Consider the following 71,914-nt stretch of genomic DNA (forward strand, 5'->3'; position numbering starts at 1 on the left):
ATGGGAGAGAGTTATCGAGCATCGCTTGAGAGCAATAACGCGGGTCTCTATGAACCAATTTGGTTTCATGCCCGAAAGGTCAACCATGGAAGCCATTTTCTTAATAAGACAAGTTATGGAGCGGTATAGGGAGAAGAAGAAGGACCTACACATGGTTTTTATTGACTTGGAGAAGGCTTATGATAAAATACCAATGAATGTTATGTGGCGGGCTTTGGATAAACATAAAGTCCCAATAAAGTACGTCGGGCTCATTAAGGACATGTACAGCAATGTTGTGACTAGAGTTCGAACAAGTGATGGAGACACGGATGACTTCCCGATTAGGATAGGACTACATCAAGGGTCAGCTTTGAGCCCTTATTTGTTTGCTTTAGTGATGGATGAGGTCACAAGGGACATATAAGGGGACATCCCTTGGTGTATGCTTTTCGCGGATGATATAGTGCTAGTTGATGAAAGCCGGACAGGAGTGAATCAGAAACTGGAGTTATGGCGGGAGACTTTGGAGTCCAAAGGTTTTAGACTTAGTAGAACTAAAACTGAGTATATGAGATGTGACTTCGGCACTACTACTCGGGAGGAGGAAGATGTTAGTTTGGAAGGTCAAGTAGTGCATAGGAAGGATACCTTTCGATATTTAGGATCAATGCTACAGAGGGACGGTGGTATTGATGAAGTTGTTAGCCATAGAATCAAAGCAGGGTGGATGAAGTGGCGGCAAGCGTCTGGTGTCCTATGTGACAAAAGGGTACCACAGAAGCTAAAAGACAAGTTTTATAGGACGGCGATTAGACCTGCTATGTTGTATGGTGCAGAATGTTGGCCTACGAAAAGACGACATATTCAACAGCTAAGTGTCGCGGAAATGCGTATGTTGCGTTGGATTTGCGGTCATACAAGAAGGGATCGAGTTCGGAACGATGATATACGTGAGAGATTAGGGGTAGCGCCAATTGAAGAAAAGCTTGTCCAACACCGGTTGGGATGGTTTGGACATGTGCAACGGAGACCTCCAGATGCACCGGTGCATAGTGGAATCCTAAGTCAGGATAGTAACGTGAAGAGAGGCAGAGGAAGACCGAAGTTGACTTGGGTAGAGGCAATAAAAGGAGACTTGAAAGGATGGAATATACCCAAAGACTTAGCCTTAGATAGGAGTGCTTGGAAGACAGCTATTCATGTGCCTGAACCTTGATTGCTTCTGTTGGATTTCAACTCTAGCTTACCCCAACTTGTTTGGGATTTAAAGGCTTTGTTGTTAATAGAACTGCCAACACCTTCCTTTCTCCAATGTCTGCATAGAACTGCTACATGAAGGTGCTGGTGTTTAACCAGCTGCCATAACCATTGTTTCTATCAATTCTATCAATTAAAAGCATTCTCGCAATAAGCAAGCAAGGACCAATTTGCTTTAAATATCAATGGACAGTTAACTATATGATTATATGTAATCTGTATGATCACAATGGTATTGAGCTGAATGACAAAAAGGAAGTACAATTAATTTTAGGAGTAATTGGTCGAAGAGACACCTTCGAAGATAGCTCAGTTTTATATAGGATTAATAGTAGGATGCATAAGTTCAGGTCCATGCATGTTATCAACCAAGATAGTTATAGTACGACAGCACACAAGGTAACTTAATTATATTCCATCACTGATCAATGATGACTGACTATGCAGGCAACCTCCTTATATTAAAATTCCTTCCAACAACCAACCAATGCAAGATGAGTCCAAATTGTTTCTACATGCAATATTTCCAACGGGCTGTCCGAACACTATTAGTGTATTTTTCTCACAAACACTTGACATAAACCATGAAAAGTAATTTGAGACAAGCAAAGGTACAATGCACAAATAAAAGGTATAGTTTGGAAAGTTAAAGAGAAAACTAAGCCTGATATTGACGTTCACTAAGTAATAAATTACCTTTCTAGCAAGGCCAATCGCAAATACATCATTGGCAATGGGCTGTGCTCAGTAATAGAAGAACTGATAAATTTTATGAAGCAAAGACATCATTGACAATGGATGTATGCTGACTAACAAATGGAGAAAATGTGCAACTAATAGAACGACATTGTCACAAGATTCATTGAAGAATGAAATAATAAATTACCTTTCTAGCAAGGCCAATCACAAATACATCATTGGCAATGGGCTGTGCTCAGTAATAGAAGAACCGATAAATTTTATGAAGCAAAGATATCATTGACAGTGGATGTATGCTGACTAACAAATGGATAAAATGTGCAACTAATAGATCGACATTGTCACAAGATTCATTGAAGAATGAAATAACTATATACTCATCACTGTAGAACTCCATTGTCTCGGCCTTAAAAAGATCATCATTGCACCATCCCCAAGCCTCAGTAGATAACATGAATGTAACAATTTATAATCACTGTACATGGCAGGATATCAGTTCTGCACACAAGAGAACAACAAGAGATGATGGACACTGGGTGAGCTTACTCGCCGCAGCGAAGAGGGGAGCGCGGCCAAGATCCCCGCAGTGAGGATAGGGAGTTTAGGGAAGGGGAGGGAGAAGGCGAGAGAGCGCACGCCGGAGTTTAGGGTTTGGCACATCCGGCATGGTACCTAGGGTTTCACCGACAGGAGGAGCGCAGGCGCATCGGCGGGAGGAGGCATCGTGCAGGCCGAACGGAGGATGGGGGAGAGGGAGGAGGCCGCCGGGCCCCACCCACGCCGTCGCGTCGTCGCCTCGCGCCCGCCGCCGCCGCGGGAGGCAACGGGAGAGAGGAGGAGGCGGCGGCGGAGGAGGGCGTCCGCGACGCGCCGCTCGCGCCCGGCGCAGTCGCCGTCGCCGTCGCCCCTGTTGGCTTCGGGAGGAAGCGGAGAGAGAGGGGACGGGAGAGCTGAGTTTTTTTTTTCTTTTTTACTAAGGAGAAGCGGAAGCTCAGTCGCCGTCGCCGTCGCCCCTGTTGGCTTTTCGGGAGGACGAGGGAGGAAGCGGAGAGAGAGGGGACGGGAGAGCTGAGTTTTTTTTTCTTTTTTACTAAGGAGAAGCGGAAGCTCAGGTATATATTTGCTGGTCTGGATTCTGACGCAAAGCCAAAGAAGCGGATAAGAAGCCGGAGAAGCGTACGAGAAACAAAAGAAGCCACTCCGGGTGGAATCCGCTTCGACCAATCTAGGCCGTTGGATGGCGAGATCGAACGGATGAGAACAATTCAGGCGACGTAGAGGGTGCTTCTGGTTAAGAACCCCTCAAGGTCTGTAGAGTCAAAAACTATATACTCATCACTGTAGAACTCCATTGTCTCCGCCTTAAAAAGATCATCGTTGCACCGTCCCCAAGCCTCAGTAGATAACATGAATGTAACAATTTATAATCACTGTACATGGAAGGATATCAGTTCTGCACACAAGAGAACAACAAGAGATGATGGACACTGGGTGAGCTTACTCGCCACGACGAAGAGGGGAGCGCGGCCAAGATCCCCGCAGTGAGGATAGGGAGTTTAGGGAAGGGGAGGGAGAAGGCGAGAGAGCGCACGCCGGAGTTTAGGGTTTGGCACATCCGGCATGGTACCTAGGGTTTCACCGACAGGAGGAGCGCAGGCGCATCGGCGGGAGGAGGCATCGTGCAGGCCGAACGGAGGATGGGGGAGAGGGAGGAGGCCGTCGGGCCCCACCCACGCCGTCGCGTCGTCGCCTCGCGCCCGCCGCCGCCGCGGGAGGCAACGGGAGAGAGGAGGAGGCGGCGGCGGAGGAGGGCGTCCGCGACGCGCCGCTCGCGCCCGGCGCAGTCGCCGTCGCCGTCGCCCCTGTTGGCTTCGGGAGGAAGCGGAGAGAGAGGGGACGGGAGAGCTGAGTTTTTTTTTCTTTTTTACTAAGGAGAAGCGGAAGCTCAGTCGCCGTCGCCGTCGCCCCTGTTGGCTTTTCGGGAGGACGAGGGAGGAAGCGGAGAGAGAGGGGACGGGAGAGCTGAGTTTTTTTTTCTTTTTTACTAAGGAGAAGCGGAAGCTCAGGTATATATTTGCTGGTCTGGATTCTGACGCAAAGCCGAAGAAGCGGATAAGAAGCCGGAGAAGCGTACGAGAAACAAAAGAAGCCACTCCGGGTGGAATCCGCTTCGACCAATCTAGGCCGTTGGATGGCGAGATCGAACGGATGAGAACAATTCAGGCGACGTAGAGGGTGTTTCTGGTTAAGAACCCCTCAAGGTCCGTAGAGTTAAGGCCCTGTTTAGTTGCACCCCAAAATGCTAATTTTTTCAAGGTTCCCCGTCACATCGAATCTTTGGACGCATGCATGAAGCATTAAATATAAATAAAAAATAAAACTAATTACACAGTTTAGACGAAATCCACAAGATGAATCTTTTAAGCCTAATTAGACTATGATTGGACACTAATTGCCAAATAAAAACGAAAACGCTACCGTAGCGTTTTGCCAAAAATTTTGGCATCCAAAGTGGCCCTAAATACATGTGGAATTAAATGTTATAATGACGTTAGCATATCCATTTGGTCACGCCAATACATTATGACTATAATGTCGAGTCACACTATGATATTTTGCGCGTAAATAGGCTAGTTCTAAAAATGTTTGTGAGATGCTCTGTTTAAATAATAGTTTTTAATGAGCCAAAATAGAAAAATTCTAGTCTAGACATAGAGATGTCGAGAGCCCACGCAGGCCGCCAGGCCGGCCCGCAGTCGCTGTGCAAGGATAACTCCGAAGAAAATTCATTTTCGAGATGAACGGACAGTCCAGAACCCACTACTCGAAACCGCAGCCTTTGGCCAGTCACTGCCCATGGCTGCGGCGCCGAGGACCGGCCCCGGGTGCCTGGGGTCGCCTTCGGCTCAGGCTCCCTCGAGCTCCCTCGCCGGGGTTCAAGGCGCCCCGAAGCGACTGGGCGTATCGAAGTCGTCGTGGATCGTCCGCACTGAGGTATTGGTCTCTCCCACTTGTCCTGCTTGGTGCTCGGTTCTGTTCACGTTCGCAATTCGTCGTACGCCTGCTAGGTGGGGGAGAGACGTAGCTGAGCCTTGGTTGCCGTAGCTTCCTGTTATCCTTTTACTGTACAGCGTGTGGGAGCAAGGCGTTTCTTTTAATTGGTCTGTGTGCTGCACAAACAGCCAGAATCCAAAATTACATCCAGAAAAGAGATTGATGGATTGGTTCTTGCAGTTTTTTTTTAACTTCTCTGAAACTCGGGGTAATGGATGTTGCGCAAATTAACCGCTGCTGATTATTTATGCACTTATTTTTGAACGAATCATCAGGCACTTCTTGCGCTACTATGCATTGTACACACTCTCAAAAACAAATGCTCTGATGATTCAACTGCTATTGTAGCTATACAAATCAGACGCTTTGCTCTTGTTGCAATGTTTCTTTTGATTGGACATAATCGTGTTGTGGTTACAGCTATACACCGAATAAAAACAAAGTAGATAGGAGAGGGAGAGGCTAATGAAACTAGATTGTACAAAGAGGAATATGTAGGTCCATATAGAGAAGATGAATATACAGCAGCCTGTTTTCAGACAATTAACAGAAGTCAAGTCCATAGTTTAGCTTGTTTAACAGATTTAAATGCTTAGTGATTCGTGGTTTTGCTGAACTCTTGCGGTACTCTTATGAATTGGGGCAGCATCTGCATTTTTCTTTAGGATGAAATCTTGTGTACCAAATTAACCTCTGCACTTGGGGGCACCAATTTGTTGCTATTTGCCAAATAATCAAGGTGGGGAAATGCCCCCATGCTTTTTTCCTGTCCGACTGTCAGTGCCATATGTCTCTTGGCATTCAGAGCTAAAAGGAGGTGAATATACAGCAGCCTATGCTTTAACAAAAGCCATGTCTTTAGTTTAGTTTAACAGGCTCCAGAGAACAGTTACTTCTCAGGCTTTACCGAACATATATTTTTCCGGTCAATTTGGGGGAGCAGGCTCCACCTACTTGTATTTCATTGAGCGAAAACAGGGCTGACAGCCTACAGCAAACATATATCCCCTGACAGGCCAAGGCGGAGATACATGAGAGGGAGAGAGAGAATCAACTCAGAGAGTTACAGCAAAGAAGGTAGTCTCTCCATGTCTTGATATCAGCCTTATCATGTATCTGCAAGCACAGAAGTCCGCTTCTCTAACAGCAGCACGAATCACATGTGTGTCATTCTGGTCATAAAAAAGCAAACCGTTCCGAGCGTTTCGGAGACACCACAGGATGATCAAAATCATATCCAAGCGGACAGAGGAGGGTAGATCGTGAAGGAAGATATGCTCGGGAATAGAATGGATTGATTAGTGAGATTGTATAGAGTGTACAATATGTAGGCAAGGATATCCTAGGGTTTATACAATCAAGTACCCAATCAACGGAGATCATTGCCTAATACTCAATCATCAACCATCAAACCCCTTGGGCACCTAGGCCCATGTGACCAGCCCATTAACCCTCTAAACCTCATTCTAACACGCCCCCGCAGTCTGATCGTCAGCCACTGCGCACGTTCAGACTGGACCTGAACTCCGTGAAGACTGAAGAAAGAAGACCTTTGGTGAAGATATCAGCATACTGCGACGATGTTGGTACATGAAGGACACGCACATCACCAACGGCAACCCGTTCCCGAACGAAGTGGAGGTCGATCTCAATGTGCTTGGTGCGCTGACGCTGAATCGGGTTGGAGGACATGTAGACCGCGTTGATGTTGTCACAATAGACCAGCGTGGCATGGCGAAGAGGGGTATGGAGTTCCTGAAGGAGCTGACGCAGCCAGGCAGCCTCGGCTACACCATTAGCCATTGCGCGATACTCAGCCTCAGCACTGGATCTTGAGACGGTGCTCTAACGCTTGGAGGACCAGGAGATGAGATTGTCACCAAGAAACACAGCATAGCTCGAGGTGGACTTGCGCGTATTCGGACAACCAGCCCAATCAGCATCAGTGTAGACAACAAGATCAGGCGACGAAGATGGTCGCAGCAGGAGCCCCAAGTGAAGAGTGCCTCGAACATAGTGAAGAATCCGTTTGAGCGTCGCGAGATGAGGCTCACAAGGATCGTGCATGTGAAGGAAGATCTGTTGAACAACATATGCAATATCTGGCCGAGTGAACGTTAAGTACTGTAAGGCACCAGCGATACTGCGAAAATCATAGGCATCTGCCACTGTCGCGCCTTGAGCAGTGGAGACCTTGGGATTGGTGTCGACTGGAGTAGAGCACGGCTTGCATTCTGCCATCCCAGCGCGAGCGAGGATATCCATCATGTACTGCCTCTGAGAAAGGAGAAGACCATCGCCACAACGCTAAACATGCATACCAAGGAAGTGATGCAGTTCACCGAGGTCTTTCATAGAGAATTCCCGCTGGAGAGCCAAGATAATCCACCGAAGAAGACCGGGTGAGGAAGCGGTGAGGATGATGTCATCAACATAGAGCAGGAGATATGCAGTATCGGATCCGCGCTGATAGACAAAAAGCGAGGTGTCTGACTTAGCTTCAACAAATCCAAGGGAGACCAAATACGTAGCAAACCAACTGTACCAAGCACGAGGAGCCTGTTTCAATCCATAGAGAGACTTGTTGAGACAACAGACAAAGTCAGAATGAGTAGGGTCTTCAAAACCAGACGGTTGTACGCAATAAACTGTCTCAGTCAAGGTGCCGTGCAAGAAGGCATTCTTCACATCTAGTTGGTGGACAGGCCATCGACGCGAGAGGGCCAGAGAGAGCACTGTGCGAACAGTAGCCGGCTTCACCACGGGACTGAAGGTCTCATCGAAGTCCACTCTAGGCCGCTGGGTGAATCCACGAAGAACCCAGCGTGCCTTGTATCGCTCGAGAGAGCCATCAGCATGAAACTTGTGCTTGAAGATCCACTTGCCTGTGACCACATTGGCCCGAGAGGGGCGCGGCACCAGATCCCATGTGTGATTCTGCAACAAAGCAGCATGTTCCTCGTCCATAGCAGTGCACCAATTTGGATCGGCAAGCGCACTGCGATAGGCAATGTTTTCCTAAACGGTAAACGGTCTTTACACGGTCGCCCTTCGTTTAGCGTCTAGGCTGTTTACACGGTGTTTAAACGAAGTTAAACGGTCTAAACGATTTTGTACTTTTTAAAAAATACATATAATTACATATGTGCATGTAAAAAATCAAGTATTCTAGCATTTATACATATTTATCCGAGTAAAAATTAATTATTTTGATATGTATATATATTTATGCATGTGAAAAGAACCAAATATAGATATTTATGCACGTAACATATCAAGTGTACACATTTATAAATATAATAAACTTAAGTATACAAATTTATCCATACAAAACTGAAGTAGATTTACCTCGTGTTCATCTAAACAACCGTTTAAACAGCTGTTTAGCCCGTTTAATACCGTTTATCTCCGTTCCGTTTAGGCCGTTTAGACTGTTTTTTTCTGTTTTTTTGACCGTTTAAATGGTCAACCGTTTAATTTCTGTTTACTCCATAAACACAACAGTTTACCACCGTTTACCGTTTAGTGGCCGTTTAATCGGCCGTTTAGGCCGTTTGGGCGAACATTGGCGATAGGTCTTCGGCACAGGCGACAGTGGCGCGGCGTGGTAGACGGAGGGAATCCGAAAACCGGTTTTCACGCGTGTGGTCATGGTGTGCTGGTTGGTGACAGGAGGAACTGGAACGACGCCCTTGGGCAGCGGTGCTGGACCCGTAGGCAACAACGGTGAAGAGCTGCTGGCAGGAGCCGACGGAGCCAATGGCGTGCTGTGGGTAGCCGGCGAGGGACTGCCGGCAGGGAGCACGGGAGCAGTGGGGCGGCTCCGGCACGAGTAGACGTGCTTGATGACACGTGCCGGGGCAACCCACTGCTGAGGACTGGGCGCCGATGCTGCTGGCGCCACCGCAAAACCTGGCGGAGGGCCGCGTGGTGAAGGAGATTCGGCCAGGGTTGGGAACCCAGGCGGGGGACCCCGGGCGCTGGGTGCCGCAGCACGTGGCTGTGCGGGCGAAGAACCGGCTGGGAGCGCTTCAAGTGCTGCTGAACCAGCCGTGTCCAAGCTCGTAGAGGGGCCGGCTGGGAGCTCATCAAGCGCTGTTGGACCAGCCGAACCGGGTGCCGCACGTGGCTGTGCGGGAGGAGCACCAGAACCTGCAAGGAGGAAGCTTTGTGCGGACCCAATGGGAGCTGGCACATAGTCAGTCACATCCAAAAAATCAAAGTCCGCCGGCGAAGAGAAAGAGCCGCGCTCAGCATAGGGAAAAACCGACTCGTCGAAGACAACATGACGAGAGATGATCAATCTGTTGGAAGAGAGGTCAAGGCAGCGGTATCCTTTATGATGAGCAGAGTATCCCAGAAAAACACACATGGTGGACCGGGGAGAAGCTGTAGCAGACAGGTTGGGGTAGCATTTGCAACCGAAGACACGAAGATGATCATAGGAGGGAGTAGTCCCAAGAAGGGCATGGTGCGGGGTGGAGGATCTAAGCGTCTTGGTGGGCAGAATGTTGATGAGGTAGGTGGCTGTCTGCAGGGCTTCGACCTAGAAGGAGGGTGGAAGGGACGCCTGAAACAGAAGGCAGCGAACAACATTGTTGATGGAACGGATGATGCGCTCAGCCTTACCGTTTTGGGGCGAGGTGTAGGGGCGTGACATGCGAAGGTGAACACCATGGGAGAGGAAGAAAGTGCGGGAACTAGAGTTGTCAAACTCCCATCCCTTGTCGCACTAGACTGCCTTGAGGGTGGTGCCGAATTGGGTGGACACGTAGGGGCAATGAAATTAGTAAGCGTGGAGAAAGCGTCAGATTTGAGTTTTAAAGGAAACACCCATAAATAATGAGAGCAATCATCGAGGATAACCAAATAATATTTATAGCCCGAAACACTAAGAACTGGTGGAGTCCACAGATCACAATGTATAAGATCAAAATTATTGGACGCTCGAGATGCTGACACATGAAATGGAAGACGTACATGGCGGCCTAACTGACATGCATGACAAAGCGAGGAACTAGTATCATGACGACAGGTAGGAAGACCAGACGACGCTAGCTTGGAGAGCGCCTCGTGTCCAGGATGACCGAGACGGCGATGCCAGAGTGCAGACCCAGAGGCGGCGACCAGGGAGTGTGCAGTTGGCAGATGAAGAGGGTACAATGGCTCGGAGCTATTGCACCTGACGATCACGTTCCGAGACTGTAGATCCTTCACAGAACAAACAGTCAGGTCAAACTCAACAGAGCAATTGTTGTCAATAGTAAACTGGCGAACAGAAATAAGATTCTTAATAAGTTATGGTGAGACCAAAACATTATTAAGATGTAAAGGAGGAGGAATAACTGTAATGCCAGTGGCTGTAACGGGAAGTAAGGAAGTAAGGAACCGTTACCAACAACAATGGACGAAGGAGTAGGATACCGCAAAGGAACAATGTGTGAAAGAGTACCGGAATGTGAGGTCATGTGAGAGGAAGCACCTGAGTCGAAGTACCATTCGTTATTCTAGGTCTGATTCAGGGTTATGGTGCTGAAAGTCGACGCGAGGGAGGGCTGGTCCCAGGAGGGAAGGCCAGCCATGGGGTTGTAGAACCCAGGAGGAGTCCACTGACCGACTGGAGCAGTCCACTGGCCGGCCACGTCCACGCAGGGCCAGCTGTAGCTGGCTGGAGAAGAGGCTGCTGCTACGCCAACAGTACCTGCTGCTGTGCCAGTAGCGCCTACTGCTGAGGTGGGCGCGGCGGAAGAGGGGCCAGCGAAGGCCGCGGGCCAGGCCACATCTGGATGGCCCCAGCCCACGGATTGTGGAAAGAAGGCCACGGTGCGCCGCCGGTGTGCTTGGACTGCCCGCCGATCGAAGAGCCGGCAGCCGCCGATTGGCTGCCGGGCTGCTATCCAGAGCCATCGTGCTTGCCACCGCGTTTGCTGCGGCGGCTCTTGGAGGGAGCAGACGTGCCCCTGGAGCCCGAGCCGCCCGTGCTGGGCTGCTGGACAGCAGGAGGGCGCGGGGCGGTGGTCGCGAGCCGGCGGAGGATGCGACAAGGGCGGTCTGCTGGGAGGGCGCTTGGTTCTCCATGGTGAGTTCCTCCAGCAGTAGGTCAGCCTTGGCGTCAAGGAACGAGGGGAAGGGGCAGCCGCGCCGGAGGTGCATGGCGATCGACTTGAACTTCTCGTTCAGACCCTAGATGAGGTTGAGCACAAGGGATCGATCAGTGACGACCTCACCCAAGTTCCCAAGCATGTCCGCCATGCGCTTGAGCTCCCTGCAGTAGTCCGTGATGGACAAATCACCTTGGACGAAGTTCCGGAACTTGGCGTCAAGGTAGAGGGCGCGCGTCTCGCGGTTGCTGAAGAACTGCGACTCAATAGCACGCCAGGCGGCGCGAGCAGTGGAGTTCTGGCCCGAGATCGTCTTGGCCAAGTCGTCGGTGACGGTCACTTGGATCCACGACTTGACGACGCAGTCCATGCGCGCCCAGTCGGGGTAGCCAGGTGCCAGAGCGTCCTCGAGGACGTGATGCTGAAGGGAGTACTTCCCAACAGCCAACAGCGAGAAGGAATTGATCGCACCACCGATTGTAGTTGTCGGAGTTGAGGTCGAGGACGACGGTGATGAGATTCCGGATGTTCTGGATAGCCACTGCTTGGGTATGGAGGTTGGCGATGGCAGCAGCCTCTTGGAGAAGCAGGGCTTTATGAAGGTCGGTGTGGTGGGAGGCGCGATCATCCTCACCGTCTGATGGGGGTTCGTTGTCGGAGGGCGCCTCGTCGTTGGCATGCTCCTGTTCAGCACGAGCCATGGCATCGCGCTCGGTAGCGGCGGTCTTGGCTTCCTGCTCGGCGGCGGCGGAGCGTGATAGGGCAGCATCGCGTGCAGCCTTCCGGGCGGCCGCGCGCTCAAGCGCAGCGGCTTCGACGTCGGCCTTGGCCTGGGCAGCGGCCTTGGCTTGGGCGTTGGGATCGACGGGGTGCTCAACTACCGCGGAAGCAGAGGCCGTGGCAGCGGCGGCGGCAGCAGTGGCCGCGCGCAGGGTGAGCGGAGGAGTCCCAGGCATCGCAGCGCAGCGAGGAGGCCGGCGCGAGGGCAAGGGAGAAAGGCGTGCAGGAAGGAGGGCGCGGCCCCGGAGGCGCGCTAGGGCAGCGGAAAGGGAATCGGGGCGGAGACCCGGACTTGTGATACCATGAAGGAAGATATGCTCGGGAATAGAATGGATTGGTTAGTGAGATTGTACAGGGTGTACAATATGTAGGATATCCTAGGGTTTATAGAATCAAGTACCCAATCAACGGAGATCCTTGCGTGATACTCAATCATCAACCATCAAACCCCCTGGGCGCCTAGGCCCATGTGGCCAGCCCATTAACCCTCTAAACCTCATTCTAATAGATCGAGGCCCTCCCCAGTGAGTCAGGGCTGGCGCTGGTCACCAGGCGACACTGGAATAGGGAGACAACTTCAGACCCTTCGAGCGCAGCTGCAGGAGATGAAGATGTAATCCCCGGCTTCAAGGATTCTAGGACCGTTTTTGCAGAAAGAACTTAACATTCCCAGGAAGTCTGCAGTCCCTGTTAGAATAGGCGCCCTAATGGGCTGGCCTTGGGCCTGGCGCCTAGCCTATTAGGCTGGCTGTCTTAGGGGATAAGATAGATAGATTACATTGATAAGGCAAGGTCACCGTTGATTGGGTGTTTCTATAAACCCTATTGATCCTTGCCTATATATTGCACCCTGTACTGCTGCTAATCTATCAATCAATTCCTGAGACCTATTCGCTCTTATGGTATCAGCCGCCTAGGTTTAGGTCTCCTCTTCCGCTGCCCACTCCACGCGCGCCGGCCCTCGCCGCGCTGTGCCCCTCCGCGCGCCGGTACCCACTGTGCTGCGCCACCATGCTCTCCACCCCTCCAGCAACCCCCAGGACTGGGGACGATCTGGACGCCTCCTCTGCCACCATCCAGGCAAACGCCGTCGCCTAACGCCTCGACGTGGAGAAGGCCAATGAGGCTGCCGCCGCTGCTCAACGTCTTGAACGCGAGCATCAGGCTGCGCGTGATGCTGCCCTAGCACGCGCCCTACAAGCTGAGGAGGAGGCCACAGCCGCGACTAAGGATCGTGACGCCGCCGCCCAGCACGCTAGTGAGGCACTGGCGCGCGCTGCCAAGGAGCGGGCGGCCGCTGCTGCCGCTGTTGCTCCGGAACCCTCTGGCGCCGCACCTGGAGGCACTTCAGCGTCGCCACCCGATCTTCGGGCTGCCATGCTGCATCACGAGGTCGTTGCCCTTCTGCAGCTCTATGCTCAGGCTGTTGCGATCAGCAACATCCGGAACCACGTCACCACCATCCTCGATGTCGATTCTGGTAACTTCAACCGCTGGCGTGATCAGTTTCTTCTCATCCTCGGCAAGTTCTCCCTCCAGGATCACGTTCGAGAGGAACCTCCAGCCCCAATTCCTCCTGATTGGGCCTGGATGGACTGCGTCGTCAAGTCTTGGATCGTCGCCACGCTCACCGACGACCTTGGCGAGATCATCTCCGCCCAGGGCTCCATCGCTCAGCATGCCTAGCTCGCCGTCGAGTCGCAGTTCCTTGGCAACCGTGAGGCTCGCTCCATCCACCACGAGACGCGGTTTCGCAACTTCGTCCAGGGCGACCTCTCCGTCACCGACTACTGCCGCAAGCTGAAAAAGATGGCCGATGATCTCACGGCCCTTGGCGAGGTCGTCACCGACCGCACGCTCGTCCTCAACGTGATTCGCGGCCTCAACGAGCGCTTCAGCCACGTTGGGACGCTCCTTCGTCGCGCTCGACCGTTCCCCACCTTCCTGGAGGCTTGTGACGACCTCATCCTCGAGGAACTCACCATGGAGACCCGCAAGGACGCACCTGCCACTGCGCTCCCCGCCTCCACCACTCCTAGCCCTGCCCCTGCGTCCTCCGGCACGGGCGCTAGTGGGAACTCCAAGCCGCCTAACAACCGTCGCAGCAAGCGCGGCGGTGGCGGCAAAGGCAACAACGGCGGTGGCCCTCCTGGACAGGTGTCACGCCCCACTGGTGGCGCACAACAGCAGCAGCACCCTGCTAGAATGCAGCAGCAGCCGGGCGGCCATGGCCCAGCATCTACAACCCCTGGACCGGGACCATTCAGATGTGGCCAGGGGGACCTCGTCCACCGCTGGCACCCATCCCAGTGCCTCCTCACTTGCAGGCGCAACAGCAGGCACAACAACATGCGCAGCAGCACGCCCTTGCTGCTCACCAGCAGGCCGTTGCCCTCCCTACTCCTGATGGCACTGGACAGTGGGTCGCCCCCGGGTATTACAACCCGGTGGCCGGCCTCCCCTCTTGGGACCCGACGGCCCTCGCCTCCGCCTTCAGCACAACGTCGTTGACCCCTCCTACGTCCAACGAGTGGTACTTCGACTCAGGTGCTACTTCACATATGACATCTCAGTCCTCCTCTCTTTCACATGTTCTTCTCCCGCGGTACCCAACTCCTTTATCCATTGTTGTCGGTAATGGCTCTCTTCTCCCTGTCATGGCCACTGGCTCTACAGAGTTGTCTCGTAATTTACGTCTTAATAATGTCCTTGTGTCGCCACAAATTATTAAGAATCTTATCTCTGTTCGCCAATTTACTACCGACAATAATTGTTCTGTTGAGTTTGACCCCGCTGGTTGTTCTGTGAAGGTTCTTCCATCTCGGACCGAGATCGTCAGGTGCAATAGCTCTGGGCCACTATACCCTCTGCGCCTACCCCCAGCACACTCCCTTGTCGCCCAGGCTTCCTCCCCGCTGTGGCATCGGCGTCTTGGCCACCCCGGTCATGAGGCGTTGTCGAAGCTCGCGTCTAGTGTCTCCTGTCATATTCAGGATTGCTCAGAGTTATGTCATGCTTGTCAGTTAGGGCGTCATGTTCGTTTGCCCTTTCATGAGTCCACCTCTTGCGCGTCTAGCAAGTTTGATCTTATACATTGTGATTTATGGACCTCTCCAGTTGTCAGCATTTCTGGTTATAAATACTACTTGGTCATACTTGATGATTGCACTCATTATTTGTGGACGTTTCCTTTGCGGCTTAAATCTGACACTTTCAGCACGCTTGCTCACTTCATCGCTCACGCCTCCACCCAGTTTGGTGCCCGGGTCAAGGCTGTTCAGTGCGACAACGGGAGAGAGTTGGACAACTCTAGCTCCCGTCAGTTTTTCCTCGCTCAGGGCATCCACCTTCGCATGTCCTGTCCCTACACATCGTCTCAAAACGGTAAAGATGAATGCATTATTCGCTCCATCAATAATGTTGTTCGCTCACTGCTCTTTTAGGCGTCCATGCCTCCGTCCTACTGGGTAGAGGCCCTCTCTACAGCCATTGTTCCGCTCAACATCCTGCCTACCAAGACTCTACAGTTTTCCACGCCGCACCTTGCCCTGTTCGACAAGCCACCAGCATATGATCATCTACGAGTCTTTGGTTGCAAATGTTACCCAAACATGTCGGCTACTGCACCCCACAAACTCGCCCCTAGGTCTGTCCTGTGTGTCTTCCTAGACTATTCCGCTCATCACAAAGGGTACCGCTGCCTTGACCTCTCCTCCAATAGAGTCATCGTCTCCCGGCACGTCATCTTCGATGAAACGGCCTTTCCCTTTGCTGAGCACCATGGTCCTAGTGCTCCAGCGGACCTACAGTTCCTCGATAACGATACTACTGACCCTATGCTCCCTCCTATTGGACCGATGCACAAGTTTTTGTCTGCAGGAACACCACCCAGCACCGCTGATGTCTCCAGCGCCCCTGCCGGTCCCATTGCGACTGTGCCTGGGGCGCCCCTGCCTGCCGATGATGCTGATGATCCACCGGCGCCCGCGCTCTACATTCCACCAGCGCTGCGGGCGTCGGGGACACCTACCGCGCCACGCGCGGCCACGGCGCTGCCCAGCACGCCTAGAGAGGCCTCCCCGCTCTACATCCCGCCTGCCCTGCGTGCAGGCGCAGGACCCCCCCCCCCCCCCCCCCCCCCCCCCCCGGGTTCCCACCTCTCCGATCGGATCGGGCCTTCACGTACCACTACACGCATCGACCCCGACCGCTGGCTACTCCTGTACCAGCCGCCCCGACACCTCCTGCTCCGGATGCTCCTGCACCGGCCGCCCCGCTACCTAAGGGCGCCGTTGCTGTCACTCCAGTGACGAACCAACACGCTATGGGCACGCGGTCGAAGAGCGGCTATCGGATGCCTGCCGCCTACCACGCCACCCCCCTCTGCTGGTGTTGACTTCGATGAGACGTTCAGTCCTGTGGTGAAGCCCGCTACTGTCCGCACGGTGCTCTCCTTGACGCACTCTCGCAGCCGGCCCATCCACCAGCTAGATGTGAAGAACGCCTTCCTTCATGGCAATCTGTCTGAGATTGTGTATTGCCAGCAGCCGTCCGGGTTCGAAGATCCAGCTCACCCGGACTTTGTCTGCCTTCTGAAGAAATCCCTATACGGCCTGAAGTAGGCTCCTCGCGCATGGTACAGCCGGATGGCCTCATTCCTGCTATCTATTGGGTTTGTGGAAGCCAAGTCAGACACCTCACTTTTTATTTACCAGCGTGGATCAGATACAGCCTACCTGTTGCTCTATATGGATGACATTGTCCTCACAGCTTCCTCACCCGGTCTTCTTCGGCGGATTATCTCAGCGCTTCAGCAGGAGTTCGCCATGAAAGACCTCGGTGCATTGCATCACTTCCTTGGTATGCAGGTTCAGCGAAGTGGTGATGGCCTCCTCTCACAGCGATAGTATATGCTGGACATTCTAGAACGTGCAGGGATGACAGAGGGCAAGCCGTGCTCCACTTCAGTTGACACCAATCCGAAGGTTGCTGCAGCTGATGGGGCCCCTGTGTCTGATGCTATAGACTTCCGCAGCCTTGCTGGAGCTCTCCAGTACCTTACGTTCACCCGCTCAGACATTGCATATGTAGTTCAGCAAGTCTGCCTCCACATGCATGATCCTCATGAGCCTCACCTTGCTGCCCTGAAGAGGATTCTTCGCTACGTTCGAGGCACTCTTCACCTTGGTCTCCTGCTGCGATCGTCTACTTCGACTGATCTTGTCGTCTACACCGACGCTGACTGGGCTGGTTGTCCGGACACTCGCAAGTCCACCTCAGGCTATGCGGTGTTCCTTGGCGACAACCTTGTTTCCTGGTCTTCGAAGCGCCAGAACACAGTGTCAAGATCCAGTGCTGAAGCCGAGTATCGTGCGGTGGCCAACGGAGTTGCAGAGGCTACTTGGCTCCGCCAGCTTACCATCAATGGTTTCTCTAACTGTCTTGGGGAGGAGCATGGATAGCATATAGTGGATCGGTAAGCTGCCAAGAATGGCGTTTACAAGCACCACCCGGCCACCATAGCTTAGGAGCCGGGACTTCCAGCCAGCAAGGTATCGGTCAGAGGAAGAGATAAGTGGCTGATAATCAGACACTCTCAGGTTGTGAGGAGAGAGGAGGAGACCTAGGTAAGGTTGGGGAACGAGGAAATGGAGCAGCCCAAAATCCGAGCCATAACCGTGGCTCAGTTCCATCAATATTCAAAGGGATAAATGTGGATTTCTGGAAATTAATGTAGAGGCCAGTGACGAGAGTGAAGTCGTCCAATAGACATTTTGGACATCTCACAGAGATAACATCTCCCTTGATTAAGATCAGAGTGTCGTTGGCGTACTCTAGCACAGGGCAAGGAAGGGTGTGGACAATGGGGTGACAGATGTCTCCAAGAGCAGAAGCACTGAAGAGAAGTTTCTGCAGCACATCGGCCACAATAATGAAGAGGTAAGGAGAGAGGGTCACCTTGCCGAAGGCCTTGACGGCAGCGAATCCAGTTTCCAGGCGCGCTGTTGAGCATGACAGCAGTCTTGCTCGTATGGAGGATGTCAGAAATCCATCCACGCCATTTGGATTCGAAGCCTCTAGCACAAAGGATGGCATCGAGGCTTGCCCATGACACCGAGTCGAACGCCTTTTTGAAATCCAGTTTGAGGATTGCAGTAGGCGCTTGGCGCTTGTAGCAGCAAGCTGCATAGACAAATTCTCAGCGATGTTTCGCCCGTAAACAAAACCTGTTTGGTCAGGGTCAATCAGGGTTGGGATGACCGAGCGGAGACGGTTGGCAAGGACTTCGGTGAGGAGCTTCATAGGACAGTTCTGAAGCGAGATAGGCCCATAAGCATCCTCCGTGTTCGCCCCTTCATTCTTCGGCAGCAGGATAAGATGAGCACGGTTGAGGCTGTCCAAATTTAGGGAGCCAGCATGGAAGGAATCGAACAGACAGACCAAGTCATTTTTTCAGGTGAGGCCAGAGAGCACGGTAGAAAGCCAGGTCAAAGCGCCGGGGCTAGAGTTCCTGTCCATGGCAAGCAAAGCAGCCGCAATTTCCTCCATATCAAAGGGGTGAGACAGCGAGTGGTTAGCCATAGCAGGTGAAGGGTAGAGGCCAGCAAGAGAGAACCTCCAAGACGTGTGGACGCTTTCACCAAACAAGGAAGAGTAGAAATTGGAGAGAATGGTCTCCTTGGCCATATGGTTGATGTGGGCGATCCCAGCATCCTCAAGGCTCATGATCGAATTTTTGCGTTTACAGCCGGAGGCGGAAGCATGGAAAAATCTTTTCATCCCAGTTGAAAGCCAGCCGGATGGAGAAGCGTTGGTGCGAATAGCAGAGTTTGTCCCGAAGAACATCCTGGAGACCGCACAGTGTGGAGCTGCAGAGAGCGTTTTCAAGATTTTCCAGAGGTCGGATCTCTTTGAGAAGATCCAGGGCAATGTTGAGGACGTGGAGATCGACCTCACGCTGATCTGGAGCCTGGTGGGTCTTGGCCCAGGACCCACAGACACAGTGGCATGCTTTAAGCCAGAGACAAAGCGTTTCCCGACCAAGGCATGACTGCTGGAGTTCCAGGCTGCAACAGCAATCTCCTTAAAGGCGGAATTCTTTAGCCAGAACTTTTCAAAAAGGAAACAGTGAGCTTTGGGGAGAAGGGAGGAGACGGTAATTAGGAGGGGGACATGGTCTGAGGTAAATCTGGTTAGGGCGATGAGGGAGGTGTTGGGGAAGACCAGATCCTACGCATTGTTGACAAAGTCTCCATCCAGATGGACAAGGGTGGGTGAGTTTCTCTGGTTTGACCAAGTGAAGGCACGTCCAAGGAGGGGGATTTCAATCAGCCCTAGCAAATTGATAGTGTCATTGAACATGACAGCTTCATTGGCACGGAAATTAGAGTTTTTCTTATCCTCCAGGCAACGTGCGAGGTTGAAATCCCCGAGAATAATCCAAGGGACATCTTCACTGGGTGCACAAGATTGAAGTTCATCTAGGAAGTTCTGGTTATCGGCATAGTTAGTGGGAGCATAAACATTGGTGCAGAGGAAGTAGGAGCCATCAGCAGCGAGCACAGCCTCAGTGGTGAGAGTGTATGTGTATCGTCGAGGGGTGGTGCCCAGGATTGAACAGAAGGCCGAATATTTTGTGTAGAGGAATTAAATTAACCTCTGCACCTGGGCTCTTATTCATTGCATATGTGCCAAATAATTGAGGTTGGGAAATGCGCCATACTCTTCACCTGTTAGTGCCTGTATCTTCACCTGTTAGTGCCTGTATCTGCTAACTCTCGTTGTATAGTTGTATTTCTCGGCCAAATCTAGATCTATGTAGACAGAAGGCTGTGGGGGTGCCGGTTACCGCACGACGACATTGGAGTTGTTGAGTTCTGGTGTATCTCTTTATCCCCTATGTAAGAATCTCCTTGAACAAAACTCTGGCATGGAAAAATGCCACAGCTGCTTTTAGTATCCAATGCTGGGCCAGCTAGGGCCATCTCCCATTTTAATTTAATTTCAGGTGGAGAGTCTTTCCTCCGGTTGACCCTAAAAAAAAGGAAACCTAGGATATCTTCACCTGTGTAGACTTAAGCCAAATATGTCTTATGTACATTGGCTTTTTATGTGCTAACTGAAATTATGGTTGCAGTCAAACGTTAGGAGGGAGAGACCAAAACGACCTGATCCTCCTTGCACCATCTGCAAAGGCACCGGGAGAATAGACTGCCGAAACTGCTTTGGCCGAGGTCTCTTTTAGTCCATCTCTGTGTTATCTTGTGGTATGCTGCTGTACCACAATCATTCATCGGCGTGATGTTTTCTCTCATCAAAATTTGGTCTGGGATTTACAGGCAGAACAAACCGTGCCGATCTGGTAATGCTTCCAAAGGGCGAATGGCCACAATGGTGAGACACATGATTGAGTCTTAGTTCTTAGTACTCTTCTCCATGGTTGTGCTAACTGCTAAACCTCACCACTCTTTCTCAGGTGTCGAATTTGTGGTGGTAGTGGACTGGATTACTGCCTCCGGTGCCATGGAACGGGTGAATATCGAGAACCCATGGGCTTCCACTTCACTGTCCAGAGAAAATGAGGTTCGCCTTGTATGCTACGATGTGCAGTGCAGTTGGTACCAGCTGCGGGGACATTGTAGTCACTCGGAGCATGTTTCTCTAGTGTTTCTGAGATGAGTTATGTCTAGTGCTAAACTGCTAACGCTGTAACAACGTTCCTATAAAAAAAATGGACCCTAGGCCCATTTACTTTAGATTTTGGTGTTCGATGACAAACACAATTAAATTGAACTAATGAATTTATAATTAATTGTTTTGTAGTTTAATAGGGTGCAAGACGTAACTTGGACGAAGGCGACATGATGATCCCATGATCAACATCATAAATAAGACTCTAGAAGCACAAGAGAAGACCTAAGATATTAAGCATAGTCCAAACACGAAGATGGAAACCAACCTGGACGCAAGATCGCGAAGAAACGAGCTCGACAGAAGTGACCGGACGCGGCTCTTATAGGGACCGGACGTGTCCGATCAGTTGCTCGATAACAGCAGGCGTCAACGGCTGTGATCGGACGCTGAGCGAAGCAGTGACCGGACACACCGATGACACTGTTCTTCGTCACAGTAATATTTTCAGCGTGACCGGACGCAGCGGCACTGGACGACCGGACGCACAAAGTACAACATCTGATCGAGTCCAAAGAGGTTCCAGAGCGGTGCCAGCGCGACCGGACGCGTCCGATCAAGTGAGACCGGACTCGGCCCAGAGTCCGATCAACGCGCGCTCTAACAGTCGGGACAACCGGATGCGTCCGGTCAGGACGACAGCAGCGTTCGGTCAGTAGCAGAAAGCTGGGTTTCACCCCAACGGCTACTTTCTCGGTGGGGTTTATAAATAGACCCTCCAACCGGCCATTTGAGAAGTGGAAAGCTGAGAAAACATATCAAGGGTGGTGATACACCATTTTAGTGATCTCTACTTGCATAGTGCTTAGTGATTCATTAGGTGATTAGCGTAGATACTTTGCGAAGTGCTTAGGTTGAGACCATCGTTTATGCGCTTGCTCTAGTTTTAGGTTTAGTGTTTAGTGAGGTTTGCATATCTCTTATTACACGGTGCTTGCGCGCACCATTGTTGTACATCGAAGGGGCTTGTAGTCTTGCAAGATCACACCAACCGCGTTTGTGGTGTGGCCGTCATCGTGTACCGAAGAGAACAAGGCCTGTGGTGGTTCAGTCGGAAGCTTGATAGTGAAGACGGCGGGGAGCGGTCCGGGAGAGGCTTGCCGGAAGGCACATTGGAGACCCACTTGGACGTGGGGAAGGCCCGGAGCTATCTACGGAGTTACCCGACCGGGAGCTTGGCTCTTGCGAGGGATTCCTTGCGAGGGACTCCAACGAGGACTAGGAGAAGCTTGTGCGTTTCTCGATACCTCGGTAAAAATATCGGAGTCGTCAACGGGAGTTTTCATAACTCTACCTTACTCTTTAGCTTCCGTATTTATATTGTTTGTATAACTCCTTTTATGATAGAGATAGCAACACACTAGTAAAACCGTAGTTGCATATTTATATAGTTTATCTTTTTGCATATGTTTTGTTAAGGATAGAAAAAGAGATCATAGTTTAGAGTTGGAGTTTTAAGTTGCTTAATTCACTCTTCTCTTATGTGTCACGGTACCTTTCGGTTGCTTCACAAAAGCAAAAAAACGTAATGAAAATTCACGAGTTTGAAGGAAAAATCCAGTGTCTGCCGTTCACTGATAGTCTTAGTTGTGTATGGCATAAGGCGCTGCTTGAAGTCCGGATGGTTTACGGTTAACCTGTATTTGAATGCCGTCAACCGCCGTTCTGCCGTTGTTGTGTCTGTGATGTTTATTTACAAGCCGCGAGTCCTCCCTGGATATGCCCAGGGGTATCTACATGTACAACTACAAGCCATAATGCAGAGGAATCCCCTGGATCCAGAGTTCCCAGCCGCTCTCGACATCGATCGGCATGCTCCGAAGTTTCCAGCCGTCCTCGAGATCGATCGGCATGACAATGACGACGACGGCGGCACCGCCGAGGCGTGATCTCCTATGCGGACCTCACGCCGACCGTCGTATCACGGAGTGGGTTACCGGGCTCAACCTGCTGTGGAGGAAGCTGTCGAGGCGACGTGAGGCCATGAGGTGCCAGGGCCCCGCGTCGAACGAGGTCATGGCGAACGTCTTCCAGCGGCTGTCGCCCAGGTCCATCGCTGCCTGCCGTCCCGTGTGCCTCAGGTGGTCCGTGCTGCTCTCTTCGCCCCGTCTCGCGTCCGTCGACACCGGCTCGACCGCATGCTTCGCTGGCCTCGACGGTGCCAATGCGGGCCGCTGCCGGCGCCGGCGCGGCCGCTGGCCAAACGTCAGCACTGGCGATCTAAGAAGAGGCAAGCGTTCCGGCGCACGTTCTGACGGCCGTGTTCACGTGCTGTAAGATGTGAGTCTGTGTATCCGGTGTCGGTCAAGTTTAAGCTATGTAAGCTGTTTGTGTTGATTTGTACGGTTGATTTATTGGGAGAGAAAAATGCTATACCATGACTGATAAGCCGGAGCCTAAATTTCTACTACTATAATCGCAGTGCACGAGGCACGCACTGTATGTCTTTGTATCGACCTTTTTTTTTAACATGATGAACAGGCGTATTGCGTGGTAAATTTGGGATTGTTTGGTTTCTTATGAAGCGAGAGTTCCATTCTAGGAGTATTTGGGATGGAGGAAGCATGTAAATTGAAAATGAAAGACATGAAGAATGTGAGATGGCATTATTGTACAACTTATATAAAAAAACTGTTTATGAAAGAGCGGATCAGTTTTTCAATTTTTATTGTACAACTTATATAAAAAAAACTGTTTATGAAAGTCGTGAAATTCTGTCGAATTTCATCAATTTTTTAAGACTTAAACATGAAGTATGATTTTTCTAAAAATGTTAGATGTAAACAAAATATTAGTATGATTTATTACTACAAAATCTATATTGTGTGGAGTACATAAATAAACAATATAAATATATGAGTCTACAGTTATATAGCATATGTATTTGTGTAATATAAATTTTCAGACTCTTCTTTAAGTCATCCCTAAAATTACCCAATTTCGCAAAATTTTTGTTGAAATTTGGCTGAAACTATGAACTCTCTACCAGAGGATGATACCAATAGACACCTTAGGGCTCCTTTGGATTGAAGGAGTTTTACAGGGAATACTGTTTATGGAGGATTTTTTTCCCTTTCCTAACCTTGGTTTTGTAGGATTCATGCTTGGCATTTCATAGAAAATCTATTCAAACCTCTTTCTACAAATCCTATGCACGAAGAACGAGAAAGCCTTCTTCAACTGGTACTATCTCTGTCCTAAAAAGAATGCAACTATGGGTTGCATACCACAAAAAGTGTTTCACGTTTGATCAAGTTTTTAGTGAATAATATTTAAAATTATATCTTTAAATTAATTTATTATGAAAATACATTTCATAATTAATCTGATGATATTTATTTGGTATCATAAACATGTATACCTTTTTATCTATAATTGGTTAAAACTTAAGGTACTAAAATGTGACATTGTGCTAGAATTGCATTCTTTTGAGGACGGAGGTAGTAATGATCTTTACTTCTTGTTGATGGACCCACTTGTCTATGAGTAATGAAACAAATTCTTACCAGAGAAGTGATTAAGCAAATAAATTAAACAACTTATTATGATGAAAAATCATGTGTTTCACCTGAGCTGCTGCCAAAGGCCATCTCATTTATGTTCCTTTTGTTTTCAATATCCACAGGATTAGACAAGCATGCCATCTTAATTCCTGGGTTTTTCCTTTTCCTATACCTCAAGCAACCATCAAAATATCTCTGTCGTCTGCCCAAACTCTGACTGCGTCAGACTGCTCCGCGAAACGGGAAGCCCAACGCGAAATCACTCCTCCGCACGCTGCTTTTCTTCCGGCTCCCAATAGAGCGATGCAACCCGCAAAACCCAACTAAAACCCTACTCACCCCGCCGCGATGAGCAACTCCATGGCAAAGGCTTCACCACCCCCCGCTCCTGCTCCTGGTAATCGATCCATCTGCTTATCTCCCCCTTCCTCTGAGCGCGTTGCATACGTACATCAATCCACCCATCGTCGTGCCACGGCATCATTGAAACTGATTTTCCTTTCTCTCTCTCCGCTTCCGATCCTGGCGCTGTGGCAGAGAAGACGATGGAGCCTGATCAGGAAGCGCGAGTCGTTCGTGGTAAACATCAACCTTCCATCAATCGTCCTTTTTTTCGTCGTCTTCGTCGACCATGGGGTTTTCTTTGCTGCAATGTCGGCCCTTTCCATGTTGTGATCTTCGTTTCGCCAAGCAGGTGGCGCCTGTCCGTCGTCGTCTGGCCTGGTCATGGAGGAGTTCGTGATGGGCGACGACGCGCGGCTCGTGGCGTCCATGCGGCTCGCCATGAAGCTGGTCGTGTCGTCCAGACTCTTGGCCAAGCTCTCCGACCTCTTCGCCTCCGATGCCGCGTTCCGTGACGCACTGGCGCGCGTCCGCGGGGGGGCCGACGGCGAGCGGCTCCGGGTCGTGGCCTACGGGCTCGGCGGCGCGCAGTACAGCTGGGCGCCACGGTTCCGCCTCGCCGTGCTACTCCTCCTTCGCGACGCGTTCCCCGACGCGATCGGCGACGTCGAGGTGGTGTGCCCGACCGCGGCCCCCGTGGAGCGCCGAGCCATGGAGGAGTTGGGCTGCGTCGTTACCGCGTCGGTTCAGCAGTGCCAGCCAGTTCACGGGCCGACGCTCATCTTCATGCCATACGCAGACCGCGTCTTCTTCAAAAACCTGCTCACCTTGAACTGGAGCGCGGATCAGCTCGGCAAGATCGTCTTGCTCGGGCACAGATTTGGCACTATGGTCAAGATGTTTGAGCTCAGCATGTCCAAGCAGGAGAAGTTTGGTGTCACCGAGCAGAGGAAGAAAGTGAGGAGGGTGATGGCAATTCGGGAGTATGTGCGTGAGATTGAGCTATGCTCAGAAATCGATGGTTTGCTCGATAGTCCTCTCTGGGGAGATGATGATCCTGATGCTGAACTAGCCAAAGATTGTGACGATTCATTTCTTTCAAAAAAAGATTGTGACGATTCACAGGAGGAGTGCAGATGCATGCACTGCATTGCTAATATAGAGAGACATGCCATGATTAGTGCTCTTCCCAGCTCCTTTTCAGTTCATGTATTCCACTTTGATCCTGAAATTGACATGGACCATCTTGTGCCAGGTTGTTCTGCTGTACAATTGTTCATATTTGTGGTTTTATGTAGTTGGATCTGATGTCTTGTTGCCTCTTTCTTTGTTGCAGTGAATTGTCCTAAGGGGGTTTGGAGCACAGTGAACGTCGGTAAGATCATGTAGTACCTGCTAAGATCGTTTACACTCTGAAATATTTTTTTGGTTCAGTTTTGTCCCGTGTTGTTCAATGACTTAAGTAAAAAAAATGTTACCACATACCACAAGAAACGGATAAATATTAGTTTTCTGGTCTGAAATGTGATCTATGTACTAATTGCTAAACTGATTTTGATCGTCTGTTTGCCCATTTCGCTTCGCTACATTTGGTTATTGATTTCTCTCCTCGCAAAAAAAAAAGATAATTGATTTCTTTTGGCTTCCTCGTATTATTGAACTCTGAGTGAGATTTGCTTCACCAATAATGATATTGCTGCAGTGTAAGTTCTAATTTTCTTCACTGATGAAGTTAACCTGCAGTGCAGTGCTAATAGTCTACATTCTACAAGCTATTCAATTTTTCTGTTATGATTTGCATATAACTGCTGAAATATTCTTTGGAACAATTTTGTTCCCCTGCTCTTTGATCACTAAAATCCATGACTTATTTTTTTAAAAATATATACTACATGCAAGAATCTGGTACATTTTAGGTTGTGGAATGAAAGTGCTCTTTGTGTGCTACATGATGAGCTCCTTCAGATCATCTATGTTTGTTCACTTTGGGGCTTCTCTAGATTTGGTTATGGAAATATTGGCTCTCTTTTATTATTGAACTTTGAGTGATATCTGCTTCACCGATCACGATATTGCTGCAGCCAGAAGTGCATGTTCTTATTTTCTTCAACAATGTATAAGGTAATGATCAGAAAAAAAAAACTGAAATTAAAAATGACTTGAAAGGTACCAGTAGACATTTGATTTCTCTGTTACGATTTGCATGTAAAACATGAGGCATATAGATATTGTTGTAGAGAGAGCATAGTGCATTACTGTGTAATAGTAAATCTGTAAACGTGTCCTATCTCTCATTGCAAATTGTATTTGCTATTTGTCATTAATAACCTCAATGACTGATTCATGGTCTATTTTTTCATTAAACTAGATGGTATTTAAATCCTAATGATGCATACATTGAGGATAAAGATTTAAAGGAAGCGGTGAGCATAGTTAAAGAAGTGCGTGAAACTATGCTCGATGTTAGGAGTTCTTCACTGTACGCAAAGTTCATTCATCAGCTTAAGGAAAATCCAAGTATTGGAGATCATATCTCAAGCATGTTGGGAAGTCATGAATGCATGGATTTGGTAATTTATGGCCTTGGGAGCTTTGAATTTGACATGAGATCTCAGTATCAGCTTGCTTTCGCTCTTCTTCTAAAGGAAGATAAGGTATTTCCAGTTGGCAACATTGAAATATATGACCCGGCACTCTCGCCAGCTGATGTCAAGGCTTGCTTCGACTTGGGAGTAAGAGTTCTTCTAGTTAATGAGCAGTGCCAAAGAAGTGTGGAGAAGCCAAACACTTTTCTATGTTCCAGGTCTGAAATTCATAGGGAATCTTGTGGAATCAAACTTCTCTCCTAAGCAATTAAATAAGGTGATTCTGGTTTCCTATGGGTTGAAGTACAGTGTGGAAAGTGCTTATGGTGCATTTGAAAACTGGGACCTTGGATGTACCAGTAGGGGTTCCCTAGCTTTGGAAAGGGATAGATTCCTGTGGGCAACCGTGGATTACATTCATGAAGCCATTGCTATGGGAAAATCCAATGAGGAATTAGATGGTGTTGGTGAGTTGAAGGTGGAGTTTGTTGAAGTAGACGATGATATGGACATATACTCAAAATTGCCAAGTATTTCTTCTGCTTCTGATCATCTGCTTAAGCTTGGTTTCTTCCTAGTGTTCTTTTTTAATGGTGAATCTGACTCTACAGGGCTGACACTCAAGGAGAAATTTTACCTTAACTTCATGTTGGAGGTGGAATATAATTCATTCCTTTCTTTTGAGTAAGACCTTGAAGGCTTGAGGCCAATGTCTAGCCATTTAACATGTCTTTGCTTTGTGTTACTGTATTCTGATTGAAAATTTTAGACCAAGAAGCCATTTCAGTGGAAAAATTCATTAATCGTTCTTCCTCAATTGTTTCAGTCATGTGGCTTCCCTCCGTATGCAACTGGAAGAGCGAATATCACGCCCATTCAGAGAAGATCCATGTGATTGCAGGGATGATGATACTCCATTCTGGGGACCTGTTTTCCGTCACCGTCTCCCAGCAATGAAACGGACTACATGGTCGCCTCCACCCAAGGGTTGGATCAAGCTCAATTTTCATGGAATTGGTTGTTCCAAGGGCCGTCCCGCCAGCATTGGTGGTATATTCCACAATGACAAAGGTGAGGTGCTCTCGTACTATGCTGGTCCAGTAGGAGACGTGGACCAGATTGTGGCCAGTGCCATGGCACTTGAGATGGGGCTACAAAAAACGATTGACCTCCATGAACCAGTATTCAAGCTGATCATTGAGGGGCACAATCTTATGGTGATACGCTAGTGCAACAGAATCGCTCGCCCACCTGAAAGAGCTTTTGATTCATTTTCACATAGCTATTTGGTACATGGATTTGAGACCCATCGAGGCACCTGCTCCTGACGAGGTACCTGAGGAGTGCAAGTGCAACAAGGGTGAGGATGATGGTTCAAAGTATATAGACGAGGATAATGGTCGAAAGGATGATGACGAGGAGGATGTTGGGGCATCTTCAGAGTTTGACATCCCTCCTGGATGGGTTCAGAGAGAGTACATAGCTTGGCATGTTGAACAGCCGGCTAATCGGGTCACGATTGGTCTGGCACGTGTTGGAGCTTCCCTACCTAGGATCTTTCTGTTAGATAATCTACTGCTTCCTTGTGTGAATATATGGTAGGGGAAGGCGAAGCTGAAAAGGGTCCTGTCGTGGTACTGTAGCCGCTGCAAGGACAGGCGTCGAACGGTTCACCTACCACACTATAGCCACAGCAAGGGCAGGGGACAGAGTCAGCCCTACTGTCCCATCTAGTGACTGTAGCAGCATGACAGCTGTACTATGACTAGATGGATAGAGTTGTATATATAGTTTGCCACTGCAACTCAGTAAAGAGAGAGTTCAGATTTGCCATCTCCTATACAGAGCTTCGGCCAACGCTGGTGTCTCTGTTGTGTGTGTATACTCTGTTCTCCCTCACTTCTTCTACCTCTAGCCATAGTATGTGGTCGGACAACATTTGTCGTGGTCGGTAAGACTGGTGAGTGGTCGACTCACCTGAGCCGGTGATCCTGTGGGCCAACAAGTGGTATCGGAGCCATACAAGCGTCGTCGCCGGACTAACCACTGGTGATGACGGACGATTTGAAGATGGACGACAGCAGTGGCACTGCTGTGGCTGCCCAGCCACGACTAGAGGTCGTTGTTCGCACGGTGCGGGAGGTCAGCGGCACCAGTTGGCCGACACTGACTCGCACCAACTATGGAGAGTGGTCGGTGACCATGAAGGTCAAGCTCAGAACCCGACGGCTCTAGAATGCTGTTGATAAGGGTACCAACAATGAAGAAGATGACATGTCAGCATTGGAGGCTATCATCGCTGCTGTACTAGCGGAGTATAGGGAGCCGTTGGAGGCAAAAATCTCTGCTAAGGAGGTGTGGGAGGCTATTGCAGCGATGCGCGTCGGTTCTGATCGCTCAAAAAAAGCGACGACCCAGCTTCTAAAGCAGGAGTATGCCAACCTCAAGTTCAAAGATGGTTAATCGGTGGAGGATTTCTCCCTCCTCCTGTAGACGCTCATCAGCAAGATGAAGAGCCACGGCGTCACCATCAACGAAGAGGATGCGGTGTCTAAGTACCTCCACTCCGTGCTGGCAAAGTACATCTAGATCGCTCTCTCCATAGAGACGATGCTGGACTTTGTCCACCCTCACCATTGAAAATGTGACAAGCCATCTGCGGGCGATGGACGAGCGTCTAGAGCAAGCGACAGCAACGAAGGACAACGGTAAACTGCTGCTGACAGAGGAGGAGTGGGCTGCTCGGAGGAACTCCAGGGTAGCCTCCTCCAGCCGCTGTGGTGATGGCAAGCGCCACGGCAAGGCTTCTTCAGAGAAGAAGAAGAAGGTCGACCCCAATGCCTGCATGCGCTGTGGGAAGACGGGCCATTGGGCACGGGAGTGCCCAAATCGCAAGCAAGAGAAAAAGGCTGAGGCTCATCTAGCGCAAGCTGACGATGATGATGAGGCCACTATCCTGATGGCGACGTTTTGTGCATTGCACGACGTCGAGGCCTTGGAGAATGGAGAGGTGATGATGGTGAAAGGGCCTGGTAAGACCCTGATGGCTGTCAACCTCGACGAACCACGCGCCCAAGACCACCTCAGACATGTGGGCAACGAGCAGGTGCAGCGGTGGTACCTGGACTCCGGTGCCAGCAACCACATGACGGGCTTCAAGGTAGCCTTCTCCGAGCTCGACGACAATGTGACCGACACATTGAAGTTTGGTGATGGCTCAAAGGTGGCAATCCAAGGGTGCGACACCATCATCTTCTAGTGCCAGAACGGTGAGCACCACGCGCTAACGGATGTATATTACATCCCGCAGCTGCGTTCAAGCATCATCAGCATTGGCCAGCTGAATGAGCGTGGTAGCGAGGTACTGATCAAGGACGGGGTCCTCAGGATCAGAGACCAGGAGCAGTGACTTCTTGCTAAGGTAAAGATGTCCTAGAACCGGTTGTACCTGCTCGACTTGAAGGTGGAGTAGCCGGTGTGCCTGGCAGCAAGGAACATCGAGGAACTTGAAAGCTTTAGTTTGGTTTTGTTGAATTGATGAAACCCTAAGTGCTAACCTATTTTATCAAAGTGATTGTGAGATAGGTAGCACATTCCAAGTGGTGAAGCAAATGAAGATCATGACATGATGATGGTGATGCTATGGTAATGATCAAGTGCTTGGACTTGAAAAGAAGAAAGAGAAAAACAAAAGGTTCAAGGCAAAGGTATAAGTGGTAGGAGCTATTTTATTTTAGTGATCGAGACACTTAGAGAGTGTGATCACATTTAGGATCGATAGACGTACTATTAAGAGGGGTGAAACTCGTATCGAAATACGGTTATCAAAGTGCCACTAGATGCTCTAACTCATTCCATATGCATTTAGGATCTAGTGGAGTGCTAACACACTTGAAAATGTTTGTGAAAATATGCTAACACGTGCACAAGGTGATACACTTGGTGGTTGACACATTTAAGCAAGGGTAAGAAACTTCACCGGCGGAGTGTCTGACGGTGCCACCGGCGCACTGTATAGAAAAGACAGGGTTTCACAGAGCATAACAGATGTGTCTGGTGGCTTAACCTAGGTGAACGGAGGTCACTCTAAGTGACCGTACGTGGGTCTCGGTAGGAACGGCGCCTCCGGTCAGTGGTAGTAGTGAGCGTGTGGTTTCGGTCTCATGACCAGACGCTAACGTGAGAAATGACTGGACGCTCAGGGCCTAAGTCCGATCAGTATGATGTATGATGACATATGCAGCGCACAGGGGAGACGTTGAGTGATCAGATGTTGGGTGAGTCTGGTCGGTCACGACTGGACGCGTCCGGTCGTGATTTTTCGCTTCTGGTACCTTACTGAAAACGACCGGACGCTAGTGTAGGTGCGTCCGGTCACTTTGAGCAGCATGTCAAGTTACTACTTAAATGTACTGATGACCGTTGAGATCGGGTGATCAATGTTTGAAGCCGATAACACGTGGCAAGCATCGGGTGACCAAACGCTGGGGTCCTGCGTCCGGTCGATCTGACCAGAGCGTCCGGTCACCCCGAGTTGTGCCCAGTGAAGAGGTACAACGACTTTATTTCGTGGGGGCTTCTATTTAAGCCCCATGGCCGGTTTAAGCTCACTCTCTTTGCCATTTGCATTGACATAGCAACTTTGTGAGCTTAGCCAAAGCCCTCCCACTCATCTCCATCATAGATTCAACATCTTTGTGAGATTGGGAGAGAATCCAAGTGCATTGCTTGAGTGTTTACATCTAGAGGCACTTGGTGTTCGTGTTTCGCTGTGGGATTCGCTTGTTACTCTTGGTGGTTGCCGCCACCTAGATGGCTTAGAGCATCGAGTATCGTCGAGCGGAGGTTGATGATTGTCTCCGGCTTTGATCGTGGTGATTGTGAGGGGTTCTTGACCTTTACCTGACGGAGAGCCAAAAGGTACTCTAGTGAATTGCTCGTGGCTTGTGTGATCCTCATCTTGTGTTGGTTGTGCGGCACCCTATTGAGGGTTTGGCGTGTGATGTCAATTAGCGTGTGAACCTCCAAGTGAGTGAATCGCCACAACGAGGACTAGCTTGCCGGTAAGCAAGTGAACCTCGGTAAAAAATCTTTATGACATCATTTGATTCTAAGGTGATTGGTCTTCATTGGTATTCATTCTTATGATTGATTGGCTCCTTCCTCGATACGGCGGTATAACCATTTTTCTCACTCTCTTTACATTACCGCAAACTAGTTGTCAAGCTCTTTAGTGTAGCTAGTTGTGAGAGCCTGTTAGTTTGGTTAGTGTGACTCTTTAGTTAATACTCCCTCCGTTCCTTAATATAAGCCATATAGTTTTTAGCACCAATATTAACGCATGGCTTGGGAAAGGATGTGAGACCGAGGAAAAAAGGAAAATCAGGCCATTTTCTCTCTTCCAATCAGATTGCTTTCTAAATCTAAGGGATTGGTTGGGGCACGTGCTATGTACGGTGGGAAGGTTTCCAAACTAATCGGCGTGGGAGCTGATACGTACCTATATTTTGGATTTTTTTTAGAAATCTATATGGCTTATATTAAGGAATGGAGGGAGTATTTGAGAGTGCACTAACTTAGTGTAGTGACATAGCTATTGTGTGGATAGAAACTATATAAATTAGAATTGTGATAGGTAGCTTGCAATTTTAGGAGGCTAGCACAATATTTGCTTCGCCTCATGATTGTCTAACTGGTTTGCTAAGTGTTGTTGTAGAAAAATTTTAATAGGCTATTCACCCCCCTCTAGCCATTTGGACCTTTCAGAACTGTGGCTATGGCATGCCCGGTTCGGACATCTCAGCTTCGACACACTTGGTCGGCTAGAGAAGATGGTCCGAGGGCTACCCCACATCGAGCACGGAGGCGAGCTATGTGACAGCTGCCTGGCCGGAAAGCAAATGAGGTTGCCATTTCCAAAGGCGGCCAAGTTTCGTGTGGTGGACGCTCTCGAGTTCGTCCACGGCGATCTCTGCGGGCCAATCACGCCAGCCACAAATGGTGGTCGGCGGTACTTCCTCTTGCTCATGAATGATTGCAGCCCTACATATGGCTACAACTCCTGACGAGCAAGGATGAAGCAGCGGCAACGATCAAGAAGTTCAAGATGCGCGCGGAGGCCGAGAGCGGCAAGAAGCTCCACGTGCTGAGAACTGATCGCGACGGTGAATTCACTTAGGTGGAGTTTGCTGCGTACTACGCGGATCAGGGTGGTGCGACACCACACCGCGCCGTACTCGCCATAGCAGAATGGCATGGTGGAGCGATGGAACCAGACGGTGGTCGGCATGGCTCGATCCATGATAAAGGCCAAAGGCATGCCGGCAAGGTTCTAGGGTGAGGCGGTGACCACGACGGTGTTCATCCTCAACCGTGCTCCTACCAAGGCCCTAAAGGGCAAGACATCGTTTGAGGCTTGGCATGGACGCAAGCCGAGCATGTCCTTCCTCCGGACATTCAGCTGCATCGGCCACGTCAGGAAGACGAAGCTGGTCCTGACCAAGCTGGAGGACAGGAGGTCACCGATGGTGTTCCTGGGCTACGTGGAGGGTACCAAGGCGTACCGGCTCTAAGACCCACACAGAGACAAGGTGGTTGTCTCGCACGACGTCGTGTTCGATGAGAAGGCAGCCTGGGACTAGAACAGTCCTAGCTCGGGGGAAGCTAGCGGCTTTACCAACACCTTCGTCATCGATCACTTGGTCATCCATGATGGTGGAGACGCTAGGGAAGAGGTGTCGAGCACTCCGGGAGGGGTGCCGAGCACTCCAACGACAGAGCCGAGCACTCCAGGAGTGGAGCCGGGAGGTCCTGTAGTGATGGCGACCACTCCATGACGGGTGCCGAACACTCCCGTAGCGGAGCCAATGGGGCTTGTATTGATGTCGACCACTGTAAGACGGGTGCCGAACACTTCGGGAGGGTGTGGACCACTCTAGGAGTGGTGACGAGCGGTCTAGGAGTAGTGCCGAGCACTGCATCCGGGGTGCCGAGCACTTCAGGTGTTGTGTCGATCACTCCGGTGTAACAGGGAACTCCATCAACACTGATCGAGTTTACCTCACCTCCAAGTGACATCACTGAGTTCGTGGATGCCTTCCACGATGGTGAGGAGGTGCGGTTCTACAGGCTGGACGACATCGTCGGCGGCATAGGGCCCTCAGTCCTGGCAGGTCGGCTGCTCAATGATCCAGTGCTGCTGCTCGTTAATGCAGAGGAACCACCCATGTTTGCGCTGGCCGAGCGCGATGGAGATTGGTGACAGGTGATGCTAGAGGAGATGAAGGCGATCGAGGAAAACGAGACTTGGGAGCTCGTCGATCCACCTTCAGGATGCAGTCCGATCGGCCTGAAGTGGGTGTACAAGGTCAAGCGGGACGAGTATGGCGCCATTGTCAAGCACAAGGCACGACTCATCACCCGAGGCTTTGTTCAGCGCGAGGGCATCGACTTTGAGGAAGTCTTTGCGCCAGTAGCGCGCACAGAGTCTATCCATTTGCTACTAGCCTTGGTAGCAGCGAAGGACTGGCGCATCCATCATCTGGACGTAAAATCGGCCTTTCTCAACGATGAGCTAGCGGAGACGGTCTTCTTTAGACAACCTCTGGGTTTTGCTGTCAAGGGAGCGGAGCACAGGGTGCTCCGACTGCACAAGGCGCTCTACGGGCTACGACAGGCCCCACGAGCGTGGAATGCCAAGCGTGACGCCACGCTATGCGAGCTTGGGTTCACGAGGTGCGCAACCGAGTACGCGCTCTACACGTGGCGATGGGGGAAGGAGGAGCTCGTTGTCGGCATGTATGTGGATGACTTGATCGTCACCAGCGCACGTGCGGAGGACATCAACAGCTTCAAGCGCGAGATGGTGGCTCGTTTTCGAATGAGCGATCTCAGGGCACTCTCCTACTACCTCGGCATCGAGGTGAGACAGGGAAAGAAGGCACTCACGCTCGGTTAGAGTGCGTATGCCTCGAGGCTATTAGAGTGGAGTGACATGGCGGAGTGCAAGGTATGCGTGACTCCGATGGAGGAACGACTGAAGCTGACGAAGGCCAGTACCGTGGCGAAGGTGGATGCAACACTCTACCGGAGCATCATCGGCGGTCTGCGCTACCTAGTCCACACGAGGCCGGACATTGCGTTCGCCTTGGGTTACGTCAGTCGCTTCATGGAGGATCCTAGAGAGGATCACTGGGCTGCAATGAAGCGGCTACTGCGCTACATCAAGAGGACAGTAGATCAGGGGATCGTCTTTCCCAAGACCGACGAAAGTAGGCTGCAGCTCACTGTGTTCAGCGATGCAGACATGGCGGGGGACATCGACGGATGGTGAAGCACCTCTGGCGTGCTCGTCTTCCTCGAGTCAACTCTAATTTTTGGCTATTGTTGAAACAGAAGGTGGTGGCGCTATCTACGTGCGAGACAGAGTATGTAGCGGTGGCCACAGCGGCGTGCTAAGTTGTGTGGCTGCGCAGGCTGCTGGGCGAGCTGACCGGTGTGGAAGCTCACCCACCAGCACCGATGGTGGACAACCAGCCCGTCATCGCACTCGCGAAGAATTCGGTTCTCCACGACCGAAGCAAGCATACCGACGTGAAGTTCTACTTTCTCAGGGACTGTGTCGATGGAGGGCATATCGTCATCGAGTTCATCGAAACTGGTCGGCAGCTCGCGGACGTCCTCACCAAGCCGCTCAGCCGTCTTCGACTCACGGAGCTGAAGGAGATGATCGGCATGGAGGGAGGTCAAGGATTAGCAGTAGAATTAGGGGAAGAATTATTAGATAATCTACTGCTTCCTTGTGTGAACACACGGTAGGGGAAGGCGGCGCCGAAAAGGCTCTCTGTCGTGGTACTGTAGCACTGCAGGGGCAAGCGCTGAACGGCTCACCTGCCACACTGTAGCCACAGCAGGGGCAGACGCCAGAGTCAGCCCTGCTGTCTCATCTAGTGACTGTAACAGCATGACAGCTGTACTATGACTAGATGAATAAAGTTGTATATATAGTTTGTCACTGCAACTCAGTAAAGAGAGAGTTAAGATTTGTCATCTCTTATACAGAGCTCCGGCCAACGCTGATGTCTCTGCTATGTGCTTCTATCTCTGGTCATAGTGTGTGGTCGAAAAATATTTTGTCGTGGTCGGCAAGACTAATGAGTGGTCGACTCACCTAAGCTAGTGATTCCGTGGGCCAACACTTTCTACACCAATCAAGCATGTGTGACTGTGGACATGGAATGGACATGAAGAATGACAAGCCAGACGTTACATGGTAACAACTAAGAACCTAGGCCATGTTTAGTTCACTCCAAATTCCAGAATTTAACACTATGCAAAAAGAAGATTCCCCGTCACATCAAACTTGCGGTACATGCATGAAGTACTAAATGTTGACGAAATCAAAAACTAATTGCACAATTTGGTTGTACTTTGCGAGACGAACGTTTTGAGCCTAATTAGTCAATGATCAGACAATTATTACCAAATAAAAACAAAACGGCGCTATAGCTACAGTGTAAATACACTGTTCCTGCCGGCGCCGAGTCTGGGCAACTAAACACGGCCCTATTGAACTTGCCGATCTGTTCTGAAATCTGAGCTAGAAGTGTCTGTTCTTCTGGCTATCCTAACAATCTCATTTATTGCTGGTTCCTTCGTGACTTTGCTACGGGTGATGGCGTCATTGAACGACTGAAAATTTGAGCCTGAGGATTCTTTAACCTGTTCATGAGGAGCCTGCTGCTGACTTCTGTTTCCTGTTGCTAATGGTTTTGCCTGTTCTGAACAAGTCGGGTCAGTCTGTTCTAATGAAATCCTTGATCTGCATGATAAGCCTTCGGCGTCTTCGATTTCCTGCTTTATATAAAAACCAAAAAGCCTGTGAATGATCCCTGAGAATATAATTGCGTCCTTTGGTTGTTCATTTGATATGTAGTTCAGTAGTTTGCTGTGATACATGGTCCTTCTCCTATACTTCATATGTAATAACCAGTAATACAGTTAAACGACAGTCGACATGGACATGCTTTGCAGCGTTAACTGTGAGGTGATCTATTCGTTTGCTTGCTCTGAAATCTGAATATGTTGCGTCTGTGCTTACATGTGTGATTGTGCTGATGACTTTTCTGACATTCATGGAGGCCAAAGAGTAGTGTGAGCAGGCCGGTGAAATGATGTCGATCCTTCATGTTAGACGCCGCACGCCGGGATCATCGGCGCAGGCGCCAGGCGGGCGGGACGCGCCAACGCGGAGTGCGCGCAGCAAACCGCGTGTGCAAGGAATGTCTTATCAGACGCTGCCACCATCGCATTCCCACCAGGTCGCCGCCGTGTGGTCGCCGAGAAGACGACCAAGACATGCGGCAGCGGAGCTCCTCGAGCTGATCCGCTGGTCTCTGTGGCGATCCAAAATAGGATCTCAAGTGTAAAATATTGTATCACAATTATTAATCACGATGCATATTAGTTGTTTATTTGTAAAATATTCGATCGCGATTAATAGATTAGGGACTAGCTTGTAACTTTCGGTTGCGGCGACAACGAACCTCCTGCATCCGGGCTCCGGCGGCGGCGCTCCAGGGCTCAGGGCTCAGGGTGGGCGTTCGGTTCTTGGTTCGGTTTCGGTTCGGTTCCTTCGGTTATCGAAGAAATTCGGTTCCTAGAAAATGGGAACCGATCGGTTCCAAAAATTTTTAGGAACCGAGTATTTCGGTTCTTGGTTATTTCGGTTCGGTTCCGGTTCTAACCGAACTAACCGAATTTTTTCAGAAGACCTCAAGATAATAATAAATATACTTGTTCTAAGGCAAATTTATGCAACACTATATTCATTTTTAATAATAATAATATATAAGAAAACAATAGCAATATAGTAACACAAATATATAGCAGTTCAAATATAAAACACTACACATAATCCTACAAAATACAAGTAAGTGAAGTATAATTCATGTAATTCGGTTCTTTCGGTTAATTCGGTTAACCGAGAGTAGGAACCGAATTTTCTTCGGTTATTTCGGTTCTTCAATATCAGGAACCGAATAAGGAACCGAAATTTTCGGTTCCGGTTCTTTCGGTTTCGGTTCCGGTTCCGGTTCTTTCGGTTCGGTTCTCGGTTCTCGGTTATTTTTGCCCGGCCTTACTCAGGGCTCAAGGCTAAGGCAAGAGTTCGCCCGTGCACCAACCTAATCCGGGGTCGCGCGCATGTGCGGCATTTTGTGGGGGAGGAGCGCGCACGGAGCCGCGGATGGGGACAGCGAGCGGCGAACGACGATGTGCCTGCGTCGCGCCGTCGGCGCATCTTGTTACTATCTAGCTTCTATCCGAAGCGTCCCCTCTGATCGGTGTAAGCTCGCGACGGCGGCAGAGCTCCGCGTGCAGGCATGGCTCGGAGCGCGCGCCGCCCACCACAGACAGAAAATTGTAAATTTAGGACTCCAAACAACGTGCTTCGCAAATATAGGACTTCAAACACCGTCTTCGTAAAAATAACCCTCGAAACATTGGCTTCTTGATTTCCATGACATTTGGTGTATTAAGACTCTTTTCTCATCGAAATACATCATACATGTATTTGTTCCTAAAGTGACCCTTTTACCCTTCTGGTCTATACGGCTCTCTCATTCCAGCCCCCGACCTGTGGGCAGATAGAGTTGCTCGACTCTTGCAACAGGCTCCTCCTCCTGCTCTGCTGGGGTGCTCCACCACCTGTTGTCTGCAATCCTGTAACCAGCGAGTGGCTTGCTTTGCCCCAACTGAGCGAGGCCCCTGGGCAGTATGGTGCTCCAATGAGAGAGAACAAGTGGATCCGCTCTGCTGTGCTAGGCTTTGATCCCTCCTCGAATTTCCATGTTTTCAGCTACTGGAGACAGAATTTGGCATAACTGATTATAAAGTTGAGGCAATAGAGATTTACTCATCTGAAACTGGAAGATGGATTTTTAGTGAATGTGGTTGGGGTGCGGATGAATGCCATCTCTTTGATGGCAGCATGACGTATTTAAATAGTGTCATACACTTCACTGTCCAAGGCGGTGCAATTGCTGCGGTGGACACCCAGGGAGAGGCATGGAGGGTCAACCGTGTGCCCCCGCAATTCAGTGAATGCTATGGCAATGGCTTCACTGGCCACTCTGAGGGGCGCTTGCTTTACATGTTTGATGACGACAAAGGGGATTTTTTGTCGGTCTATGTTCTTGAGGATAGAGGCAGCGAGGAGTGGACTTTCAAGCACAACATCAGCAAGGCTGATCTTTTTGGACCAAGAAAGTGGACCTGGGGGCCATACTACAAGGTAGTTGCATTTCATCCGGATGCTGAATTGATCTTCTTCTATGACTGGCACCGCAATAGACTGATCTCCTATGGAAATACACGTATTTAGATGAGAAAAGAGTCTTAATACACCAAATGTCATGAAAATTAAGAAGCCAACGTTTCGAGGGTTATTTTTATGAAGACGAGGTTTGGAGTCCTATATTTGCGAAGCACGTTGTTTGGAGTCCTAAATTTGCAATTTTCTCCCACAGACAAGCTCGATGGAATGCCGCACCCAGTGCGCTGGATGTAAGTTCTCCACTAAACAAATAGTTGTTCATCCAGTTAAGCGTGAATTACTCCAACTTTATTGTTGGTTTTCAGTGCACGATTTATACGGAGTAGCTACCAAGTTATCGTTTCCCCATTTCAGTTATGTCCTGCATCTGCAGTAAACTATAGTACATTTCATCACTCCAATTTTCTGAATCATCGTAATCTAAGAGCTGGAGTAAGTAGTACGGAAGCACCCTCCATTGTAAACCCTGGCCGTGTGGTTTTGGTGCGTACTTGTCATATATAGATATATTGTGTGGTAATCAACTTCTGTATCGACTTTCACCATCTTGGATTCACTCTCTTGTCGCCATTCAATTGTTTGCTGTTCCACTGAAGCCATGAGATCGCCGTGAGTACTCCTTTATGAGTCTGGAGAATTCAGAGCTCTCGTTCTCCAGTAATTTTGAGGGTGTGTCATATTCTATAATTCTTCCTGCTCATCACAATAATTCATTAAAGCACACATATATTAGTAATCCAGCAGCTACATCTGGTAAAAGGTAGAGAACTGGTGCTTCAATCACGTGACTTACCTTCACTGAAAACAAGAATGAGATCACTGTCAATTACGGTGTAGATTCTGTGAGCTATTGTCAATACCGTGCATTTCCCGAATTCCTCGCGGATCGTTTCTTGGATAATTGCATCAGTGGAGGAGTCAACTGAAGCAGTTGCCTCATCGAGAACAAGAACATTGCTTCGCTTTAGGAGAACCCTTCCGAGGCAAAATAGTTGCCTCTGCCCAACACTCCAATTTTCCCCATTCTCGACAACTGCAGGAAATATCTCATAATCTCAATGACAGTATCATTATGAAAGGGCTATAGTATCAACCATTGAAATTTCTATTCCTGCATCCTAAATTTTTATATTTGGCTGTGCTCAAAAGATACATTACCTGTGGAGTCCAGTTTCTTTGGGTTTTGCCGAACTATATCACCAAGCTGGCATTTGTCCAAAATCTGTCCAAAAGAAGGAGAAAAAAATTATTCCTGATCATATGCTTGAAGAACTAAAAACCACTTTACCTTAGCCATCATGATTTTATAATAACTTCTGTATTTTTCTTTTTTACAGATTGAGTTTTGATTAAATTACAATTTTATACAAAAATTACATCAGGGTTTTACCGTTTTAGATTATAAGAGAACTCTGAGGCACTGCTTTGCATCTATAGTTCTCTATAAAATAGGTGCACTTTTACATGTGTTTTTCTACTTCACCAGGAGCCACATTTAAACCATCATAGTGCACAATCACTGGGCTTGGTGATTTAGCCATGAATGCTGTTACCAAAATTTATTCACAAAAGATATTGTCGTCCACAACCTGTTTTCTGGTGACGTGGAACATTAAGTGTGAGGAATAATGACTAATGCTACAAAGATTTGGCCTCTCTATTTGACATCTTAAATAAGGGATTCCTTTATAATGGTATCTGTAGTTCATTAAATTACCTCCCACACACGATGATCAGGGTACTCGTTCAGAGGATCCAGATTCCCTCTAACTGTTCCCTCAAACATTGTTGGATCCTGTGGAATGATGCTTAGTCTTCCTCTTAAATCATGCAGCCCTATTTTCAAGATGTCAACATTGTTGATTTCGATTGTTCCTCCCCTTGGTTCAATGATCCTGAAAAGTGCTTGGATAAAAGTTGACTTTCCGCCACCAGTACGTCCTACAATCCCCACCTTCTTCCTTCCTGGAATTGTGCATGATATGTTTCTCAAAACTGATGGGAGATGCTCTGCGTATCGAACCTATAAAAGCAAACAACAACATTAGGTGGCTGCAATTGAGAAAGTTCATATATCAGGGTTAATGACATCAGAAGTTTCCTTCTGAAAAAAAAACCTTCCACTCTTATGTGTCATGTCTCATCATAGAGAAAAGACAGTTAATTGCATGCTTTACAGTATCTATATCTGCCACTCTTGTCTTATATTTCTTCATTTTTTACAATCTGTGGCACTCCCACTTTTGTTTATGTAATCGAATAGTCCTATTTTGTGCATGAGAAAGCGTGAACTTCTGCTCTTTATTTTTATCTCATATTTAAAAATAGTCTTATTATCCTCTTTGGTAAAATATGCTGCAAAATATCATTGAGTCGGCAGTTTCCTGAGATGAATTCTGCTTTGCAGCACTTTCTGCAAGTTATTTAACCTTTGATTTATCTAACGATTGTTCAATTTCAGACATTAGTCTCCATGAGAGATTTTTTGGGTTTGCTGACTAAAACTTTACACACGCACACTTGATTATTACACCTATAGTGGGTCAGAATTCAGTATAGTATTACACATACCTCCAAGGATCTTATATTGATAGTTCCGGCATCTGGCCAGCTGTTTGTTGGGCGGTAATGGTCAACTACGAGAGGAGCCTCACTAGGGATCCTCGAGTACTGCATTATTCTTTCAACTGATATCATTTTGTTTTCTGTGTTGCAAATGTTCCAAATTATGGATGCCAGCTGTGAGTTGAGGTTCAATGCATAAGTCACTGCAAGTCCAGCAATACCTGTATATACAATCATATTAGTTTGGCAATAATCAAACGTAAGATAGCTTGAGACTTTAATGTTCAAAAAAAAGATAGCTTGAGGCTTCTGTAATCATCCATGACTCTATCTGCATATAGAGCTTACTTGGGTTTATAAAACCTTCAGGGAGGCTCACTAGCAGAGTCAAAGAAAAGGCAAAGACAAAGTTGGATAGCATGTTTAGCCTGAAAGAAAGCCACTCCATTGCGGAAATGTTATGGAACCATGGCCTGGAGTGGTTGTCAACAAGACCAAGGTTTGCTTTTCTGAAACGATCTTTCTGTCCATATGCTCTAATACTTGATGCTCCTGCTAGCGATTCTGCAAAATGGTGTAGAATTGGAGCCCTTTGAATTTGTGATAAACGAGCCAACTCTCTCGCTGTTGGTATGTAGTAGCGCTGCACACATACAAAACATGAACACGTTCAGCATTTTATGAAATGGGTACCATCAAATAAAGGAATCTGCTAGTGAATCTTCCTGGAATTCACGGTGCAAAAAAGTAATAGGAAAGGGATAATTATAAACAGAAGGTTGTTTTTAAGAGTTCATACTTGACACAGGAAACAGACCACCGTCACCGGAACAAAGATAGCAAAAACTGGCCATGCCACTTGTGACATAACACCAATGGTCCCCAGAATTTGTATGATTGAAAACACACACCAGCCTAGCTTGTTTGCTATTTCCAGATCTAGAACACTTTGGTCATTAGAGGCCTGTTCCATGCAAAAAAATAATAATTAGTTTAATGGTGTGTAAGCATGTGAAAGATGATGAGAATGGTCATAAAGTTAAATAAGCACTAACCCTGTTCAAAATTATACCAGTAGGTGTGGAATCAAAGAAGGACATTGGGGCACGCAGAATGCAGTGGAGCATGTTCTTGAAGAACTTTTCTGATGTTAGTAGACCAATCAGTGACACAAGCAAGGACCGAGACAAGACACACAGGGCACTTCCCATAGATAGTGCTATGTATACAGAGAAGATGAGGCCTAATCCAACGGTTGGAGTGGTTGCAGTTGTAGGAGGTGATGCCCATGCCATCCAATAGTTGCTGGCTATCTGAAATATTTGAAAGAATGATTGTGCAGCTATTGTTACTGGCACTAAGGCTCCACCATGAACTGCCCTCAGGTAGGCCCAGTAAACCTTCTTGCCAATGCCTCCCTTTTCCTGTTCTTCTTCTTGTGTTATCCTCCCCTTGTCACTGATGTCTTGCGAGACATCATGTGCAGACTCTTGTTTTGTTATGCCCTGAAGTTGATCATCTGTTTCATTTTCTGTATCGAACTCATCCTCACTGTCTGCTGATTTTTGGTTGTCTGACGGTATTCTGCTGGAATTCTCAGCATTTATAACAGATTCAAGAGCCTGGCTATGCGCACCTACTATAGCTTCAAACCCTATGTTTTGTTGAAGAAGTTCATTGAATTTCCCTTTCTGCACGATTTTACCATCTTGCATCACCTGTTAATTTGAATTCAAATGGTTAGTTCTTTGAAATATGGACACGATGGGTTAAACCAAAGTATTTTTCGACACTTACCAGTATAAGGTCTGCGGCAGGAAGGAATTCGACTTGGTGGGTCACATACAACACTGTTTTATCTTTAAGAATTCCCATTACACAATCCTGTAGAATGAAATTATTTTATTTGATTAGGATATGAACAAATTATTTTCTCTCTCTTCTGAATCAACAATGAGCCTCAAACGGTCAAATAATCACATTACTAGTACAAAGTTGAATGTATTTGTGCATTTAAACGAACCTTGAAAAGCTGGCTTCCTGTACTGACCTTGCAATCTGAATTCACTGTTTCTGTCCACCACCCATGTTAATTCCCCTTTCACCAATCTCAGTCAAATCACCATTTGCAAACAACTCAAGATCTTTTGTCAGCGCACATGCTTGTATGATTTTTTCATACTTTTCCTTGTCATGTGTGTTTCCAAACAGAATGTTTTCCCTTATGTTCCCAGACAGGATCCAGGCAGTTTGAGGAACATATGCTTTGCGGCCACTGACCCTGACAGTCCCATCTAGCTTTGGCATCTCCCCAAGTATGCATGATAATAGACTGGATTTTCCAGAACCGACCATTCCACAGATAGCCACTTTCATCCCTCTCTTTACCTTTAACTCTACATCTGTCAGAGTTGGAGAAGTAGTCTCAAGTTCCCAGCTGAATATTCCATGATCAATCTCCACATCGTAGTCTGTGTCGTTTCTCGGTACTTGTGTAACTGCATCACAATTCAATTCTTCTTCCTCAAGGTATTTTGCCACTCTATCAGCTGAAACTTTTCCCTGAGCAAACACTGAAAGTAAGTCAGGAAGTGTGAAAATTGGATCTTGTAGCGTGCAGAATGTCGCAACAGCTGACAAAACAGTTCCAGCTGTAAGAGGAATCCCCATCAGTATACATGAGCCAAATGTTATGGAGGAAATGAATGCAGGTGATCCCCAAAATATGAATGTTGTTAGAGCCGACAACCTCACAGATCTCCATAGCCAACTGTACTCCTCGCCTTGTAAAGTTTCTAGCTTCTGAAGGTACTTCATATCCCATGCTTGAAGTTTCAGTATTTTCATGCTTCTAAGAACTTCCGTTGTTGCCTTCATTCTGTTGTCTTTGGCAACCATGATATTGGCTTGCAACCTCTTTTGCATTCTGGTTAGTGAAATATTGCAAGCCATTATTGCCAATGTCGCTGCTAAACCAGCCCAGGCCCCGACCCCTAAGTTTGTATGGAGGACAGAAACAGCTAAAGAAAGCTGAATGGGTAGCATCCAGATGTAGTTTGTATACCATATAACATCAGTTATCCTTTGAATATCTACACTCATGTAGTTTATGATTTCTCCACTAGTATGCTTCTGCCTTGAACTGCAGGATAAGCGAAGGCCCTTTTGATAGATGTGGGATATCAAAGCAGCTCGCAGCCGCATCCCAAGCTGTCGAGCTCCAAAAATCCACTGCCTCTGTGCTATGGTCTCCACAACTTTGGCACTTAGAAAAGCAACAGTGAGAATATAACCTCTTTTGAGTCCATATTGCCTGTCTCCTCCAAGGAATCTCACCAAATCATTAATCAGTGAGGGTCCAACATAGGATGCGCTGGCACTTAAAACTGCAAATCCTGCATTGATCATTGCTTTCTGTCTTATTAATAGAAACATTGCTCTATAGATCGATGAAGTACTTAAGCCATGCCTGCGTTCAACATCATCTATGATCTTTTTAAATGAATCAACAGAAACTCAGCAGCATCTTTGCCATCAACATCTGGCACCTCATTCTTCTCTAGAGGTTTCTTGTATCCAATAGAAAACACAGGGTTCATCCAGGAGAAGGTGATAAGTTCAAGAATATTTACTCTTCCATATGGACATGGCCGTTTGGCTTCTGCCTGCTGTCCCACAGATGGATTCAATAGTGGCTCTGTTACGCTGCTGTCTGTGAATGTGATTCCTGTTTTCCCTCTGGCTGAAACTGCAAACAGGTAAGTGCAAACAACAAGCATGAACAGATCAATCCATTCTTCAAATCCTATATCGTCACGGGTTGCCAAAATTGACCTGAGATCAATTACAACAGTTGTAGCTGATTGTAGAAAGCTAAATATCCACCAGTTTTTTCTGAAAACTGAATACTAGTATTGACAATATTATCAAGGATAGCACCTGCAAACCTTCACAAAGAATAAAGGGTGGATACTTGCAATCACTTATTCTTTCATGTAACTGTAGAAATACTGCCCTCAGAACATGACTGCCTAGTATAAGCAGGCAACAAGCTTTGCATGCTTTATACGAGATACGCAGCTTTATATCTGTAATCTTGTGTTCCTGATATTGTTTATTGCTTTCAGGAGCTGCAGCCTTTAGTCTCTGTCTCCACCATCTGAATTTCTTGAACATAAATTGAGCCAATATACTCATGATGAATATCAATTGTATCAGTGCAAAAGTGCCCATCCAGAAGCAAGGTGAGTATAGCTCTTGCCATTCTTGCATATGGTGCAATATAGTAGAATCTGTAATAATAGGTTGCAAATTTCATGTCAAAAACCAATGGAGGAATACATTCTTGAGGAATCAATTTTCTCTTGTGGAAACATAGGATCTAGTAGCTACAATTATGTCATCGATACTCAAGAAAAGTAGAAACAAACATGTTCTTGTGAGGACTGAACTTTTACTATTTCTTCCAAGCATTATTTCAAATTATAGATAAGCTGCTAACCATAACCATGGGGAAGTTGACCTAGCATGTTAACTGTCAGGAAAAAGGACAATTAACACGAATAATTATCATCATGTTTGGGGCGGAGTTCATCTTTGAGTTGGACTACTCATCTGTTGTTTCAGTTAAGGTTTTCTATTTTTGTTGTTTTAGAAGCACCATGTTATAAATCTTTTTTATTTGCTACTTGAAGCAATAATTTGTTGTAGGATAAGATTTGGTCACACCAGGATTACAGGTTCATTCTGCTTTTTACTCCTGTCAAGAATGATTGGACAATACTTTTTTTCAGCTTTTTTTTTTGGGGAACTTTCGTCCTTAATTAGCTGCCGTCTTTCAAAGTAGTGACATGGACCACAAGTGCTCAAATCTTTCACATTGGCGTTTTCCCTTACCTGAAGGTTTGCTCCAATGAACCAAAACTGGCTAACTACTAATATTTGTCAGACTTGAGTTAGAATGATAAATATTGCTATAGCTAGTAGCATCATGTGCTGACAAACATTCTCTGATTTCATTCGCTCTTTCACTAATTTTTTGCAGCTACGGTATCTTGTAGTGTTATCTGAGACTATAGAAGAAGTTATGTCCTTAACTCCTCCTAGTGATGGAGAGAGTTTGACGCTAGTCAGATGCAGTGGAAAGCTAAGCACAGCTCATGACTTGACTGTCGTTCCCATCCCATTTGATATGTTACTTAAAAAACATGTTTGGAATGACTTCTAAAGTTAATTTTCAGCCTTCTGTTACGCGAATAACTATCACAAAGTCCCTAGAGCTATCACACATATGAACCACGTTTTGTTCATTGGCTACTAATACTGTGACACGGTTTTTAGTTATGCGCATTCTTCAGCGCCATTTGTTTCCATTCCCCTGATGGTTTTCGCAAACCTTGCAGAACGAAGGAAGCAGGAGGGAAAAGAAAGCTGGGCAAACTGACGCATGGAGTCATGGATACATATGTCTGGGAGAACCGGAGGGGAGCGGATTCAGGCGGTGTGCAGTGTAAAGAAATCTGCTGCTTCCCTGTACGCGCGGTAGGGGTAGGCGTCGAAAGGCTCCCCTGCCACACTGTAGCCACAGCAGAGGCAGGCGTTAAAGTCAGACTTGCTGTCACATCTAGTCACTGTAGCAGACTGGCATGTCTGTGTACTAAGATTAGATGGGTAGAGTTGTATATATAGATTTCTACTGCAACTCAGTAAAGAAAGAGAGTTCAGTTTTGTCATCTCCTCTGTAGAGCTCCGGCCAACACTGGTGCTTGTGCTGTGTGTGTGCGTACTCTGTTCTCCCTCCCTTCTTCTACCTCTAGCCATAGTGAGCGAGAACGTCGGTGATCGGTCGGCTCACCCGTTCGGGAGATCTCGGGACCAACAAGTGGTATCAGAGCCATACAAACGTCATCGCCGGACTAACCGCTGGCGATGACGGACGTTTTGGAGATGGGCGACAACAGCGACGCTGTTGTGGCTGCCCAGCCACGACAGGAGGTCATTGTGCACATGGTGTGGGAGGTCAACGGCACCAGTTTAACGACGCTGACTCGCACCAACTATGGCGAGTGGGCGGTGACCATGAAGGTCAAACTCAGAGCCCGACGGCTCTGGAATGCCATTGACAAGGGCACTGACAACGAAGAAGACGACATGTCAGCGTTGGAGGCTATCCTCGCTGCAGTGCCAGTGGAGTACAGGGAGCCGTTGGGGGCGAAGAACTCTGCTACGGAGGCGTGGGAGGCCATTGCAGCGATGCTCGTCGGCTCCGACCACGCAAAGAAGGCGACGGCCCAGCTGTTGAAGCAGGAGTATGCCACCCTCAAGTTCAAGGATGGTGAGTCGGTGGAGGACTTCTCCCTCTGCCTACAGTCGCACATCAGCAAGCTGAGGAGCCATGGTGTCACCATCGACGAAGAAGAGGCGGTTTTCAAGTACCTCCACTCTGTGCCGGTGAAGTACATCCAGATCGCTCTCTCCATAGAGACGATGCTGGACTTGTCCACTCTCACCATTGAGGATGTGATAGGCCGTCTACGAACGGTGGACGAGCGCATAGAGTAGGCCACAACAACGACGGACAGCGGCAAGCTGCTGCTAATAGAGGAGGAGTGCCCAGATGAAGAAGTCTGGGGAAGCCTCCTCCAGCCACGGTGGCGATGGCAAGCGCCGCAGCAAGGCTTCTTCTTCTTCGAAGAAGAAGGTCAACCCAAACGCCTGTCGACGCTGCGGGAAGATGGACCGTTGGGCAAAAAAGTGCCCAAATAGCAAGCAGGAGAAGAAGGCTGAGGCTCATTTAGCGTAGACTGATGAGGATGATGAGGCCACTCTCCTGATGACGACATTCTGTGCACTGCACGACATTAAGGCTAAGAAGAAAGGAGAGGTGATAGCGGTGGAAGGGCACGGTAAGGCTCTAAAGGCTGTCAACCTCGATGAACCACGCGTCCAAGTCCACCTTGGACGTGTGGATGGCGAGCAGGAGCAGCAGTGGTACTTGGACTCCGGCGCCAGCAACCACATGACGGGCTCCAAGGCAGCCTTCTCCGAGCTCGATGGCAACGTGACCGGCACGGTGAAGTTCGGTGATGGCTCAAGGGTGGCGATCCGAGGATGTGGCACCATCATCTTCAGGTGCCAGAACGATGTGTACTATATCCTATAGTTGCGTTCAAGCATTATCAGCATTGGCCAGCTGGATGAGCGCGGATGCGAGGTACTGATCGAGAGCGGAATCTTAAAGATTTGAGATTGGGAGCGGCGTCTTCTCGCGAAGGTAAAACGCTCACGTAATCGATTGTACCTTCTCGACTTGAAGGTGGAGCAGCCAGTGTGCCTGACAGCACGGCACACCAAGGAGCCATGGCTGTGGCATGCCCGATTTTGCCATCTCAGCTTCGACGCGCTCGGTCGGCTGGAGAAGATGGTCTGAGGGCTGCTGAAAGCTCTAGTTTGGTTTTGGTGAATTGATGAAACCCTAAGTGCTAATCTAGTTTATCAAGTGATCATGAGATAGGTAGCACATTCCAAGTGGTGAAGCAAATGAAAATCATAGCATGATGATGATGCCATGGTGATGATCAAGTGCTTGGACTTAGAAAGAAGAAAGAGAAAAATAAAAAGCTCAAGGCAAAGGTATAAACCATATGAGCTATTTTGTTTTGGTGATCAAGACACTTAGAGAGTGTGATCACATTTAGGTTTGATAGCCGTACTATTAAGAGGGGTGAAACTCGTATCGAAATACAGTTATCAAAGTGCCACTAGATGCTCTAACTCATTGCATATGCATTTAGGATCTAGTGGAATGCTAACACCCTTAAAAATGTTTGTGAAAATATGCTAACACATGTGCACAAGGTGATACACTTGGTGGTTGGCATATTTGAGCAAGGGTGAAGAAGTTAGAGGTGAAAAGAAGTTAGTCTCGCTGGTCATAAGGTGACCGGACGCTGGTCCTAGAGGAACCGGCGCGTCTGGTTAGTTGTAACGGCAGAGACGCTGGCATCGGTCAAACGACCGGACGCTGGTCGCTCAGCGATCGGACACTGGCGAGGTGTGTCCGGTCCTGTTGTCGGGCAGCGCTCAGAGGTTAGGGTCTCTGACCGGACTATGGAAGGGTCTAGTCGTGCTTGACCGGACGCGTCCGATGGGCAAAGGGCATTTCTGGAACCTTACTGGAAACGACCAGACGCTGGTGGCTCAGCGTCCGGTCAGTTATAGCGCAACATCCGGTCAACTCAAGTGACCATTGAAGTCAGGACACGTGGCTGTCATCGGGCAACCGGACACTGAGGTTCAGCGTCCGGTCAACATGACTAGAGCGTCCGGTCAGCCCGTGTTGTGCCCAGTGAAGGGGTATAATGGCTCTATTTCGTGGGGGCTTCTATTTAAGCCCCATGGCCGGTTGAAGCTCATACCTTTGGCAATTTTCATTGACATAGCAACCTTGTGAGCTTAGCCAAAGCCCTCCCACTCATCTCCATCATTGATTCATCATCTTTGTGAGATTGAGAGTGAATCCAAGTACATTGCTTGAGTGATTGCATCAAGAGGCACTTGGTGTTCGTGTTTTGCTGTGGATTTCGCTTGTTACTCTTGGTGGTTGCCACCACCTAGACTGCTTGGAGCAGCAAGGATCGTCGAGTGGAGGTTGGTGATTGTCTCCGGCTCCGATCATGGTGATTGTGAGGGGTTCTTGACCTTTTCCCGGTGGAGAGCCAAAAGGTACTCTAGTGGATTGCTCGTGGCTTGTGTGATCCTCATCTTATGTTGATTGTGCGGCACCCTATTGAGGGTTTGGCGTGTGAAGCCAATTAGCGCGTGAACCTCCAAGTGAGTGAATCGCCACAATGAGGACTAGCTTACCGGCAAGCAAGTGAACCTCGGTAAAAATCATTGTGTTCATCATTGATTCCGAGGTGATTGGTCTTCATTGTTATTCATCCTTGTGATTGATTGGTTCCTTTATCTACACGGTGGTATAATCTTCTTGATCACTCTCTTTACATTACCGCAAACTAGTTGACAAGCTCTTTAGTGTAGCTAGTTGTGAGAGCTTGCTTGCTTAGTTAGTGTGGCTCTTTAGTTAGCCTTTGAGAGCACAATAACATAGAGTAGTATCATAGCTATTGTGTGAACAGATACTATCTAAACTAGAATTGTGGTAGGTGGCTTACTTTTTGAGGAGGCTAGCACAATACTTGCTTTGCCTCATAATTGTCTAACATTTTATTAAGTGTTATTGTAGAAATTTTATTAGGCTATTCACCCCCCTCTAGCCATTAGGACCTTTCAAGTGGTATTGGAGCCGAGGTCACCGTGATTTGAGGCTCAACAACCTTCGGTGTAAAAATAGCTCAAATCAACAACACCAAGAAGCCACCCCAATTTGATGGCACAAATTATCCTTATTGGAAGTCAAAGATGACCACACACATCAAATCAATCAATAGAAAGGTGTGGAAGGTGGTAGAAACCAAAATTGAGATTGGTGATCCAGAGAATCCCACCGTGGCCGAAGAAGTGCTTCTCCAAAACAATGACATTGCTCTAAGTGTTATTCATGATGCAATTGATAAAAGAACATTTGAGCAAATCAAGAATATTGAGATGGCACATGAAGCTTGGAAGAAGTTGGAAGAATCATTTGAGGGCACTCAAGCCGTAAAGGGTGCTAAGGCATACATCCTCAAAGAGAAGTTTGCAAGCTTCAAGATGAAGGAGGATGAGAGTGTGCCGGAGATGTTTCATAGGCTTCAAGTGCTTATCAATGATCTCAAAGCACTTGGAGAAGAGGTGAAGGACAAGGACTTCTCCCATAAGTTCTTAAGATGCTTACCTTTAAGATTTGGAACATTGGTCACTATTCTAGTAAGGAGTGGTTTGGACACCATGACACCAAACCAAGTGTTGGGAGACATCATGACCGATGACACATATAGAGATGAAGATGAGAAGGAAGAAAAGAAGGAAAAGAAAGATGAGAAGAAGGATGACAAGAAGAGCATGGCATTCAAAGCCACTTCATCCAAGGGCAAAGCTAAACAAGAAACATCAAGTGAAGAAGATGAATCTTGGGATGATGATGATGATGAGAAGATGACTCTCTTTGTCAAGAAGTTTGGCAAGTTTATGATGTAGAAAGGCTACCATGCTAGAAGAAAGAAGTCTTCATCTAAGAACAAAGAAGAGTCAAGAAGGTGCTTCAAGTGTGGAAGCAAAGATCATCTTGTTGCTCAATGCCCATACAATAGCGACAATGATGATAACAACAAGAAGAACAAGAAGAAGGACAAGAAGGAAAAGAAAGAGAAGAATGACAAGATGTCATTCAAGAAGAAGAAGGGTGGTTCATATGTAGTCACTTGGGATAGTGATGCTTCCTCAAGTGATAATGATGATGATAATAATGATAACAAGACCACCAAGAAGAAGGTTCTTGTAAGCATTGCTATTAATGAGAAGCCTTCTCTCTTCGAATCTTTATCATGCTTCAAGGCTAAGGCCACTAAGGTACAATCTTGTGATGATGAAGTGATGAAGAACATGATGATGAAAATGAACATGAAAATGATAGTGATAGTGATAATGATGAACTCACTAAAGATGAACTATTTGACATGCTAGAAGATGCTAAAGAACACTTTGACATCAAGAGAAGGAAATGCAAATGCTTGCGTAAGGAACTAGTAGCCCTTAAGCAAGCCTTTGATGATCTCAATACATCTCATGGAAGGCTAGAGAAAGCCAATGAGAAGCTTGGCAAAGCTCATAAAAAGCTTGAAAAGGCTCATTCATCTTTGCTTGATGAGCAAAATAAAAAGAAGCATGTTGAAACTTGCAATGTAGGTTTAACTTGTGATATAATTGATGAATCACTATCCATGCCTATCATTGTTGCTCCTACTAACCCTTCTTGTAGCACCTCCACTTCTACCTCATCTAGTAGTGATGGTCTCACTTGTGACACCTCATTAGTAGTTGAGAATGAGAACCTCAAGAAGGAGGTCAATAAGCTTACTCGCACCTTAGCTAAAGCTTATGGTGGTGAGGATCGCTTGTTTATGTGCTTGGGTAGCAAAAGAGCTTCTCTCTACAAAGAGGGATTAGGCTATACCCCCAAGAAAGACAAAGCGGCCTTTGCTCCTCACAAGACTAGTTTTGTGAAGAACAATGGTCGGTTTTGCACTAGTTGCAAGCAAGTGGGTCATAAGGAGCATGAATGCAAAAACAAGAGCAAAAATGCTAATGTATTCATGCTATATGCTTACTAAGGGTACAAATGGTGTGAAGGCTAAGTTCATTGGTAAACCATAGATGGGCTCAAAGAAGAAAGTCATTTGGGTACCAAAGAGTTTAGTGACTAACCTTTAAGGACCCACGCAAGTTTGGGTACCTAAAAAGAATTGATCTTCTTTTGTAGGTCAATTACAAAGCCGGAGGAAGGCATTGGGTTCTTGATAGTGGGTGCACTCAACACATGACTGGTGATGCAAGAATGTTCAACTCAATCAACACCAATGGCAATGATGGTTATGATAGTATCACATTTGGTGACAATGACAAAGGCAAGGTCAAAGGGCTTGGTAAGATTATAATATCCAATGATATGAGCATATCCAATGTGTTGCTAGTAGAGAGCTTGAACTTCAATTTGCTATCCGTGGCTCAATTATGTGATCTTGGTTTCAAATGCATATTTGGGGTAGATGATGTAGAGATCATAAGTGTAGATGGCTCTAACTTGATCTTCAAAGGCTTTAGATATGAGAATCTATACTTGGTTGATTTCAATGCTAGTGAAGTTAGATTATCTACATGCTTGTTCACTAAGTCTAGCATGGGTTGGTTATGGCATAGAAGACTTGGTCATGTTAGAATGAAACAATTGAATAGATTGGTTAAGCATGACTTGGTTAGAGACTTGAAAGATGTTGTGTTTGAGAAGGATAAACTTTGTAGCTCTTGTCAAGCCGGCAAACAAGTTGGAAACACCCATCCTAAGAAAAGCATGATAAGCACTAGTAAAGCATTTGAATTATTGCACATGGATTTGTTTAGGCCAACACAATACACTAGTATCGGTGGAAATAAATATGGCTTTATGATAGTGGATGACTACACTAGATACACATGGGTATTCTTTCTAGTGAACAAAAGTGATGTATTTGCAACATTCAAATCATTTGTCAAAGGCATTCACAATGAGTTTGAAACAACCATCAAGAGAGTTAGAAGTGACAATGGTAGTGAGTTCAAGAATACTAGAATTGATGAGTTATGTGATGAATTTGGAATTAGACATCAATTCTCGGCCAAGTACACTCCACAATCAAGTGGCCTTGTTGAGAGGAACAATAGAACACTCATTGATATGGTAAGGTCTATGCTTAATGAGTACAATGTGAGTCAATCTTTTTGGGCCGAAGCTATCAACACGGCTTGCTATTGTAGCAACTACCTCTATTGTCACCAATTGAAAGAGAAGACACCATATGAGCTCTTGAATGGTAGAAAGCTCAATATTGCATATTTTCGGGTCTTTGGTTGCAAATGCTATATCTTGAAGAAAGGCACAAGATTAGGTAAGCTTGACAAGAAATATGATGAAGGATTCCTACTCGGTTATTCCACTACAAGCAAAGCATATAGAGTTTGGAATTTGGATAGTGGTACTCTTGAGGAAGTTCATGATGTTGAATTTGATGAAACCAAGGGTTCATAAGTAGAGAATGAGAACTTGGAAGATGTTAGAGGCATTCAACTTTCAAATGCCATGAAGAACATGGATATTGGTGAATTGAGGCCTAGGCAAGTGAATGATGATGAAGATGATCAAGTGCAAGTGCTCTCTAACTCAAATGTATAAGATGATACAAATCAAGTTAGTGCAAGTGGATCTCATGACAATGAACAAGATCAAGTGACTAGTGCATCATCTCAATCCAATGATCAAGCAAGTGCAAGCAATCAAGTTCTAATACTTCAACCAACCAATGTTGCAAGGGATCATCCTTTGGACACTATCATTGGTGATATTTCAAGAGGTGTACAAACAAGATCAAGATTGGCATCATTTTGTGAACACTTCTCATTTGTATCATCCATTGAATCAAAGAAGATAGATGAAGCATTAAAGGATGTTGATTGGATGAATGTTATGCATGAAGAATTAAATAACTTCACAAGAAATCAAGTATGGGAGTTGGTAGAAAGACCAAAGGGACACAATGTGATTAGAACCAAATGGATCTTTAGAAACAAGCAAGATCAAGATGGGATAGTAGTAAGGAACAAAGCAAGATTGGGAGCATAAGGCTATACACAAGTTGAAGGTCTTAACTTTGGAGAAACATATGCCCCGGTTGCTAGATTGAAAGCAATTAGAATCTTGCTAGCCTATGCTTGTGCCCACAACATAAAGCTCTATCAAATGGATGTCAAGAGTGCATCTCTCAATGGCTACATCAATAAAGAAGTATATGTTGAGCAACCTCCTAGTTTTGAAGATGATAAGAAGCTCAACCATGTGTACAAGTTGAAGAAAGCATTCTATGGTTTGAAGCAAGCACCTAGAGCATGGTATGAGAGATTGAGGGACTTCCTACTCTCTAAAGGGTTCACAATAGGCAAGATTGACACCACTCTTTTTATCAAGAAGATTGGAAAAAATCTATTTTTGTTGCAAATATATGTTGATGACATCATATTTGGATCAACTAATCAAGATTTTTGTAATGAGTTTGGAAAGATGATGGCTAATGAGTTTGAGATGTCCATGATTGGAGAATTGAGTTACTTCCTTGGTCTTTAAATTAAGCAATTGAAGAATGGTACATTTGTGAGTCAAGGCAAGTACATCAAGGACATGATCAAGAAGTTTGGAATGAGTGATAGCAAAGTCATTAGCACACCAATGGGAACCAATGGCAACTTAGATAGTGATGCAAGTGGAAACATGGTGGATCAAAAGTTGTATTGGTCTATGATTGGAAGCCTACTCTATGTGATCGCATCAAGGCCGGATGTCATATTTAGTGTATGCATGTGTGCAAGATTTCAAGCCTCACCAAGAGAAAGTCATTTGAAGGCTACAAAGAGAATATTGAGGTACTTGAAGCATACACCAAATGTTGGTTTGTGGTATCCCAAAGGAGCAAAGTTTGAGTTAGTTGGTTATTCCGACTTGGATTATGCGGGATGCAAGGTCAAAAGGAAGAGCACCTCGGGCACATGTCAATTGTTGGGAAGATCACTTGTTTCATGGTTATCAAAGAAGCAAAATAGTGTTGCATTATCAACCACCGAAGCCGAATACATATCCGCCAGTAGTTGTTGTGCACAAGTACTTTGGATGAAGGCCACTTTGAGTGACTTTAGAATCAAGTTCAAGAAAGTGCCATTACTATGTGACAATGAGAGTGCAATCAAGTTGACCAACAATCCGGTCCAACATGCAAGAACAAAACATATTGATGTCCACCACCATTTCATAAGAGATCACCAACAAAAAGGGGACATTTGCATTGAGAGTGTAGGCACCGAAGATCAACTTGCCGATATATTCACCAAGCCATTGGATTAGAAAAGGTTTTGCAAGCTAAGGAATGAGTTGAATATATTGGATTTCTCAAATATGTGTTGATGCACCCCCCCACTTAATGACATGCCTCTCCTTCGAGCTATTCAAGATAAAAGTTGATTGGCATGACATACATCCTTGCTAAGGACATGTTTAGTGCATCTAGTCACAATTTCAATCTTTTTAGGACCTTAAAGTGGTTCAATTTTATTAGGCTCATTCATGAAAATCAAATGAATTTGATGTTTATATGGTATCACTATTGCTTCTATGCTTGACTTGATCTAGTGATAGCATATGACATGTTTGTGGGCTTGTAAACCTAGTGTTTAATCTAGAAAATGAACTCTAAGTATTTAACTCAACATGGTACAAGATAACCCTTATTTGGAGGTGTGAAGAAGCTTGTCCTTGGATCAAACCGAGTTAAATATCTTTGGTAAATGATCTAGATTGGACCAAATTTGAAAAATGATCCTCACCCCATTGATTAACATTGATAATCTTGACCCTACAAGTGGTACTATCTATGTTTTAAGTCTTTATGGTCATTGATGACAAAGGGAGAGAGAAGCAAAGATATAAGTGAAACAAAGATATAAGTGACAAAGGGGAGAGAGATAGTGCACTAAGATAAGTAAAAAGACAACACAAAAGGGAAGAGAAATAAAGATACAAGTGATAGGGGGAGAACTTGACATAAGAGGAGAGATATGATAAAAGGAAAGGTATCAATTGAAATTTTGAGCACACAAATAGGGGGAGCAAGCTCATGAACTTGTATGGTGCATTTGAATGTGCATTTCATATGTTTGCTTGCATGGCATAAGTTTTAAATTTCAATATCCATGCTTGTGTGGTGTATGCTAGTTGTAGGTTTGAATGATAAAATGAAAAACTAGCATGCATAGGATATCTAATGATTTCATTTTCAAGTATCTTCAAGTGGTATCAAGCTAACCATGATGCTAAGGATGGTATAATGATGCACTCTGATTGGTATCACGCTTTAAAGATCCATCTTTTATACCTTAGCATCATTTGGTAGATATTGACTCTTATATTTCCTATCTAAGCATATATGCAAGCTACAATCCAAACTCTTAGCACATATGTAGGGAGAGCAATTGCTACCATTTGGGGTTCATGAAACTTGTCCATATCCTTTTACACATGGTAAATATGCTTGGTCAAGCAACATGGATTCAACTGAATTTTATTTCATATCTTTGTATAAGGGTTGTCATCAATTACCAAAAAGGGGGAGATTGAAAACTCTAGTTTGGTTTTGGTGAATTGATGAAACCCTAAGTGCTAACCTAGTTTATCAAGTGATCATGAGATAAGTAGCACATTCCAAGTGGTGAAGCAAATGAAAATCATAGCATGATGATGATGCCATGGTGATGATCAAGTGCTTGGACTTGGAAAGAAGAAAGAGAAAAACAAAAAGATCAAGGCAAAGGTATAAACCATAGGAGCTATTTTGTTTTGGTGATCAAAATACTTAGAGAGTGTGATCATATTTAGGTTTGATAGTCGTACTATTAAGAGGGGTGAAACTCGTACCGAAATACGGTTATCAAAGTGCCACTAGATGCTCTAACTCATTGCATATGCATTTAGGATCTAGTGGAATGCTAACACCCTTGAAAATGTTTGTGAAAATATGCTAACACATGTGCACAAGGTGATACACTTGGTGGTTGGCACATTTGAGCAAGGGTGAAGAAGTTAGAGGTGAAAAAGAGTTAGACTCACTGGTCACAAGGTGACCGGACACTGGTCCTAGAGGAACCAACGCATCCGGTCAGTTGTAATAGTAGAGACGCTGGCGTCGGTCAAACGATCGGACGCTAGGTCGCTCAGCGACCGAACGCTGGTGAGGTGTGTCCGGTCCTATTGTCGGACAGCGCTCAGAGGTTAGGGTCTCTGACCGGATGATGGAAGGGTCCGGTCGTGCTTGACCGGACGCGTTCGATGGGCAAAAGGCGTTTCTAGAACCTTACTAGAAACGACCGGATGCTGGTGGCTCAGTGTCCGATCAGTTATAGCGCAGCGTCCGGTCAACTCAAGTGACCGTTGAAGTCAGGACACGTGGCTGTTGTCGGGCGACCGGACGCTGAGGTCCAGCATCCGGTCAACATGACCGGAGCATCCGGACAGCCCGTGTTGTGCCCAGTGAAGGGGTACAACGGCTCTATTTCGTTGGGGCTTCTATTTAAGCCCCATGGCCGATTGAAGCTCATACCTTTGGCAATTTTCATTGACATAGCAACCTTGTGAGCTTAGCCAAAGCCCTCCCACTCATCTCCATCATTGATTCATCATCTTTATGAGATTGTGAGTGAATCCAAGTGCATTGCTTGAGTGATTGCATCTAGAGGCACTTGGTGTTTGTGTTTTGCTGTGGATTTTGTTTGTTACTCTTGGTAGTTGCTGCCACCTAGACAGCTTGGAGCAGCGAGGATCGTCGAGCGGAGGTTGGTGATTGTCTTCGGCTCCGATCGTGGTGATTGTGAGGGGTTCTTGACCTTTCCCCGGTGGAGAGCCAAAAGGTACTCTAGTGGATTGCTTGTGGCTTGTGTGATCATCATCTTGTGTCGGTTGTGTGGCACTCTATTGAGGGTTTGGCGTGTGAAGCCAATTAGCGCGTGAACCTCCAAGTGAGTGAATCGCCACAACGAGGACTAGCTTGCCGGCAAGCAAGTGAACCTTGGTAAAAATCATTGTGTTCATCATTGATTCTGAAGTGATTGGTCTTCATTGTTATTCATCCTTGTGATTGATTGGTTCCTTCATCTACATGGCGGTATAATCTCTTGATCACTCTCTTTATATTACCGCAAACTAGTTGACAAGCTCTTTAGTGTAGCTAGTTGTGAGAGCTTGCTTGCTTGGTTAGTGTGGCTCTTTAGTTAGCCTTTGAGAGCACACTAACATAGAGTAGTATCATAGCTATTGTGTGAATAGATACTATCTAAAGTAGAATTGTGGTAGGTGGCTTGCTTTTTGAGTAGGCTAGCGCAACACTTGCTTCGCCTCATAATTGTCTAACCATTTTGTTAAGTGTTGTTGTAGAAATTTTATTAGGCTATTCACCCCCCTCTAGCCATTAGGACCTTTTAGTTGCCCCACATCAAGCATGGAGGAGAGCTATATGATAGCTGTCTGGCCGAGAAGCAGAGGAGGCTATCGTTCCCAAAGGCGGCCAAGTATCGCGCAGTGGACGCTCTCTGTGGGCCAATCACTCCAGCCACAAATGGTGGTCAGTGGTACTTCCTCCTACTCGTGGATGATTTTAGTAGCTATATGTTGCTGCAACTCCTGATGAGCAAGGACGAGGTGGTGGAAGTGATCAAGAAGTTCAAGGTGCGCATGGAGGCAGAGAGCGGGAAGAAGTTGCGCGTGCTGCGGACTGATCGCGGCGACGAATTCACTTCGGTGGAGTTTGCTACATACTGCGTAGATCAGGGTGTGGTGTGACACCACACCACTCCATACTCACCACAGTAGAATGGCGTGGTGGAGCGGCAGAACCAGATGGTGGTCGGCATGGCTCGATCAATGATGAAGGCTAAGAGCATGCCGGTAAGGTTCTAGGGTGAGGCGGTGACTATGGCGGTGTTCATCCTCAACCGTGCGCCCACCAAGGCCCTGAAGGGCAAGACATCATTCGAAGCTTGGTATGGGCATAAGCCGAGCGTGTCCTTCCTCTGGACATTCAGCTGCATCGGCCATGTCAGGAAGACAAAGCCGGTCCTCACCAAGCTAGAGGACAGGAGCACACCGATGGTGCTTCTAGGCTACGAGGAAGGTACCAAGGCGTACCAGCTCTATGACCCACATGGAGGCAATGTGGTTGTCTCACGTGATGTCGTGTTTGATGAGAAGGTGGCCTAGGACTGGTATAGTCCAGGCACAAGGGAAGCTGGTGGCTTCACCAGCACCTTCGTCGTTGAGCACTTGGTCATCCATGGTGGTGGAGATGCTAGAGAGGAGGTGCCGACCACTCCAGCAATAGAGCCGAGCAATCCTAGGGCGGTGCTGAGCACTCTAGGAGGGGTGCTGAGCACTCTAGGAGTGGTGTCGAGTGGTCCTGTAGTGGTGTCAACCACTCTAGGACGGGTGCCAAACGCTTCCGTAGCGAAGCCGAGAGGTCTTCCAGTGGTGCTGACCACTCCAAGACTGGTGCCGACCACTCCAGGAGTGGTACCAAGCACTCCGACGGAACAGGGGACTCTATCGACGTCGATCGAGTTCGTCTCACCTCCAATCCAAGCGACATCAGTGAGTTCATGGATGCCTTCCACGACGGTGAGGAGGTGTGGTTCTGTAGGCTAGACGACATCATCGGCGACATAGGGTCCTCAGGCTTGGCGGGTCGGCTACTCAATGACCTAGATCTGCTTCTTGTCAGTGCAGAGGAACCACCCACGTTCATGCTAGGCAAGCGCGATGCAAATTGGCGACGGGCGATGCTGGAGGAGATGAAGGTGATCGAGGAAAATGAGACTTAGGAGTCTATCAATCCACCTCTAGGATGTCGTCCGATCGGCCTGAAGTGGGTGTACAAGGTCAAGCAAGATGAGCGTGATGCCATTGTCAAGCACAAGGCATGCCTCATCGCCCGAGGCTTTGTCCAGCGCGAGGGCATCAACTTCGAGGAAGTCTTTGCGCCAGTAGCGCGCATGGAGTCAATCCGACTGCTGCTGACTTTGACAGCAGCGAAGGACTAGCGTGTCCACCACTTGGACATGAAATCAGCCTTCCTCAATAGCAAGCTAGCGGAGATGGTCTTCGTCAGGCAACCTCTGGGTTTTGCCGTCAAGGGAGCGGATCACAGGGTGCTCTGACTGCGCAAGGCGCTCTATGGGCTACTGTAGGCCCCGTGAACATGGAATGCCAAGCTTGATGCCACGCTAGGCGAGCTTGGGTTCACGTGGTGTGCAACCGAGCACATGCTCTACACACAGCGATGGGGGAAGGAGGAGCTCATCCTCGGTGTGTATGTGGACGACTTGATAGTCATCGGCGCACGTGCGGAGGACATCGATAGCTTCAAGCACGAGATGGCGGCTCATTTTCGAATGAGTGATCTCGGCGCGCTCTCCTACTACCTCGGCATTGAGGTGAGACAAGGAAAGGAGGCGCTCATGCCTGGTCAGAGTGCATATGCCTCGAAGCTGTTGGAGTGGAGCGGCATGGCTGAGTGCAAGCCGTGCATGACTCTGATGGAGGAGCGGCTGAAGCTGACGAAGGCTAGTACCACGGTGGAGGTAGATGCAACACTCTACTAGAGTTTCATCGACGGTCTGCGCTAGCTAGTCCACACAAGGCCAAACATTGTGTTCATCGTGGGTTACGTCAGCCGCTTCATGGAGGATCCCTGAGAGGATCACTGGGCCATGGTGAAGCGGCTGCTGCGCTACGTCAAAGGGACGGTGGATCAGGGCATCGTCTTCCCCAAGACTAGTGAAAGTGGGCTACAGGTCACTATGTTCAGTGATGCAGACATGGCAGGGGACATCGACGGATGGCAGAGCACCTCTAGCGTGCTCGTCTTCCTTGGGTCGGCTCTAATCTCATGGCTGTCGCTGAAACAGAAGGTGGTGGCGTTGCCCACATGCAAGGTAGAGTACATGGTGGCGGCCACAATGGCGTGCCAAGATATGTGGCTACGTCGGCTGCTGGGTGAGCTGACCGGTGTGGAAGCTGACCAACCAGCACTGATGGTGGACAACCAGGCTGTCATCGCCCTCATGAAGAATTCGGTTCTGCACGATCGGGGCAAGCACATCGACATCAAGTTTCACTTCCTCAGGGACTATGTCGATAGAGGGCAGATCGTCATCGAGTTCGTCGAAACTGGTCGGCAGCTCACAGACGTCCTCACCAAGCTGCTCAACCGTCTTCGGTTCACGGAGCTGAAGAAGATGATCGATATGGTGGAGGTTCTAGGGTTAGCAGCAGGATTAGAGGAAGAATTGTAAAGTAATCTGCTGCTCCCCTATACGCATGGCAGGGCATGCGCCGAAAGGCTCTCCTACCGCACTGTAGCCACAGCAGGGGCAGGCGATAAAGTCAGTCTTGCTGTCACATCTAGTCATTATAGCAGCATGACAGTCAGCCATATCTGTGTACTAGGATTAGATGGCTAGAGTTGTATATATAGCTCCCCACTGCAACTCAGTAAAGAAAGAGAGTTTAGTTTTGCCATCTCCTCTATAGAGCTCCGGCTAATACTAGTGCTTGTGTTGTGTGTTCCCGTGCTCTATTATTCCTCCTTTCTTCTACCTCTAGTCATAGTGAGCGAGAACGCCGATGACCGGTCGGCTCATCCAGTGACCGATCGGCTCACCCGTTCGGAAGATCTTGGGACCAACATGCAGCAGGTCAGGATTGATCTAACGAAGCCTTACCTGAAGGGTTATCGAGGAAGCCCCCCTAGATCAACAGCTGTTGCACCCTCTTGGGAAGAACCCCCGTGAGAGCAGGCGAGTAGTGCAGGCTCACTCTCTCCATTGTTTCGCCAATGAGAGAGAGAGAGAGGGAGGGAGGAGGGAGGGAAGTGAGAGAGAGGTGGTGGTGGTGAACTGGTGACGATGATATAGTGGAGAGGCAGACTGGAGGTGCATGATAAAGACAGAGACACCCCTGATAGTTGTGCTTTTGGTGTCTCATGGACTCATGGTGTGGTACCCGTAGATCTCGAATATGTAGTTTTTATTTCACCAGACGCGCCCGGCCCAGCACCACCTGTGGAAAAAAAGAACACCCCGGCCCTACCAGCTGTTACATTACATTTGTATATGCGCTTGGCAGTAGTATTTCCTATAAGTTGTTTTTTTACACTAGCTCTCAGTTGAATATATTGCGCATTTGTTGCGTATAATCAGTAGTTCTGCAAATGCAATGATTTCTTTTGCTAATTTTATCAGTGTAATATCGACCGTGTTTATGACTACTATTTGCTAGAGTATATTAAGGGACTGTGGTTTGAGGCATGACAGGCAATGCGTAAGACCTCTTTGAAATGCCAGATTTGTGTTTGTGTTTTTTTCTATGAAAATGAGTTGGCTCCAATGAAATTCTTGTGTACGACATCAAATTCAACATCATGTACTTCCTCAAAAATACCACTTGTCTAATTCCAAACTCTATATTGTTTGCTAGTGGTTGAGTATTCAAGCAAGAATCCTTCATCACACTTCTTCTCAAACCTGCCCAATTTAGTGTCTTTCTTCAAGATATAGCATTTGCAACCAACGATCCAAAAATATGCAATGTTGGGTTTTCTATCCTTCAAGAGCTCATAGGGTATCTTCTCTTTTAATGGGTGACAATATAAGCTGTTGCTATAATAACAAGCCGTGTTGATAGCTTCTGCCCAAAAGAATTAACTCACATTGTACTCACTAAGCATAGACCTTGCCATATCAATGAGTGTTCTATTCTTCCTCTCAACAAGGTCATTTGATTGTAGAGTGTACTTGGCCGAGAATTGATGTCTAATTTCAAATTCATCACATAACTCATCAATTCTAGTGCTTTTGAACTCACTACCATTATCACTTCTAACTCTTTTGATGGTTGTTTCAAACTCATTGTAAATGCCCTTGACAAATGATTTGAATGTTGCAAACACATCACTCTTATCCACTAGAAAAAATATCCAAGTATATCTAGTATAGTCATCCACTATCACAAAGCCATATTTATTTTCACCGATGCTAGTGTATTGTGTTGGCCCAAACAAATCCATGTGCAACAACTTAAATGCTTTACTAGTGCTCATCATGCTTTTCTTAGGATGGGTGTTTCCAACTTGTTTGTTGGCTTGACAAGAGCTACAAAATTTATCTTTCTCAAACACAACATCTTTCAAGTCTCTAACCAAGTCATGCTTAACCAATCTATTCAATTGTTTCATTCCAACATGACCAAGCCTTCTATGCCATAACCAACCCATACTAGACTTAGTGAACAAGCATGTTGACAATTGAGCTTCACTAGCATTGAAATCAACCAAGTATAGATTCTCATATCTAAAGCCTTTGAAGATCAAGTTAGAGCCATCTACACTTATGCTCTCTACATCATCTACCCCAAATATGCATTTGAATTTAAGATCACACAATTGAGCCACGGATAGCAAATTGAAGTTCAAGCTCTCAACTAGCAACACATTGGATATGCTCATGTCATTAGATATTTCAATCTTATCAAGCCCTTTGACCTTGCCTTTGCCATTGTCACCAAATGTGATATTATCATAACCATCATTGCCATTGGTATTGATTGAGTTGAACATTCTTGCACCACCGGTCATGTGTTAAGTGCACCCACTATCAAGAATTCAATGCCTTCCTTCGACTTTGTAATTAACCTACAAAAGAAGATCAATTCTTTTTAGATACCTAAACTTGCTTGGATCCTTAAAGGTTAGTTACTAAGCCCTTTGGCACCCAAGTGGCTTTCTTCTTTGAGCCTATCCATGGTGCACCAATGAACTTAGCGTTTACACCATTAGTACTCTTGGTAAGCATATAGAAAGAATCAAGCTTAATTGAGGATACATTAGCTTGAGACTTCTTTTTCATGCATTTTTGCTCCACATGACCAATTTGCTTGTAATTTATGCAAAACCGACCATTGTTCTTCACAAAACTAGTCTTGTGAGGAGCAAAGGCCACTTTGCCTTTTTTGGAGGTATAGCCAAATCCCTCATTTGTAGAGAGAAGCTCTTTGGCTACCCAAGCACATAAGCAAGTGGTCCTCACCACCATAGACCTTAGCCAAGGTGTGATTGAGCTCTTTTACCTCTTTCTTGAGTGTCTCATTCTCAACCATTAGTGAGGAATCACAAGTGAAACCATCACTACTAGATGAGGTAGAAGTGGAAGTGCTACAAGAAGGGTTAGTGAGACCAACAATGATAGGCTTATAGAATGATTCATCAATTATATCACAAGTTAAGCCTTTGCCACATGTTACAACATGCTCCTTATTTTGCTCATTAAGTAGAGAGGAATGAGCTTTTTCAAGCTTCTTGTGAGCTTTGTCAAGCTTCTCATGGACTTCCTCTAGCCTCTCATAAGATGCATTGAGTTCATCAAAGGCTTGTTTAAGGGCTTTTAGTTTCTTGCACAAGTCTTTGCATTCCCTTCTCTTAATGTCAAAATGTTCTTTAGCATCTTCTAACATGTCAATTAGTTCATCTTTAGTGGGTTCATCATCATTGTAACTTTCACTTTCATTATCATGTTCCTCATCATAGCCATCATCACAAGTTTATACCTTAGTGGCTTTAGCCATGAAGCATGATGGAGTGTCGAAGAGAGAAGGCTTCTCATTGATAGCAATGCTTACAAGAGCCTTCTTCTTGGTGGTCTTGTCATCATCACTGTAACACCTCGGGTGTTAGCCTTGCATAACTTGACTTGCATAATATGAGCATGATCATCACGCATTCATAAACAAGCATTTACAATTGAAACATTTGATTGCAACATCTGCAACGTTTGCTTATTATCGCATGTTTCTTAAACATATGCAACTTTTCTCGTTATTTCATGTCTCCATGTGTCTATGCATATGATCATGAGTGGACACATGTACTTGGTGGATGTGAGTCACACAAACATGTAGCCACACCTAGGGTAGCAAATAGAACCTTGTTCAGGGTTGCATTTCATGAACCAACACTTAGGCTTTCTTATGATTACACTAACTAGCTCAATGAGTGACTACTACATGAAATGATTGTGTGACCTCGCAAATAGCTTAAACATGTTTAGAATATCATCATGAACAACTTTGGTATTTAGGGCTAGGGCTAATTTGGTCATTAGGTCATAGTTTGAGTATGTATCATCATTTGAATGTAGCTTGTTTGACCAAGTTTGAACTAGGTGTTAGAGACCTTGCATGGAGGAGATCACTAAAGCAAAGTTGTAGTGTTTGACTTAAGGAACAACTTTTATTTTTAGGTCATTGACTGATTTAGCTTCTAACATGCTTGAATGGGTCCCACAAAAATCAGTAAAATCAACATCTCATGACTTAACAAAATTTTCTAAGTCTTTGATTGACTGACAGACTGACAGGCCTATGTTGGGGGTGATTTTTCTCAGTCTCGGTTGAGAATTGGAGCATGATCCTTGAACGAAAGTTGTAGCTGGTACATTAGACTTCAACCTTGATGTACTAAGTTTTCGCTGAAAGCCATTGGTAACGAAGTTTTCATCGTTGCAATACGCGCTGTCAGGCTCGGCTTGGCTTAACTGAATCAACTGACGACGCCGTTCAGTGGCCAACCGACGCCAGGGCAGAGCCGTCGTGTGGATGTCGTGGCTGGCCGTGCGTCGCCAACGCCCTGCCCCGCGCGGCAAAGCTAGGCCAGAGCGCGGCTTTAACACCGCCAGCGCCCGCCCGACCCCTTCCGCACTCCGTTTTTTCATTTCCTCGGCCTTCTTCCTCGCCCGCTGCTGCAGCCATTCCCGCACCGAGAGCCACCGGCGCCATTGCCGACGACAGCTCATCCTCGCTGCTCCTCCGCCACCGCAACAGCACCACCGTCACCCCAGCAACTCCAGACGTTCCCCATTGCCCGCTGTTCTAGCTTGGTAAGCGACAGCAACGCACACGCTCTCGCCGGAGTTTGCCGCCGTGTTCCGTCGTCGTGGCCACGCCGTTATAGTCTACCATTCCACGCGATAGCTGATGCGCTAGGTTCGCCGTAGTACATGGGTGCTCGTCCGAGCTTTAGGTCGAGCCATCGAGGTCATCACCGGCATTTTGCCGTCGTTCCGCCCACCATGCCATCACATCCATCCGCCATGGTCGGCAGTGAAGTGCTTCGATGCTCCTTCCATCCATACGAAGGCCACCACCGGGTGCGGGTGAATGAGTAGACCATGTAGGTGTAGTCGCTACCGCCGACAAGTTCACCGGCGATGAGCTAGGGCTGTGCCGCGTCGAACGGCACCGTCTCCCCTGTTTTCAGTCGATGACAAGCGGGCCCGGCTGACCGGTGGGCCCCAGTTGCCAGTGACTGGTATTAGAAAGCTAGTTCATTTAAATCCAGATCTAGTGTTGTTTTGTAAATTTTGTATCTTTAGTTTGGTAGCTTCAAAAATTGTGAAATAAATTTGGTAGTGTTCCTTAGGAAGTGTAGTATTTAGGAAAAATATGTTCTTGACATTTACAGTAGAAATTTTTGGAGATTTAAATAGGGATTTGAAATGTGCTTTTGAATGCATTCAAATTTGTTTATTTTATATCTAGAGTTCCTGTGCTCCAAAAATTATGAAATTTTTGTGGTAAGATAGTCTTAGCATATGTGAGCTCTGGTAAAAATTTGAAGATGAGTGCATGTGTAGAATTGTAGTTATAGATTTTTCTTTTATAATTAGGAGATCCTTGTGTAAATTTTTATAAATTATTTAGGAATCCAAAATCCATGAAATTTGTTGGAGGTAATCCTAGTACCATATGGATGCTAAAAAAATAGGAAATCTGTTTCTTGACACTTTTCAATAGGGTTTTCTATTTATGCTATTTCAAGCCTTGCTGCCTTATCATTTTTGTATAGGATGTTCTACTAGGTAAAATGACATGAAATTTTTATAGTAGTCCTTTGATAGCATTAGTAAGGCACTATAAATTTTTGAGAATTTATGAAGTACATCTGATATATGTTTATTATTTAACCAAGATATCTAAATAAAATAATAAAGGCATTTAAATAAATAGTTTGGACTTCACCATTATATTATCTTAAATATATTTGGTATGTTTAAACTGTTGGTAGATTTTATGTTGTCAAATTTTGAATGATTACATGAAGTAGAAGTGTTGTTACTTTATATTGCATATTGAGTAGTTTCTGGACTGATTCTGGAGTTTGATGAGTTGCATGTTGAAAATGATGTGTACTATAAAAATGGTTAATAACAAAGTTGTAGAGAATTTGATAAGCTTTCCAGAAAGTCCAGGATCACTGTATTTGGATTAGTAGAACTCTAGTTATGAGTGAAACAAGTAGCTACTATTTTGTGGTATAATCGATGCATTATGGAAGTAGATGATTAAATAATCGAGAAGAGATATGCACCTACTCAATAAACATGATGCACTTGTTAACATATATGCATTCGTAATACTTATGCCATACTCATGCATCTAGGATCGGAGGAAGAGATCATGTTGCTGGAATTCGAAGAAGCAGAGGAAGGGGACCCGCAGGAGAATCCACAAGCCACAGCTCCCGAAGGCGTGGAGCAGAACCCTGAAGAGCTTCTGGAGTGTCCTGACCACCGCCCTACTTCCTTTCTGCGAGGCAAGCCCCAGAGCATTATAAGTCTCCTAGTAATTTACAACTATTTACTTAAGTACTTATGATTGATGCATTAGGTTATAAGAGTTGAATGGAACCACTTGATGCATGTACATTCCTTGTCTAGATATTACACCTTTAACCGGTATAGGTCTAGGATCGAATATATGCTTAGCCATGCTTAGACCGGTAGAAGTCGGGTGATGTCCTGTCACCTGCGAGATGTAGGTGGATACCGGAGCACGGTTGGCTATATCTGCTATCATGGAACAGAACCATGGGGTAAAAGAAAATCGAGACCGGACGGGAGGTCGATAGAGAAGCAACAAGGCATGGAGGTCTTGGGTGTGGATCTATCCCCATCTGTGTCGATTAAGGACCGTACCGTTGTTGGAACTTCTGACAAGATTGAATGCATGCCTCTCACTTAGCTGGCCGGATAACTCATTCCGACCGCGAAGCCGAGTAATTCAACTCAGGCCGAGACCCGTTCTGTTGTGCGCTCCTTCCGGGGAATGATCAAACTGAGCCCAAGGGCAGGCTTGGCCTGAGCATCCTAGCATCTGGTGTTCCAGATTGTGCGGTGCGGTACAGACCCGCAAAATGTGTACCTGAGTTGTATCAAAGGTGACCTAAGGCTATCGTGGCTGGTAGACCTGAGTTTGTGTTAGGAATAAATTCCTAGCTCATTGAAATCGATTCGAATCGCCATCTCTCCCGGATAGTGAGAAACTTGACTAGCTCCAACATCGTGGTAACTATGTTATGAAACATGATGGTTCGGATGAAAATGGAATTACAATACCTGCTATGGTTACTATTGTATGCTTCTAAATGATATACCACATGTTTGGCATAGGATAGTTGCTAATCTAGAAATGGATAGTTATAATTAACTTGATAAAGGAATCACAATTGTACAATGGGTCAATTGCCTTTTACGTAAAATGTTGTCAAGTTACGCCCACTTATACGGCCCTGCATAATCCTTGGAGTCATTTTATTTCTGGTTCATGATGGGTAAGTCTAGCTGAGTACCTTCTCGTACTCAGGGTTTATTTTCCCATTGTTGCAGATGGCACTGTGTATCATGGTTATTGCAAGAGTTGCTTCTATCCCGCTGTGGATGAGGAGTAAGCCTTGGGCAGGCTTCTTTATTAATTCCTATCTTTGCTTTTGTGGACCGTGATCTTACTTGGCACTGTATCAAACTATGTTGGAAACTTTAATTTCGAACTTATTTGCTTCCACTTTATTTATCAAACTCGGTTTGTAATAACTTTTATTCGTACTCTGATGACGAAATGTATCTGTGAACTTTATGTAATATGTGGCATGTATGTTGAATCCTGTACGATCTTGGTTGTTGTAAATTGTTTATCAAGACCCGTCGTGGTACTCGACGGACTACCGGGTTTATATGGGTTCAAGTATGACAGTGCGACCGCTTGCGGGCTGCCATTGTACTTGTACACTTATAAATTGGTCGGTTCTGCGACAGCTGGTATCAGAGAAAGATTCAACGTTAATTGTCACAAGTGTATTTAAAACAAAAGTTTTTGTTTTCCAAAAACCCTTCTCTAGCAACTAATAGTTATATAATAGGTATTTGAAATCTAAAGTGTGCCAATGATCACTTTCTTTATGCCCAAATTAAGGACTATTAGGTGGCTATTTAAGTACTAACATGGGGGGTTTTTACTTCGTCGTCCATACGGCGTGCTATTGTATGGATGCCATTCACTTGAGTGGTAATGTATGGATCAAATGCCTCTATGCCAAGGTAATATGATGAGTGTATGACCGCAAGATGTGAGAGTGCAGTCAGGAAGAGTTAGCTTTGGTATGGCTATGTATGCATGCTTGCATGCGTATACGGTACGTATTTAATTGTGGGTTTAAATTATTGTCGGGTAGATTGATACGGAAGTATATGTATGGGTATACATATATGGAAGTATTTACAATTACATTCTGCATATTTCATTATGGGTTTAGGGCTGAGATGAAATTTTATGCAGGTACACTAACAACGAAACGTGTAGCTCGACTAGTTACGCTATTTATGAGAGAACGTATGTATGCCACCGTGTCTACCGTTAGAAACAAATTTTTCCTAAGTTTGTGAGGACGTACGGAACGAGCATGCATCATGTTAATTACCATTCACATAATTACATTGTTCCTCCCCTTATAAAATTCTTACTCGGTTATGTAACTCTTATCCATTATGGTATTGTCTCACCAAGGGGTACATGTTAATGGTGCAGATGGCACGCATCAAGCAGACTACTCACAAGTCCACCGGAGGCAGAGCTCCCAGCACATACCCGTCAACGTCACATGTTCCTTAGAAAGTTTGGGATGCCTACACTCTTGTGGAGAGTGCTCAGCTATGTAGGCTATCCTAATGGAATGGAACCCCGCTACTTTTGGGCAAATGAGCAGTTGGGAGAAGGTCTCTTAGTTACTGTGGAGGCCATTGTTCGTCCCCTAGGTGACGAGTCTGAGTGGACAGGTTGGTGTTATGAGTCAATTGGTAGGACTGCTGAAGAAGCAGCTGGCAGAGCAACCTTTGGGATCCTAAGGGACATCATGGATCATTTTCCTCAGGAGCTATCAGCCACTTTGGTAGGAGTCTTTCCGAGGGGCAACCCCTCCACTGACTCATGGCAGTAGGCAAGAGGAAGATCTTTAGAGATTGGTGCAGCAGAAGGGCAGAACAACGATAACCCTTCTATGAGCGCCATGTTCACAGTGATGAGAGTGTTAGATGGAGTAGAAGGTAGCCTCAGACGTGTTTCTGGTGCTCTTGGTCATGCCCGCGAGGACCAACGTCAGCTTCAGAGGGAGCATGACGCTGAGATTGAGAGGCTCACTGAAGAGATGACTCAGTTAACTCACCAAAGGAATGCGGCCTGGACCAGGGAAGATGTCTTGAGAGCTCGACAGTTTGAGCTGGGCAGCAGCTGGCCAATGCGGAAGAATACAATGATCACCTACATGAAGAGGTTCATCTACTGAACAACCAGCTCCACCCTTATGTCCCACTTGGAGCCGCAGAGATGGATCTAGAAGGGGACAAGGAAGAAGAAGAAGT

At 46.9% G+C, this 71,914-nt stretch overlaps 2 protein-coding genes and 2 pseudogenes across 2 annotated transcripts; 3 read left to right on the plus strand and 1 right to left on the minus strand.

Annotated features, from left to right (window-relative positions):
* Positions 1 to 4,752: 4,752 nt before the first annotated feature.
* On the plus strand, positions 4,753 to 20,661 carry LOC136494740 (uncharacterized). The gene is made up of 4 exons (XM_066490917.1): positions 4,753 to 4,932; positions 20,011 to 20,107; positions 20,213 to 20,267; positions 20,350 to 20,661. The coding sequence occupies exons 1-4, from the start codon at positions 4,795 to 4,797 to the stop codon at positions 20,453 to 20,455; spliced, it is 396 nt and encodes a 131-aa protein (XP_066347014.1). The 5' UTR covers positions 4,753 to 4,794; the 3' UTR covers positions 20,456 to 20,661.
* A 3,754-nt stretch (positions 20,662 to 24,415) lies between these two features.
* LOC136492881 (uncharacterized) lies at positions 24,416 to 36,696 on the plus strand (annotated as a pseudogene).
* A 1,679-nt stretch (positions 36,697 to 38,375) lies between these two features.
* Positions 38,376 to 39,376, plus strand: LOC136492139 (uncharacterized). The gene is made up of 3 exons (XM_066488257.1): positions 38,376 to 38,474; positions 38,622 to 38,717; positions 38,852 to 39,376. The coding sequence occupies exons 1-3, from the start codon at positions 38,376 to 38,378 to the stop codon at positions 39,374 to 39,376; spliced, it is 720 nt and encodes a 239-aa protein (XP_066344354.1).
* Positions 39,377 to 39,640: 264 nt separating this feature from the next.
* On the minus strand, positions 39,641 to 46,126 carry LOC136493341 (putative ABC transporter C family member 15; annotated as a pseudogene).
* Positions 46,127 to 71,914: the final 25,788 nt, after the last annotated feature.

The sequence above is a fragment of the Miscanthus floridulus genome, chromosome 11, assembly GCF_019320115.1.
Source record: "Miscanthus floridulus cultivar M001 chromosome 11, ASM1932011v1, whole genome shotgun sequence".
Classification (NCBI taxonomy): Eukaryota; Viridiplantae; Streptophyta; class Magnoliopsida; order Poales; family Poaceae; genus Miscanthus; species Miscanthus floridulus.

What these genes read in the sequence shown, in the direction of transcription:
- LOC136494740 (XM_066490917.1), top strand. Translation starts at nt 4,795, where the DNA reads ATGGCTGCGGCGCCGAGGACCGGCCCCGGGTGCCTGGGGTCGCCTTCG. An exon ending in CGTGGATCGTCCGCACTGAG is followed by an intron (nt 4,933 to 20,010) that starts GTATTGGTCTCT and finishes TTATGGTTGCAG; the next exon opens with TCAAACGTTAGGAGGGAGAG. An exon ending in AAGGGCGAATGGCCACAATG is followed by an intron (nt 20,268 to 20,349) that starts GTGAGACACATG and finishes ACTCTTTCTCAG; the next exon opens with GTGTCGAATTTGTGGTGGTA.
- LOC136492139 (XM_066488257.1), top strand. Translation starts at nt 38,376, where the DNA reads ATGGCTCGGAGCGCGCGCCGCCCACCACAGACAGAAAATTGTAAATTT. An exon ending in GGACTTCAAACACCGTCTTC is followed by an intron (nt 38,475 to 38,621) that starts GTAAAAATAACC and finishes CTCTCATTCCAG; the next exon opens with CCCCCGACCTGTGGGCAGAT. An exon ending in CACCTGTTGTCTGCAATCCT is followed by an intron (nt 38,718 to 38,851) that starts GTAACCAGCGAG and finishes CCATGTTTTCAG; the next exon opens with CTACTGGAGACAGAATTTGG.